General features: G+C 38.8%; 1 long non-coding RNA gene across 1 annotated transcript; it reads right to left on the bottom strand.

Moving 5' to 3' along the window:
* Window positions 1-8,304: 8,304 nt before the first annotated feature.
* Window positions 8,305-33,877, bottom strand: LOC109187082. Its single transcript, XR_002055218.1, has 3 exons — window positions 33,801-33,877; window positions 9,067-9,075; window positions 8,305-8,317 (listed from the first exon to the last, which is right to left on the bottom strand). It is a non-coding gene; the product is annotated as an uncharacterized LOC109187082 (long non-coding RNA).
* Window positions 33,878-72,089: the final 38,212 nt, after the last annotated feature.

Below are 72,089 nucleotides of genomic sequence, written 5' to 3' on the forward strand. Positions count from 1 at the left end.
AATAATTCAGTAGCTACAACAAAAAAAATACATATGCATTTCTTTAATTTAGAATTATGTGTCTACAATGCCTTTTTTTTTTTAAAAAATTATTCATTATCAATAAATTGAATAAGAGAAATAATTTCATTACTTATATTGTCTTTATTTTTCTCCAATATAAAATTCTTTACATTCAAAATTCAAATTCATTAATTGGTTATATTCGCTACATTGTCCCTACAATGTCTTTATTAAAAAAATTTATTCATTATCAATTAATTAATTAAGAGAAATAATTTCATTAGTATATTGTCTTTATTTTTCTCCAATGTAAAAATTATTTACATTCAAATTCATCAATTGATTATATTCACTACATTGTCTATTATCTTTTTTGTGCACTATTTTTTAATTAAATATCAAAGTTATAATACAAAATAATGCTATATATTTATTTACCAAGTATTTTATTAATAACATGAAAAAATTTTAAAAATTTAAATTAATAAAGCTAACCATATTAACTTGGGGGATTTGTTAACAAAGAGAGTATTTAAATCACACAACAAATTGAAGTGAGAAACTATCTCGCAATGTTCTTGTTTGACAATCAGCAGTTAGCGGACTATATTAGCGGATTTGACCAGCGAATTATATCAACGGTTGGTAAAAAGATATTTGAAAAAATTAGTTGTTTAAATTAACCTTTAAAATGACCTAAGGGTATAATAATAATAATAATAATAATAATAATAATAATAATAATAATAATAATAATAATAATAATAATAATAATAATAATAATAATAATAATAATAATAATAATTGTTTTAATAATATTTTTTTAAAAAAATATAGATGTGTTTTGGGAAAATTATTCTAAAAATCGCTAAGTGAGAAATATTGTAAATTGCAATGTTTGTATTTTCAGTGATTTGGAACAAATTATTGCTGCAAACTGTTGAATTACCAAAACACTTTCTTTAGCATTTTGATCTTTGGGTTACATCATATTTTACCAATCGTCCAATATCTTTGGGTTACATTATAATTAAAATTTTTAAATTTTTGCTACATCTAAATTCCTTAAATTAGGAATTTCTTTATCTATAATAAATTATTCAACAATAATGGTTGAACTAAATGAACACTGAGCAAAACACCTAAAGGACTGGTACTGTTGAGTCATTCATTGATCTTGTATATATGCGGGCATTCATTAAATATATTAGAACCCTTTGCAACAAAAATACTTGGTTACTATTTAAAAAAGTTTAGTAATAATTATAATGAATCTACTATACTAATAAGAGCCCAAGAGAGTTAGGTCTATAATGGGTAGAAAAAATGGCAGTCAAATTTTTTAATCAAATGAATGGCTCAGATTGATCAGATTTTAATTTTTCATTGAGATTTCCTAATTTATCCTTAATGCATATGATTATCCGTTAACTTTTCCGTTAAATATTATCTTTTCCGTTAATTTCTGTTAGTTCACTGTTAACTTGCTCATTGATGTCAATAAGAAAGGTCTTGGGTTCGAACCTCATTTCAATCAAAGTTGGCATAATTAGTACTCTATTTTACTCTTATTAAATTACTAGTTTTTTACGCGCATTGCGCGATTGGGATAATGCCCAATGCTTTTTTGTTAAATAAGTACTTTAAAGTATATTAAGACAGGATTATATTGAAATTGTTCATGCATAGATAATTGAAGGTTGAATTTGCATATTTAAATAGGTAATTCTTCTCCCAAAGGTTGAGTCCCCAACCCCAAGGGCCCCCCACACTCCGACCCGACAGAGCATTGTGGGAAGTTGTAAATCATGGTGACTCAATGGTTCAGCAGACAGGGCCAAATGCTGATACGCACAGGGAATCTGCCCACTTTGGACATAATTCCCGTACTGCCACTGCCGAGGTTCAAACCTTTGTCTCTTCTCCCAAATACTACCCACTAAACCATTGAGCTAAGCCCGTGCGGGTTAAATAAGTAATTCTAAGTTTACAAATGCAAGATAATATAGTCAAGATTGATTATAATTGTCAATAAAATAATTGTATAGGTATAGTTGAAACCAAATACGAGACATAAGGAAGAACAAATAAAAATTAGGGCATAAAATATTAAATATATACTAATGTTGTTTGAGAAGATTCCGACATTAGGATTTGTGGTTAAGTTCTATTAAGACATTAATATTTGAATTAGATTAATTGTGTAGTTATAATTCTATATTAGACTTTAATATTAGAATTAGACTAACGGTGAATTAACGAAAAAGTTAAATGGATAATCATATAAGGATAAATTAGAAAATCTTAAAAGAAAAAAATTAAAACCTGAACAATATGAACCATTCATTTGATTTAATAATTTGGCGGTCATTTTTTCTACCCAATGTTAATAATTAAATAAATTCGCTGGTCAAATCCGCTAGTATAATCCGCTAACGCTAACCGCTAACAGCTGATTGTCAAACAAGAACATTGCGAGGTAGTTCTCACTTCAATTTGTTGTGTGATTTGAATACTCTCTTTGTCACAAAATCTCTCAAGTAGTTAATATGGTTGGCTTTATTAATTATATTTTTTTAATTTTTTCATGGTATTAATAAAATACTTGGTAAATAAATATATAGCATTATTTTGTATTATAACTTTGATATTTAATTAGAAAAATAGTGCACAAAAAAGATAATAGATAATGTAGTGAATATAATCAATTGATGAATTTGAATGTAAAAATTTTTACATTTGAGAAAAATAAAGACAATATAACTAATGAAAATATTTCTTTTAATTAATTTATTGATAATTAATAATTTTTTTTTCATTGAATAAAGACATTGTAAGCACAATGTAGCGAATATAATCAATTAATAAATTTGAATATAAAGAATTTTTATATTGAAGAAAAATAAAGACAATATAACTAATAAAATTATTTCTCTTATTTAATTTATTGATAATGAATAATAATTTTTTTTTTTGAATAAAGGCATTGTGGACACATAATTCTAAATTAAAGAAATGCATATGTATTATTTTTTGTTGTAACTACTAAATTATTATTTATATAATTTATATAATTTAATAAGAGTAAAATAGAGTACTAATTATGCCAACTTTGATTGGGATGAGGTTCGAACCTAAGACTTTTTTTTTTATTGAAATCAATGATTAAGTTAACGGTGAACTAACGGCAATTCTTAAAATTTTAACGGAATTAGTAACGGTGTGTGGGTATTTTAGGAAATTTTAGTGTAAAATTTAAATATGATCAATCTTTTAATCAATCTGAGCCATTCATTTGATTAAAATCTGTGACCGCCATTTTTCTACCCATTATAGGCCTAACTCTCTTGGGCTCTTATTAGTATAGTAGAAAATAATAATTCAGTAGCTACAACAAAAAATAATAAATATGTATTTCTTTAATTTAGAATTATGTGTCTACAATGCTTTTTTTTTTTTTTTTAAAATTATTCATTATCAATAAATTGAATAAGAGAAATAATTTCATTACTTATATTGTCTTTATTTTTCTCCAATATAAAAATTCTTTACATTCAAAATTCAAATTCATTAATTGGTTATATTCGCTACATTGTCCCTACAATGTCTTTATTAAAAAAATTTATTCATTATCAATTAATTAATTAAGAGAAATAATTTTATTAGTATATTGTCTTTATTTTTCTCCAATGTAAAAATTATTTACATTCAAATTCATCAATTGATTATATTCACTACATTGTCTATTATCTTTTTTGTGCACTATTTTTTAATTAAATATCAAAGTTATAATACAAAATAATGCTATATATTTATTTACCAAGTATTTTATTAATACCATGAAAAAATTTAAAAAATTTAAATTAATAAAGCCAACCATATTAACTTGGGGGATTTGTTGACAAAGAGAGTATTTAAACCAAACAACAAATTGAAGTGAGAAACTATCTCGCAATGTCCTTATTTGACAATCAGCAGTTAGCGGACTATATTAGCGGATTTGACCAGCGAATTATATCAACGGTTGGTAAAAAGATATTTGAAAAAATTAGTTGTTTAAATTAACCTTTAAAATGACCTAAGGGATAATAATAATAATAATAATAATAATAATAATAATAATAATAATAATAATACTAATAATAATTGTTTTAATAATATTTTTTTTTTAAAATATAGATGTGTTTTGGAAAAATTATTCTAAAAATCGCTAAGTGAGAAATATTGTAAATTGCAATGTTTGTATTTTCAGTGATTTGGAAAAAATTATTGCTTCAAACTGTTGAATTACCAAAACACTTTCTTTAGCATTTTGATCTTTGGGTTACATCATATTTTACCAATCGTCTAATATCTTTGGGTTACATTATAATTAAAATTTTTAAATTTTTGCTACATCTAAATTCCTTAAATTAGGAATTTCTTTATCTATAATAATTTATTCAACAATAATGGTTGAACTAAATGAACACTGAGCAAAACACCTAAAGGACTGGTACCGTTGAGTCATTCATTGATCTTGTATATATGCGGGCATTCATTAAATATATTAGAACCCTTTGCAACAAAAATACTTGGTTACTATTTAAAAAAGTTTAGTAATAATTATAATGAATTTCCTATATTACATTGTATTCATATACTATGAATTACATATTTAAATAAACAATTTAGACATTAAATGTTTTCCAAAAAAAAAAAAAGACATTAAATTACTTTTTTTTTGAATGCAGACATTAAATTACTTATGTTGAACTTCTCATATATAATCTTACATTGATATACTTTCAAATATTTATTTAATTATAAACATTAGGTAGAAAAAATGACTATCAAATTATTAAATCAAATGAATAGTTCAGATTGTTCATACTTTTATTTTTCCTTGAGATTTCCTAATTTATCCTTAATTATATGATTATTCGATCCGTTAACTTTTCCATTAAGTACTGTTAATTCACCGTAGTCTAATTCTAATATTAAAGTCTAATATAAAATTATAACTACAACATTAATTTAATTATAATATTAAAGTCTTAATAGAACTCTAACTACAAATCCGGCAAATTGCGTTGTGAGCACGTGCCCACCTTGCAAGGTGGGCATGGTTCCATATCCATAATTTCTATACTGCAGATTCATAATTTCTATACTGTAGATTCATAAAATTTATACTTTAGATTCCAATTGTTGAACTCTCTGTTTTCACAAATCAAAGAACTATATGTTCATAATTGATAACTATACAGTTTAGAAATTATAAATTTACAGTATAAAAATTATGAATCTAGAGTACAGATATTATGAATCTGCAGTATAGAAATTATGAATTACTATATAAAAATTATGAATCTACGGTATAGAAATTATGGATCTACAATATAGAAATTATGAATCTACAGTATATAAATTATGGATATGGAATTGTGCCCACCTTACAAGGTAGGCACGTGCTCATAGCATAACGCTCCTACTGTCGGAATCTCCTCAAACAATATTAGTATATATTTAATATTTTATGCTTTAATTTTTATTTGCTCTCCCTTATATTCCGTATTTGGTTTCAACCATACCCATACAATTATTTTATTGACAATTATAATCAATCTTGACTATATCATCTTGCATTTGTAAACTTAGAATTACCAATTTAAATACGCAAATTCAACATTCAATTATCTATGCATAAACAATTCCAATATAAACTTACCTTGATATACTTTAAAATACTTATTTAAGAAAAACATTGGGCATTATCTCAATCGCGCAATGCGCGAAAAAAACTAGTCTATATATACTTAATTAATTTTTCTTAATTAATTTATTGATAATGAATACTTTTTTTTTTAATAAAGATATTGTAGGGACAATGTAGCAAATATAATCAATTGATGAATTTGAATGTAAAGAATTTTTATATTGGAGAAAAATAAATACAATATAACTACTGAAATTATTTCTCTTATTTAATTTATTGATAATGAATAATCTTTTTTGAATAAAGACATTGTAGACACATCATTCTAAATATACTTTAAAATACTTATTTAAGAAAATATAAAAGAAAATATTTTTTCTATAATTAACCCAAACATTTGTTAAGGGGAAATATATGACTTAAATATTAGATTAATCATTCTCTAAAATGAGGAATATAAACATTCTCTAATATTTCTATACTTCTTAGTGTATTATGAACGTACTAATATTTAATGTTTATGAAATACTAATATTTAACGTTTATGAACATACTAACGTTTAATTGTTTGTATTTCACATTAGAGATTTTTATTCACATTGACAATGTTTTGAAGTCTGACATTATTCACATATGTGAAATAGGCTCAAAATCATTTAAAAAAAAAAAAGAAAAAGAAAAAGAAGAAAAGCAAATACTCCAGATTATTTAATGGTACCTTTGACTTCTTTCTCTTACGCATGGTGATTTATTTCTTCAACATATTCATTTTTCTTCACATACAACTGCATAACTCATCACAACTCACATACTATATATGAAATTGGATTTACATAATTTTTTATTGTGCATCAACGCACCTTCATCATCAACCAACTGTCTTCTTCCCCCTCGTGAATGCGGTCGCGGTCCCAACATGCCATATGCAGCTCCAACATTTTTCTCCACAAGACTTATTTGTAGGGTTCAGGTTTATCGCGCTATGTATGTGTATATTTAATTTAATGTTAGTATTGAGGATTCCAAAAGTTTTCGTTCACTTTGCATTTACATTTGTATTTATGATTTGTAATAGTGATTTAAGTATAGGAAGTGGTAGAATATCCTCTTAAATGGTTAATTAAACAAAAAATTCTTATATGTATATAACCTTTCAAATACCAAAATATTCAAAAAAAAAAAAACAAAAATACAAATCCAATAAACATTGGGAACCGAAGAGTTACATAAAGTAATTAATTAAAACATTTATTTACTCTAAATGTTATAACAAAAATTCTGATATGTATATAATAACCTTTCAAATACAAAAATATTTTCTAAAAAAATTACAAGTCCAATAAATATTGGACAACAAAGACTTACATAAAGTAAATAATAAAAATATTTATTTAATCTAAATGTTATATATATATATATATATATATATATATATATATATATATATATATAGGATAGCATAGATAAAGATAATAATTTTTAAAAAAATTAAAACCTGAAAATAATATGTTTGATTCACCTTCACAAAAAAATATAAAAACGTTTTTTAAGAAAAATTTTGTGGCCTTGAATTTTGTTTTATTATATATAATTTACTCTAAATGTTATAACAAAAATCTTATATGTATATAAAACCTTTTAAATACCTAAATATTTTTTTAAAAAATTACAAATCCAGTAAACATTGGACAACGAATGTCTATATATATAATGAGGGCACAGTTGAATTTATTTTTCATATAAAATTACAGAATACTTTTTGTAAAAATTAATTCTAACATTTGTTAAAGGAAAATATAGGATTTAAATATTAATTAATCCGGATATATATATATATATATATATATATATATATATATATATATATAATATGGGCATAGTAATTTTTTAAAAATACAAAATTATAGAAAATATTTTTTCTATAATTAACCCAAACATTTGTTAAGGGGAAGTATATGACTTAAATATTAGATTAATCATTCTCTAAAATGAGGAAAATAAACATTCGCTAATATTTCTATACTTCTTAGTCTATTATGAACGTAGTAATATTTAATGTTTATGAAATGCTAATATTTAACATTTATGAACATACTAACGTTTAATTGTTTGTATTTCACTTTACAGGGCGTTTGGTTAGAGGGGGGGGGGGGGGGGGGAATTATGTGGGAAAGGAATTGTAATTCCATGGGAGTTGAATTACTGAGAATAAAGTGGGAATTTAAATTCCAGTGTTTGGTTGACAGGAATAGAATTACTGGGAATTTCAATTCCAATGTTTGATATACATGGGAATTGAAATGGAATAAGTAGTATAAAGTCAAAAATGTCCATTATTGTTGTTAGACATTAATTTTAGGTTAAAAAGGAAGGGGTAATTTTGACTCATCACTATCTTTTTGTCCTAGGATTTAAAATCCCAGGGGGGGACATGGCATTTTAATTCCATGAAAATGGGGGAATTACAATTCCATGGAATTGTAATTCCCACCAACCAAACTACGGAATTTAATGGCCTTTGGAATTAGGTGGGAATTAAGTGGGAATGGAATTTAAAATCCCTCCAACCAAACACCCTGTTAGAGATTTTTATTCACATTGACAATGTTTTGAAGTCTGACATTATTCACATATGTGAAGCAGGCTCAAAATCATTTTAAAAAAAAGAAAAAGAAAAAGAACAAAAGCAAATACTCCAGATTATTTAATGGTACCTTTTGCTTCTTTCTCTTACCCATGGTGGTTTATTTCATCAACATTTTCATTTTTCTTCACATACAACTGCATAACTCATCACAACTCACATACTATATATGAAATTGGATTTACATAATTTTTTATGGTGCATCAACGCACCTTAATCATCAACCAACTGTCTTTTTCCCCCTCGTGAATACGGTCGAGGTCCCAACATGCCATATGCAGCTCCACGGCAGCACCAACATTTTTCTCCACAAGACTTATTTGTAGGGTTCAGGTTTATCGCGCTATGTTTGTGTATATTTAATTTAATGTTAGTATTGAGGATTCCAAAAGTTTTCGTTCACTTTGCATTCACATTTGTATTTATGATTTATAACAGTGATTTAAGTATAGGAAGAGGTAGAATATCCTCTTAAATGGTTAATTAAACAAAAATTCTGATATGTATATAACCTTTCAAATACCAAAATATTTATAAAAAAAAAATTACAAATGCAATAAACATTGGACAGCGAAGAGTTACATAAAGTAATTAATAAAAATATTTATTTACTCTAAATGTTATAACAAAAATTCTGATATGTATATAACAACCTTTCAAATACCAAAATATTTTCTAAAAAAATTACAAATCCAATAAATATTGGACAACAAAGACTTACATAAAGTAACTAATAAAAATATTTAATTAATCTGAATGTTATATATATATATATATATATATATATATATATATATATATATATAGAGGATAGCATAGATAAAGATAATAATTTTAACAAAAATTGTTCATAAAAATAATATGTTTGATTCACCTTCATAAAAAGTATAAAAATGTTTTGGAGGAAAAATTTTGTGGCCTTGAATTTTATTTTATTATATATAATTTACTCTAAATGTTATAACAAAAATTCAGATATGTATTTAATAACCTTTCAAATACCAAAATATTTTTTAAAAATTTTAAAAAATTACAAATCTAATAAACATTGGACAACGAAGAGTTACAATATTATATATATATATATATATATATATATATATATATATATATATATATATATATATATATGATAGCAAGGATGAAGATAATAATTGTAACAATAATTGCTAATAAAAATAATATGTTTGATTTACCTTCACAACAAATATAAAAATATTTTGGAGGGAAAATTTTGTGGCCTTGGATTTTGCTTTATATTATATATAAAGATAAAGATAAAGGTACTACGTATGAGTGTTTAGTATATATTTATACATATGTATTTAGTAAGTATCCTATTTTATATATATATATATATATATATATATATATATATATATATATATTATTCCTATTAGGATTAGGTTTCCTAAATGGGCTTTGGTTAGATGGGTCCGGGTTAAATACGTTTGGGCTTGGGCTACTTAATACTTTTAACCCGGACCCATCTAACCAAAGCCCATTTAGGAAACCTAATCCTAATAAGAATAATATATATATATATATATATATATATATATATATATATATATATATATATGGTAGGTAATACCCCGACCGACATGTCTTCGCCTTTTTATTTTTGTTTGTGCAGGTTACAGGTCGGACTCTCTTGGAAGAACCCGGTCGGTTGTCGACCGGGAATTACCCGACCGATGTCCTTTAGCCCCGATCGATTGCCCTTAGGCGAGAGAGCCGCGGAAAGACATGTGGCGGCACTACGCACTGACAGGCAAGTAGTCTCGGGAAGAGGACACGTGGTTGCTATGTGGGGGACATGCCGAACGGCCGGACTTATGTCTCCGGCCCAACGGCTATAAATACCCGTAGTTGCAACAGTGTGGGGGACTTTTGGACGATCGAAAGGCTATTGCTAGAGTATCCCGAACGCAGTCGGTCGGCCCTCAAAGTAGCTAGTGTAGATTGTACTTAGGACCTTCACCTTGATCAATAAAAGACATTTATTTTCTTTAATTGGTCTTGTGTTATTTTATTTACTGCTTACGTGGGAATTAACACTATCAATATATATATATATATATATATATATATATATATATATATATTTTGAAAGCCAAGGAAATCAAATTGCATTAAACTGTAGACGAGACAAAGGGGGGAGGATAATCCCTCCAGACCGTACGAGCGTCAGTCGCACTAACATGTTTTGCTAAGGCATGAGCTACCAAATTGGCATCTCTGCGTACAAAATGAATCGAGCAATATTGAAAAGAACGAAACAACTGTAAACATGAGTCTAAAATAACACCTAGATACGAACGATAGATAGACGTATTGCGGAAGCAAGAAACCAGGACCGCACAATTCGTGAACACCGCAACATTATGGAAATCGTGATCTTATAGCCATGATAGGGCCTCTCGTATCGCCATTGCTTCAGCTAGTAGGGGATCATACGGACATATGAGTGGTCTATTAGCAGCCGCGACGAAGTAACCTTGTGCGCTGCATACATAAAAGCCATAAGTTGGTGTCGAGCCGTCAAACCCCGCATCAGTGTAGCAGCCAACACATCCGGACGGCAGTGGCGCCAAAACTGAAGCTGCCAGCAGTAAGGCAGTAGGAGACGCAGGTGCTGGGTCTTGGGGAGCAGTTTGGATTGGGGAGGCATGCGGCAGTAAGGGCGCAGGCGGTGTGGGTGGTTTGTCCGACACATTGGCTGTAGTCCAGGCATTCCAAGCATTGTGAAAGGCAAGACATAAATGCGAGGGGGTTGGTAGAAAAGAATCCCAAACAGCCATATTCCGAGCTCTCCAAATTTTGTAGAGTATTCCGCAAATTTGCTCTTTTAGAAACCCAGCAGATGTTGCTGAACTTCCTAACCAAGCCTCCACCCACTGCACAAAATCATAGCCATCAACATTAGGGATTAGAAGACGTGAAACATTCCACACACGTCTAACGTAAATACAAGTGCATAAAATATGCATAATATCCTCCTCATAATCTCCACAAGCTGGGCAAATATTAGGAATTTCTACTATCTTCCCAACCAAATTGGTAATAGTTGGCAAAATATTAGATAGGGCCTTCCATAGAAAAATCCTCCACTTGGGAGGGACCCTAAGCTTCCGAATGTTGTTCCAAACTGCCTCCGGGGTGATACTCAACTCCCCTTGGCATCTATAGCCATCTTTTACCGTATATTGTCCCCTAATATCCTCCTTCCAAATCCAGTCATCTTTGAAATTAATACTCACAGGGATTTGGAATATTAATTCAACATCCCTGGGATCAAACAATTGGGTAACTAGCCCGTGGTTCCATTTTCCTTGATCATGATCTAACAAGTCAGCTACCAAAAGATCCGGATGTTGGGCAACTTGATCAGTTAGCACAAACGGATTCTGAGAGTCAGGCAGCCACGGGTGAGACCATACCCTGGAAGTTCTACCATCACCAATCCTTCGCCTGCAGCCACTACGGATTAGGCTCTGACTCGCCATAATGCTCCTCCATACATAACTCGGATTACCACCCAGGATGCCTCATAAAAGGTAGTATCATGATAATATCTTGCCTTAAAAATTCGGGCCATTAAGGAATCCGGTTTGGTTAAGAGCCGCCAACCCTGCTTCCCTAATAGTGCCAAATTAAATTCATGCAGCTTCTTAAAACCCATACTACCATACTTTTTAGGAACGCACATTCTATCCCAGGCCATCCAGTGTATCCCATCTACAGTGGTACTCTTCCCCCACCATATTCATCAATCTTTCCAAAGAAGCACATAATGATACAGGCAACAAAAAAATACCCATAGTATACGTAGGCATTGCTTGTGCCACGCTCTTAAGTAGTACCTCTTTACCTGCCAAAGAAAGCAGCCTCTTATTCCACGAGCCAAATCTTTGCCTCAGTTTCTGTTCCACATAGGAAAAAACAAATTTTCTGTTCCTACCAACAACTGAGGGGAGACCCAAATTGTAACACCCCAGATTTTCGAAACTTTTGAAACTTATATAAAGAAGGTAAAATCTCATTAAATCCCAAAACATAATATAAAGAGTACGGGGTGCTATGCCACACCTGAGCTAGAGAGCTCAGGTGCACAGGCTAACTAACTAATATCCTCAACAAGTAAATGCATAACCGTGGCACGCAGGCCGAAAGGGAAACTATCTACTTCTATGCTCAACGATTCTAGCGCGCTCCAGTGTCTACTCTTCTGTGCTTGAAAGCGAAACGGTGGACCGCAGCCCGAGAGTGTAAATCTGACCGCAACCAGCTTATGAACCACAGCTCAGGAATAACCAATCCGATCGCAACCGGATTGGGGTATCATGCACACATAACACATAGCAAGCACATGCAACCCACATTAACACATTGGGAAGGGGGAGGAAACGTATAACAAAACCTATGCGTGATCCTTCACATACTAAGAATAATCCTAAGGGGTTCATACTTCTTTCACCTAGGTCAACGGAATACCAATTCAACTAGCATGCGATATATAAGACTCATACAACCTACGAACGGTACCCGAAATATCAAACTAGACATAGGCACGATAGACGGAGTCCGTTGGGACACCACGGGGGTCGGGGGAACATCAAACGGGGAAGCCAAAATCCCAAATTGGGTATTTTTCCAGCGGGTAGCCGGTGGGTGAGGGGTCACCCGCCGGCGACGATGATTCCGGGCAGCGGGTGCCCGGCGGGCAGCTGCCCGCTGCCGGTGACGCCAACAATGGCCGCGGGTAGGTGGCGGGTTCCCTACCCCCACCTACCCCCCACTGACTCTTTTATCACAATAAACGTCCCGGGAACCTTTGTGGAACCCGAAACCATGCTCAGATACTTTTAAACGCAATTAACAATAACACGTGGACAATTAATGGATCCAAACGCAAGAAACATACGGCACATAACCTATCATGCTTTTCTAAACATAATCAACACCCAAACATGCAAATTCCCACCCAATACACCAAGAATAATACCATACGTGTTTCACGATACAACCTAGGGTTCTAATCACTTTTAAATCAACAAGAACACAATTCATCTTCTAATATCAAGATTCTGTAAGAATATCACATAAACATCAGGAACATCATATAATCACCAAGAAGACAAGAACACCATATAATCGTCAAGAACATCAAGAACCTCTTATCATCAAGATCACCCATGAAACCATAACACCAATTATCAAGATCATTATAACGAATCATCAACACACAAGAATATGGGGGAAATCCTAAGAGGGGAATCATAGCTATGAAAATAGGTTTTGTTGAGACATGGGTTACCTTTTAGCCTTAATTAATTCCTTGGCTATGAAGGGTCTTTCTTGAAGCTTTCTTCTTTCTTGATTTCTCCTAGGGGAATTCTTGGAACTTCTTGTGTGGTGAGGGATTATTGTGGTGGGGGGTTCTAGGTGCCTCTTAAGTCCCCTATTTATATATTTAGGAGTCCAAATTAGGAACTAATATTATAGGCTTGCTAATTCTATTCCTTTTAGGGCTAGGGGTTGGGTTTTAGGGGTGAGGGCCCACGGACCACGGTGGGCCTTTTCCCTAATTAATTATTGTAATTTAATTCTTTCTTTGGATAATTGGTTAAATGATTAATTGGTTTTAGGGGTCGTAACACGGGGTGTTACACTCTCCTCCCCTTAACGGGAAGCTTCGTCCCCGAAGCTTGGTTCTTGTCGGGCGACTCCCTCTTGGTTACCTGGTGTGAAGAGTTCGGGGTAGCGTTCCTTCTTTGTGTCCTTGAGTTCCCATGTTGCGTCTTCGGTCCCATGGTTGGTCCAGAGGACTTTTACCATTTCTATGGCCCGACGACGGGTGGTTCTTGTCTTGGTGTCCAGGATTCTTACGGGTCTTTCTTCGTATGCTAGAGACTCGTCGAGGTCCACGACCTCGGGTTATAGCACGTGGCTTGGGTCGTGCACGTATTTCTTTAGCTGGGATATGTGGAATACGTTGTGTACTCTTTCTAGTTCGATGGGTAGAGCGAGGCGGTAGGCTAGATTCCCGACCCTTTCTATGATTTCATAAGGGCCGATAAATCGGGGGCTGAGTTTTCCTTTTATTCCGAATCTCATTACCCCTCGTGTGGGTGAGATTCTCAACCAAACCTTGTTCCCGGGGTTGAATTCGGCTTGTTTTCTCTTTAGGTCGGCGTAGGATTTCTGGCGGTCCTGAGCAGCCTTCATCCTTTCTTGGATGTGTTTGACCTTGGTTATGGTGTCTTGTAGGTATTGGGGCCCTAGTGTCACCGGGTCGACCATGTCCTCCCAACACAAGGGAGTTCTGTATTTTTGTCCGTATAAGGCTTCGTAGGGTGCCATACGGATGCTTGCGTGGTAGCTGTTGTTGTACGAGAATTCAATGAGGTCTAGGTGTTCTTCTTTCCCATGTCCCTTGGAAATCTAACACACAGGCCCTCAGCATGTCTTCGAGAGTCTGAATGGTTCTCTCGGGTTGGCCGTCAGTGGTGGGGTGGAATGCCGTGCTTAGTTTTAGTTGTGTCCCCAAGGCCGATTGTAGTGACTTCTAGAATTGTGAGAGGAACCTGGAGTCTCTATCGGACACAATGTTTTGGGGAATTCCGTGGTATTTCACAACTCGGGCTAGGTAGGCTTGGGCTAGTTGTGTCATCGTACATGTCTCCTTCATGGCAATGAATCCAAGTTTGATCCCCGGATCCTGGCGGGTCCCGCGGTATGACACCCTTTTTCCGTTCGATCCCCGTAGGACCACTTTTTGTTCTCCGCACAGGATTTGTGCTTGGAATTTCCCTAGCCAGTCTATGCCCAAGATCACTTGTACCCCATCCAGTCCGAATTGTATTAAGTTGCTGGGAAAGTCTACTCCCTGGATGGTGATCATTACGTTCTCGTACATGCGGTCGCATTTCATGATTTCGCCAGAGGCCACCTTGACCTGGAGTTGGACTTTGGTGCTGGCGTTAAGGCTGAGTTGAGTGGCGAACTCGGTTGCTATAAATGAGTTGGTAGCCCCTGAATCAAATAGTATAGTGGCGGGGGTGGCGTGTACTAGGAAGGTTCCGGAGACTATGTTGCTGTCTCTGATCCTGGCTTTGCTTAGGGTGAGGATTCTTCCTTGAGTAATCGGTGTCATGACCTTGGAGGGTGAGACGGTCCTGGAGCTTTTAGGTCCTCGGGTTGGATTTGTGTGATTCCCCTCAGGTTTCCTTTTGTACCCCAGGTGTGTCTCCCGGGGTTGGTTTATTACTTGTTGTAGTTGAAATGCCTTGGCATAGGCATCCCCGAGGGTCCTTGGTTCTTGTGTGGCCAGGGCTTTCTGGTGTTCGGAATTAAGGCCTGTTATGAACTTCTTGACCTTGATCATCTCGGTGGGTACTAGCTCGGGGGTGAGGCGAGCCAGTCTGCGGAATTGCTGGTAGTATTCCGTGATCGGGGCTGCCCCTTGTTTTAGGTGGAGGAACTCTTCGTATATGGTGGCTTTTAGATGGTCGGGATAGAATTGTTCTCGCAACCGTGTTTTTAGGGTTTCTCAGTTGAATTCGGGGCTTTGTTCGTATGTGGGTCTCTCGTGGACCCACCAGGTGTCGGCCTCGTGTCTGAGGTAGAAGGAGGCTATTCTGAATTGGTGGTTTTCTGTGCATTCGGTTTCCCGGAATATCTTGTCAAAAGTTCCGATCCATTCCTCGAGGATCGTGGGGTCTTCGTTCCCCGAGAAGGTGGGTGGTTGATGCGCCGAGACTTGGTGGTGGATTTCCAAGTTCTCGTTTGTTGGTAAAGGTTGGGGAATGGTAGTACTCAGTGCCTGGGAAATTTGGGCCAGGCGTTGTAGATTCTGAGTCAAGAATTCCTGAGTGGGGAGTTTCGGTGTTCCTGTTTGTCTCCTTTTTGGTGCCATCCTGGTGTTCATAGGTCGATGTTATTTTGCATTCTTACCTTGATGCAATAAGTGAAGGGGGAGTTTCTTTAAGTCAGAGAGGGATTAAGTGAGGGGGCTATGTGTAGGTTTCACAATCTCACCGCGCGTCCTACGATTCCTGAATCCTATGTTCCTAAGTACCTAGAGTTTAAGCTTAATGTCCTAAAGTCTGGTCTTAAGAGTCTTATCCTAGGGTCAACTTAGGCTCTGATACCAACTGTAACACCCCAGATTTTCGAAACTTTTGAAACTTATATAAATAAGGTAAAATCTCATCAAATCCCAAAACATAATATAAAGAGTACGTGGTGCTATGCCACACCTGAGCTAGAGAGCTCAGGTGCACAGGCTAACTAACTAATATCCTCAACAAAGTAAATGCATAACGGTGGCACGCAGGCCGAAAGGGAAACTATCTACTTCTATGCTCCACGATTCTTGCGCGCTCCAGTGTCTACTCTTCTGTGCCTGAAAGCCAAATATATCTGTTCAGCGAGAGATGCTGGTAACCCACTCCAACGCGTTGAAATACAATACATATAGATATATACATAGTTATACGAAAAGCCATTTCGAAACATGAAGATATATCCTAAGAGACTCTAGCTTTCAAAATAGGGAATAGACTCAACATATAGGGCTTAGCACAGACAACGGTCATAATCAAGCATATACACTTCATAAGCATAGGGAAACATGCAAGGCAGATAAAGATAAGCACAGTTAATATCCATAACTCAACATATACGATTCCCGGCATAAATCCCAAAGTCACCTCCCAAGACACTCATAACAACAACTCATCCATATCTCATCACATAGCACACTTTGTTGGCGCCACAGGACCAATCGCACGCCCATACATGAGGGTCAGCGCATATAGCTCTGACACGGCCCCGCAGCACCCTGCCCCGTATCGTAACACGGAGGGGTCGATCGCAACCGACCGATGAACCGCAGCTCATCATAGTTAGATCGCAACCAAACAGTGGACCGCAGCCCAAGAGTATGTCATCTGACCGCAGCCAGGAAATATGAACCGCAGCTCATGTAGAAACATTTGATCGCAACCAAACGGTGGACCGCAGCCCGAGAGTGTAAATCTGACCGCAGCTCAGGAATAACCAATCCGATCGCAACCGGATTGGGGTATCATGCACACATAACACATAGCAAGCACATGCAACCCACATTAACACATTGGGAAGGGGGAGGAAACGTATAACAAAACCTATGCGTGATCCTTCACATACTAAGAATAATCCTAATGGGTTCATACTTCTTTCACCTAGGTCAACGGGATACCAATTCAACTAGCATGCGTTATATAAGACTCATACAACCTACGAACGGTACCCGAAATATCAAATTAGACATAGGCACAATAGACGTAGTCCGTTGGGACACCACGGGGGTCGGGGGAACATCAAACGGGGAAGCCAAAATCCCAAATTTGGTATTTTTCCAGCGGGTAGCCGGTGGGTGAGGGGTCACCTGCCGGCTGCCCGCCGGCGACGATGATTCCCGGCAGCGGGTGCCCGGCGGGCAGCTGCCCACTCGCCGGCTGCCCGCTGCCGGTGACGCCAACAATGGCCGCGGGTAGGTGGCGGGTCCCCTACCCCCACCTACCCCCTACTGACTCTTTTATCACAAAAAACGTCCCGGGAACCTTTGTGGAACCCGAAACCATGCTCAGATACTTTTAAACGCAATTGATAATTACACGTGCACAATTAACGGATCCAAACGCAAGAAACATACGGCACATAACCTATCATGCTTTTCTAAACATAATCAACACCCAAACATGAAAATTCCCACCCAATACACCAAGAATAATACCATACGTGTTTCACGATACGACCTAGGGTTCTAATCACTTTTAAATCAACAAGAACACAATTCATCTTCTAATATCAAGATTCGGTAAGAATATCACATAAACATCAGGAACATCATATAATCATCAAGAACATCAAGAACACCATATAATCGTCAAGAACATCAAGAATCTCTTATCATCAAGATCACCCATGGAACCATAACACCAATTACCAAGATCATTATAACGAATCATCAACACACAAGAATATGGGGGAAATCCTAAGAGGGGAATCATAGCTATGAAAATAGGTTTTGTTGAGACATGGGTTACCTTTTAGCCTTAATTAATTCCTTGGCTATGAAGGGTCTTTCTTGAAGCTTTCTTCTTTCTTGATTTCTCCTAGGGGAATTCTTGGAACTTCTTGTGTGGTGAGGGATTATTGTGGTGGGGGGTTCTAGGTGCCTCTTAAGTCCCCTATTTATATATTTAGGAGTCCAAATTAGGAACTAATATTATAGGCTTGCTAATTCTATTCCTTTTAGGGCTAGGGGTTGGGTTTTAGGGGTGAGGGCCCACGGACCACGGTGGGCCTTTTCCCTAATTAATTATTGTAATTTAATTCTTTCTTTGGATAATTGGTTAAATGATTAATTGGTTTTAGGGGTCGTAACACAGGGTGTTACACAAATATTTGCCAAAATCCTCCGCCTGCTCCACCCCCAGTCCCATGGCATTGACATCCCTATCCAACAAAGCAGTATTACGACTGAAAAAGATGTTAGACTTATGATAATTGACAGATTGCCCGGAGAATTGCTCATATACTTCCAAACAACGTTTCACCTCTATAGTCTCCTGCATGTTAGCCTTAAAGAATAGTAGGCTGTCGTCAGCAAAGAAGAGATGAGAGATGGGCGGGGCCCCACGAGCCACCCTACAGCCATGGATCCGTCCTTTAGCTTGGGCATCCTGCAATAATAAAGACAAGCCCTCTGCACAAATGATAAAAAGATACGGTGATAAGGGATCACCCTGCCTTAGACCCCTTGTGGGCAAAATCTCCTCACTTGGCTTCCCATTGACTAGGACCCTGTACTTGACTGTCCGCACACATAACATGATTAAATCAACCCACTTCGCATAAAAACCAAGCCCCAACAACATACGCTCCACAAACCTCCATTCCATTCGGTCATAAGCTTTGGCCATATCTAACTTTAGGGCTGCCCATCCCACCTGGCCCAACTGTTTCCTTCTCAGGAAGTGACCTACTTCAGATGCAATAAGAATGTTATCCGAAATAAGCCTACCTGTAAGAAAGGAACTCTGCGATTCTGAGACAAGACCATCCAAAAGCGGTTTCATACGATTAGCTATCATCTTAGCCATTACCTTATACACTACATTGCATAAAGTAATAGGCCTCAGATCAGTAACCAATTTCGGGGTAGCCTTTTTCGGGATTAGAAAGGAGCGGGATTGCAGTAGGGGCGGGTGGCCGGACGTTTGCCACTCTCGGGTGATGTGAGGCCGGGGCTGGGGGGTGTTGGGGTTGTTCGGGCAGGGGAGGATGAGGGTGTTCGGATTGATCCTAAACAGAGGAGGGGGGAGAATGGAGAGGTGGCGGGTAGTGTGGGGTCAGGTGAGGGAGTTATGGTGGTTGATTCAACTTTTTTGGCGGGGCCTGTGGATCAGGTCCGCCCTCCTCAATGAGTATCCTAAGTTGGAACTGTCGTGGCTTGGGCAATCCACAGACAGTTCGTGAGATTATGGACCTGGTGTCCAAGAAGAAGCCTGAATTTGTGTATCTCATGGAAACGATGGTAGATAGGAGTCATGTTGAGAGGCTCCGTGTAAAAATTGGATTTGAGGGTGGTTTTGGTGTGGATAGTGTGCGACAGAAGGGTGGCATGGGATTTCTTAAAATCACTCAAGGACGAATCTGGTCTACCTTGGGTGGTTTTGGGGGATTTCAATGACTTGCTGTCGCAAGCAGAGAAGAGGGGGAGATGCCCGCATCCTGAACGGTGGCTGGAGGGATTCGGGGATGCTTTGGAGGATTGTGGTTTGTCTACTTTACCCATGTTGGGTTATCCTTATACTTGGGAACGGGGTAAGGGGACACCGGATTGGGTGGAGGAAAGACTGGATAGGGCGGTGGCGGATGCAGCCTAGAGGGGTTTACATGTTAATGCCTGATTATATAACATTCAAACTGTGAGGTCGGATCATTCGGCACTCTTTCTGGATGTATATGGTTCGGGTTCGCTGCGGCGGGCGCGTGGCTTCCACTTTGAGAATGCGTGGTTAAGAGATGAAGGGTGTAAGGATGTGGTGGCGGAGGAGTGGTCTAATACGCAAGGGCTTGATTTCCAGGAGAGGTTGATGTTGTGTGGCCGGGGGCTCAAGAAGTGGGGGGGAGAACATTTTCATAAATATGGTTCCAGGATTGAGGCGATTAAAAGGGAGATGAATAATTTAAGAGGCCAGATGGATCCGATTTCTTTGGGGCGTTTCAAGCAGTTTGATGGACAATTGAGTACTGTCTTGTTGCAGGAGGAGTCCTTTTGGAAACAAAGGGCGAAGCAGCATTGGCTGCAAGGAGCGGATCGGAACACAAAGTTCTATCACCAGTATGCTACACACCATAAACGTAAGAACTCCATTTTGAGGCTTAATGATGGGAATGGAGTATGGAAGGAGGGTGATGGGCTTGTCTCTCTGGTGACAGGCTATTATAAGCAGATTTTCCAGACTAATGGAGACATGGGTATTTTCGAGGTGGATACCTTATCACCCCGTGTCACTCATGCTCGGAATGATGATCTATTACGACCCTTCGAGCCTGCGGAGGTCAAGGATGCTCTATTTGCCATGGGAAAAGATAAATCGCCAGGACCGGATGGAATTAACCAAGGTCCATAGTAACATATTTATGCTTATATATATATATATATATATATATATATATATATATATATATATATATATATATATATATATATATCTATGTATATGGTGAGCTGTCGTAGGCTCCCAAATTAAAACCTTACAAACGTAGTAGCGGGAGTAAGGATCGATCCCACGAGGAGTAACTAGTTTAACTTTTGTGCTCAAATTAAAGGAAGGGGGTTTTGGAATATATCGAGAATAAAGGTCAATTAAAAGAGAATTTAAATAAACAAGTAATTTAACTGAACGAATAAAGCAATGAAAATAATATATCGAAAACACTTATAATAGGAGACCTTGGTTAGTAAAGATCCACCACCGGAATTCAACACTGATCATTGATTAATAAAGTAATTAATATGCAATTGAATATTTGTCGTGAAATTATTTCATTTCTGTTTTCCCTTAGTTATAGGTAAATAAAGCACAAGCGGTTTAATTACCCCTAACTACTAAATAATCTAAGACAAGCGCTATAGATTTAATTTAATAGCAGCAATAGGAACTAGGAAAACCGACAAACTAAATAAGACAAGCACAAGCGGTTGCATTTAATTTAGGAAAATATTCTACCCGAGACCAATTATCACTAAGCCGTCAATAATTAACCTCAGTTGCTACTGAATATTAGAATAATTTGTAGCACAACATTATCTAATATAGCAAATAATTATATCACATAAATAACTAGTAGGCCTCCCTAGCAATTAAATGATACAACTATTCAAATAATTTAGAAGAATATTTAATACTCAAAATGCATAAAAATATATATAATAAAAATAAATAAATAACCTTACAGTGTAATGAACTCCGGGGCTTCAATTCACTAAACCAAACTAGAAATTAGCCGCGAATGGACATTGATAACAACCTTAAAGAATATTCGAGAGGGGAAGAATGAACATTTTACAATAGGAAACTCCTACTATTTATAGCATTCTAAAAATAGGCTCAATGAACCTCAACCATCTATTTTTCCTAATTTTCAGCCGTATTCCGTATGCTTCTCCATTCTGTCCGCTTCCTCAATGGAACAAATTGAATTGTTCAATTCAATTTGCGCTGGACCAAAACACACATTAACATTATAATATATATATATGCATTTATAATACGTAGTATATATTAATGTGTGTTTATATAACTATATTCTATATTATATATTATATATATTTCTAGTACTATATTTAGCTCATTAGTTATTAAACTCTAAAAATAACTAATTGTTAAATAATATGAAATAATTAATACGAAAATATTATAAAAATGTACCTAAAATATGAGTGTAAAATGTGCATATCAAATTCCCCCACACTAAAACGTTTGCTTGTCCCCAAGCAAAAATATTATTTGCGAAGTAAATTAAAAAGAAATTCCCAAAACTCATAACATATCATGAACAACAATCTGAAGCACCCTGCAATTAATAAGTTAGCACACTGTTTGAAAATGGAGAAAACTAAATAAGTAAGCCCTCACAGGAATGTCACTCATCACTCAAGTGTTTGATGGGTATAGATTTAACTCATGTTCATTCCTATAAAATTGCTCTACCATAGGCTTGCATATCTTCTCAATCACCACTACAAGAGTCATGCATGACACAAATCATAAGGACTTTTCAAAGGTTGTAATGGGGCTAGGGTTAAGGTAGGGAATATTTTAGGAAAGTAGTTAAATAAAACCTTCAAACTAGAGGAGCAAAATACATACAATTAATCTAACACCCTCAAATTTTTTTTTCATTCAAAGCATTTCGTATTGACATTTCAACCCAATTGTCATTCTCAGAAATATAGAATTCTTCCTCAATATTACAAGAACTTCCCCCTTACTTCGTTTATTTAGAAGTAACGTCAACTCAAAATCAATTGCTGATTCTTTTTCATTTTCTCATAAATTTTCAGCAATATTCTTCTTTTTCAAACGTATATTCTCCATTTTTCCATTTCATTTTTTTCAATTTTTCATGCTTATTTTTTTTTTATTTTTTATTTTATTTTTTTTATTTTTGAATCGTGGACTGCTTCCTCTTTTTTTTTTTTTTTTTTTTTTTTTTCATAGAAGACCAACGTCATATTGGCAACGAAGATACAACTCACCTCACTCTCAATCATATTAATAAGAGTAAGTGATCTCCCCCACACTTATCCTTCCCAACCTCACGTAGATTACAAAAATAATCCAAAATTTGCTCCACTAGTTATTCAGCTGGGTGAAGGCATTATTTTAGATATAAAAGGCTTGTAATTTGGTCCAAAATAAAGAAAGGAATGGCCATAAAGCTCAAAGTGGTTAACAAAGGGAAATAAATCATAGGACAAACCGGTTATTTGGCTAGTGAGGCTCAAAATCAAATAATGGCCTTAATCACATTTGAATCATGCATGGTCTAATTAGCTTTAAAAGAGAATCAAGGCAAGTTCTAGAGAAACAAAATTATGGAAGAAATCACACAAAAGAAAGAAAATAAGACCGAAGTGTCAGTCAGTGGCTCAAAACACTCACAGGTTTATTGCTTACTTAATATAGCCACTACACATCGAACAGGAAATGCTAACAAACTAATCACAATTTACCAAACTATTTATTCAATCATGTTATGAATTCCAAGAAGGGAATTTTTTTTTTTCCAAAATAATACTTATTTTGCATAAAATACTAGTGAAATAATTTTTGAAAAATAAATAATAATTTTTTTTTTTATTTTTACATAAGCAAACAAATAATAAGACTAAATTCCCTCCCCCACACTTATTATCAACGTTGTCCCCAATGTTGAATAAAAACATGTAGAATAAGGGTTATTGAATGAGAATAGGGAATAAAAGAAAAAGAATGGAACAAACACACCTTAGGTTGCCTCCTAAGCAGCGCCTTTGTTTATCGTCGTTGGCTCGACTTATGACATTTCTTTAAATTTCCATCGTCTTTTTGAGTACCTTCGATGATTATGAGTATTCAAAGAAACGATCCCTTCATGCAGATTAGTACTCAAAGATGATTTATTATTATTTTCTTCTTTATTTTCAATAGAAGCAATTGCATTAAATTTAACAAGTTTCAAGGAATCAACAAAAATTGCAAAATTATCATCACTAGGAGATTTCATGGTATCATAAATATTAAAGTTCACAAATTTACCATTAGACTCCATTGTAAGCATGCCACTATGAATATCAATTTTCGTTTTTGCGGTTTTTAAAAATGGTCTTCCTAACAAAATATGAGAAATTTGATTATTATTTTCCATATCAAGGACATAAAAATCAGCAGGAAACACCAAGTTATTAACTTTAACAAGCAAATCCTCAACCACACCCCTAGGATATGTAGTAGATCCATCAGCCAATTGAATTACTATACTAGATTTATTCAGGGGTCCAAGATTTAAAGAAGTATAAACAGAATATGGCATGACATTAATAGAAGCTCCTAAATCTAACATAGCATTTTCAAGTTTCACCCCACTTATCATGCATGGAATAGTAAACATACCGGGGTCTTTGCACTTTTCAGGAAGATTGCGTTGACTAGCCATAGAGACAGTCTCGTGCACTTTCACTTCATCAACTCCTTTATTTTGTTTCTTTTTCAATGTGCATACCTCTTTTAGAAAATTTGCATAGCGAGGTACCTTTTTCATAGAATCTAAAAATGGTTTATTAGCCTCACACTCACGAAATGTCTCATATAAATCATTATTTGAGTGTCCTCTTATTGGTTCCAAAAGAGCTTGAGGAAAAGGGGGTACTGGTTCATAATCAGAAAAAGAAGAAAGGTTACCTTGAGACTTCTCTTTATTGGCAATGTTACCTGCACTTATTTCCTTGTCTAAATCAACATTCTTTTCCAGCGACATACTTCCCACAGTAATTGCACTTACATTCTCTTTAGGATTAACGATCGTTTGAGAGGGTAATTTGCCAGAGCTTTGTGCTTCCAACCGACTTACCGTAGTTGCTAGTTGGCCCACTTGCCTTTCTAAGTTTTGAATACTAACCTTTGTTTCTTGAATACTAGCTCTTGTCTCTTGTTGGAATAGTTGTGTTTCTTGTTGAAACTGCAAAGTGTTAGTAGCAAGAGATTTAACAATATCTTCTAGATTCATACCTGAGCTAGAGTTTTGGGCTGATTGTTGTCTTGAAGGAAATGGTTGTCTATACTGTTGAAAATTAGAACGATTCTGAACAAACTGGTTCCCTTGTGAGTTCCCATAGCTAAGGTTTGGGTGATCCCTCCATCCAAGATTATATGTATTGGAGAACGGATCATACTTACCTTGAGGTTGTCCAGGAAAACCTCCAGCCATGTTGACTTGTTCAATAGGTTCTTCTTGAAGAGTTGGGCAGGCATCAGTTTGGTGCCCAACTACCGAGCAAATTCCACATGCTTTTACAGTTTGCATATTGCCTACTGCTAATTGACGAACAAGAGTAGTTAAACCAATAATTTGTTGTTCAAGAGCAGAAATATTTACCTCATTCATTTGCTTAGACGGTTGGACAAGTCTATTGCCAAACTGTTGAGAATTTGCAGCCATGTTTACAATTAGAGTTCTTGCAGCGTCCGGTTTCTTGTCAACTAAAGCACCACCGCTTGCGGCATCAATCATGCTTCTATCCATTGGAAAAAGTCCTTCATAAAAATACTGAATGAGTAATTGATCACTGATTTGATGGTACGGGCAACTTGCACAAAGCTTCTTGAAACGCTCCCAATATTCATATAATGACTCTCCATTGTTTTGCCTTATGCCACAGATTTCTTTCCTAATGTTGGCCGCCCTTGAAGCTGGAAAATATTTTTCAAGGAACATTGTCTTCAAGTTGTTCCATGTGGTGATGCTCCCAGAAGGTAGATAGTATAGCCAATCCTTCGCTGAATCTTTCAACAAAAAGGGAAAGGCTCTCAACTTGATTTGTTCTTCAGTAACCCCAGTGGGTTTCATACTTGAACACACCACATGGAATTCCTTCAAGTGCTTGTGAGGGTCTTCACCTGCAAGTCCATGAAAAGAAGGCAAAAGATGAATTAACCCAGATTTTAGTTCAAATTGTATATTAGCATCCAGAGCGGGAAAAGTAATGCATAAAGGTTGCTGATCCAAATTTGGAGCTCCAAGCTCTTTTAATGTCCGATTTTGAGCCATGGGTTCCTCTTCTAAATCAGAATTGGTAGAATCGGTAGCCAGATCACTAAACTCCAATTTTCTCAATGCTTGTTTCTTCCACCTGCGTATAGTTCTTTCAATTTCCGGATAGTACGGCAAGAGTTCTTGATTAGCAGATCGAGTTATAGGCATAAACAAAAAGAAAATATATTTTGATTTGCAATTATGTAAAAGTAATGAAAGAAAAGAAATTTTTATTTTTTTTTATTTTCGTTTGGGACAAATTGAAAAACAAATAAACAAATAACAAAATAAATAATTAAATAAATAAACAAACACAAAATAAGCTAGAAAATCTCCCCGGCAACGGCGCCAAAATTTGGTGAGCTGTCGTAGGCTCCCAAATTAAAACCTTACAAACGTAGTAGCGGGAGTAAGGATCGATCCCACGAGGAGTAACTAGTTTAACTTTTGTGCTCAAATTAAAGGAAGGGGGTTTTGGAATATATCGAGAATAAAGGTCAATTAAAAGAGAATTTAAATAAACAAGTAATTTAACTGAACGAATAAAGCAATGAAAATAATATATCGAAAACACTTATAATAGGAGACCTTGGTTAGTAAAGATCCACCACCGGAATTCAACACTGATCATTGATTAATAAAGTAATTAATATGCAATTGAATATTTGTCGTGAAATTATTTCATTTCTGTTTTCCCTTAGTTATAGGTAAATAAAGCACAAGCGGTTTAATTACCCTTAACTACTAAATAATCTAAGACAAGCGCTATAGATTTAATTTAATAGCAGCAATAGGAACTAGGAAAACCGACAAACTAAATAACACAAGCACAAGTGGTTGCATTTAATTTAGGAAAATATTCTACCCGAGACCAATTATCACTAAGCCGTCAATAATTAACCTCAGTTGCTACTGAATATTAGAATAATTTGTAGCACAACATTATCTAATATAGCAAATAATTATATCACATAAATAACTAGTAGGCCTCCCTAGCAATTAAATGATACAACTATTCAAATAATTTAGAAGAATATTAAATACTCAAAATGCATAAAAATATATATAATAAAAATAAATAAATAACCTTACAGTGTAATGAATTCCGGGGCTTCAATTCACTAAACCAAACTAGAAATTAGCCGCGAATGGACATTGATAACAACCTTAAAGAATATTCGAGAGGGGAAGAATGAACATTTTACAATAGGAAACTCCTACTATTTATAGCATTCTAAAAATAGGCTCAATGAACCTCAACCATCTATTTTTCCTAATTTTCAGCCGTATTCCGTATGCTTCTCCATTCTGTCCGCTTCCTCAATGGAACAAATTGAATTGTTCAATTCAATTTGCGCTGGACCAAAACACACATTAACATTATAATATATATATATATATGCATTTATAATACGTAGTATATATTAATGTGTGTTTATATAACTATATTCTATATTATATATTATATATATTTCTAGTACTATATTTAGCTCATTAGTTATTAAACTCTAAAAATAACTAATTGTTAAATAATATGAAATAATTAATACGAAAATATTATAAAAATGTACCTAAAATATGAGTGTAAAATGTGCATATCAGTATATATATGTATCTATATAGATATATGTATATATATATATGTATATATATGTATATATGTATATATAAATACATATATACATATATATATATACATATATATACATATACATATACATATACATATATATATATATATATATATATATATATATATATATATATATATATATATATATTTGTAGCACCATAACTAATTATGAATACGTAGCTCTATTTGGGAAATATTTATATTCAATATAAATATTTACGGGGTATTACAGTCAGCCTCTGGTTCACGGTTACAAATTGCGCCTTCATAAATGCAAATCTTCCTCAATCATCTGGTTTTGCTGTCGAAGAAGAGCTTCCACACGTTCCACGTGTGTCATGGAGTCGTTAGCTCTCTTTGTCCTTGCTTCTTTCGTTCGTCGGTTCTCCTCATCCTCAGAGTCGCTCTCCTCTACCTCCTCCTCCTCTTCTTCACTTCTTCCCAGCTCCTGGACAGTCTGCTTTAGCTTCTTGACGGGAACTCCCAGCTGCTCTGTCAAAAGCTTCTTCTCAGATGGGGATTTCTTGGCTACCTCTTCCAGGGTGATGTACTCATTGTCATCCAGCAGGAACAGATTACAACTCCGCAGATTTGTAGTATCCAACACCATTTTACCCACAGCCTTGGCAGAAGTTCCTTCAACGTTCATCCCTTTCTTCTTAAGGATCAAAATCAGAATCATACCATATGGTAGGCTCTTTCAGTTATGGTCCACACAATAATCCATGTGTTGAAGCATGAACGCTAGCAGGTTGAACTTCACCTTATGTTTCAAGAAATAGGCAAAAGCACACTCCAAATTTCCCAAAAGATTACTCTTGTTATTGTTAGGTAACAGACAGCCTATAACAAGCATAATCAAAATCTTTTGCTCCCCGGTGAGTTACTTCCTCTCCGGTCTCGTGGCCTGGGTAAAACCACTGGTTTGTCCCAACAGATATTCCAAATAATCCTGGTACCCCAAATCTTCGGTACTAAACCAAGCATCCATACAGTACTCCGTGACCCAGTGGTCGTCAAATTCAGGAGTTTTGCCAACCGATTTTCATTCAAAGAAATTTTAACACCCCTCACTTTAGAGGTGATTTCCAACTTTCCTCCATCCTTAGTCACACTCATGTGACGATAAAATTCCTTCACAAATCCGGATAGGTCTCATTCTTAATCAACAAAAATCTATCCAACAAGTCTTGAAAATTAAGCATGTCCAACAAGGAGCTTGAAAAAGATTCGGGTTCAAAGGCTTTACCTTCCAAAACCGAGTAATGAGCATCCACCCATTCCACTCTCTTGACGGTTTTTGACCTTCTAGGCATAGTGCAAGATGTCCAAGGTGAGGTAGACCCAAAGCTTCTCCCTTTTCCTTCTTCTTTTCCTTTTTCTTCTTTTCGGCAGCAGCGAAGGAAGCGACGACGGCGTGATGCGGCGGAGACTTTCGACGAGGCTGGTGTGGCGACGGGCGGTGGTTGCTGTCGACGGGCAGGTGACTGCGACGGGTTGGGGGGTTTCGTTCAGCTGCAAGGGTAAGAGAAGAAAAGAGACGAGAGAGGAGGGTTTTGGGGAAAATGGGGAAAAAGGGATTTTTAATTTGAGGATTTTAATTTGGGTTGAAAGAAATAGTTTAAAGGAATTGAAGGGGAATAAGGTTCAAGAATCATTACTAGCTTAGATGGTTAAATGGTTGAGTTAGAAACTTGGAGGCCCAGGTTTGAAACTGACTAGTTATTAATTAAGGCTTCTTAAGGTTTTAGGTTCCAAGCTTAAGGATTTTCTTAAAAATTACCCAAGTCTAGGTTTTAGGTGAAGAAATACTTTTGGTTACACTTAGAAAAAATTATATCTTTTAACTCTTGGGTTTTCAAACTAAGGTTGGACAACCAAAATGAAACGACTAACTCCTTGAGACTGAGGAGGTGCGGGTCTTGCCCTAAAATCTTGCCTTGGCCTCTTGGAACTTTGAGATCCACCCCCTTCGTGGACTTAGTTTAGATAGTTCTAGCCTGGATGAGATGGTCTGCATGTCTTGATTTGTATTTGGGTATTAGTTATGGTTTATACTTTGTTAGTTAGTTTAGCCTGTCCATCTGAGTTCTCCAGCTCAGATGTTGCATAGCACCCCGACTACTATGTCTAGTTTATGCTATGTTTGGGAATTAATAAGAGATTAGCCTTTATTTTATAGGTTTTAAATATCTTGAAATTTAGGGGTCTTACAGTTGGTATCAGAGCCTAAGTTCAACCCTAGGATAAGGCCCTTAAGATAAGACTTTAGGACATTAAGATTGAACTCTAGGTGTTTAAGTTCTTAGGATATAAGAATCTTAGGTCACGCGGTGAGACTGTGAGTTTATTTATCGCTTTCTGTTAAGTTCCCTATACTTGTTCCTTGCTTTCTACGCTTGCTCCAAAGTTGTGATATCCTTGCATACTTTTACATGCTTTGTCACATATCATTCTTTGATTATTAATAACTTACCTTGACATGCTATTGATTATGTTTCTTACATACCGGACTTGGTTATTTGCTAAAGCATGAAAGTTGGGGTTATTTTCCTAATTAATTCATTCATATGTCAGCTAAGGACTTGCATATTATTGATTAATTATTTGATCAATATGCTTTATTTGGATATTTGTTATTTGATGGAATATTTTGGAACTTGCAATTGACGACCTTATTTGACAGATAGTTGCTCACTTTTCTTAATTGTGATCGTTCGATTATTTTCATAGTTAACTTACTTATAGCTTGATAAGTACTTGCATGAGTTTGCCTGGAAGTTGTGGAACGTAGCTTTATTATTTAGGAGGGGAGTAATGTGATGTGTGATCCTTATGATGTCTTGAACTTTCGTTTAAGTCTTCCGTATTCCTTTGTTGATATCATATTAATGTCATTCCTTGATGTTTACCATGTATTCATGTCCCTTTTGTTGTTCATATGAGTGTGGAATTCTTTGGACTTGAATTGTGCATTCTTGGGTCTTTTCCCGAAGTGATTCCTTCTTCACAGTCACGTTCTAGTGGGACCTTGGCAGGAGGTCGACCTACCACCACGTGCCCACTGTCACGTTCCAGTGGCACCTTGACAGGCGGTCGACCGCCCACCTCGTGGCCACTAGTACGGTATGTTTTCTTGACTTCTCATTTTATTGATCCATTGTGCGCTTGAATGTCTTCCTTGATGATTCCTTATGTGTTTAAATATGTGAATAACCATCTATACTTGAACATGAAGGTTGGCTTATTTCCTAATTATATATACGTAATAGATAAATGCATAGGTACGTAGGAGCATATATGTGTACGGTACGTAGTAATCCTTGTCCCCTAACTCTATTACCTAATATCGTCATAAACCCTATTACATGTTAGGCCCAATGCTATACTCGTAGTTATAATATACGTATACATAGTTATACATATATGTACCAAGTTTTGACCCAGAAGACAATCTGAGAGAAACTGGGAGAAATCTGTGAAACCTAAACCAAGTGGTCACTTCAAAACTGTTTTTGAAAGAAATCCATCTTGACCCCCCCCCCCCCCCAAACTATTTTAAAAAACTATCCTTCTAGACTTTGGTCCATGTTGCATGGTGGACCACAAGCTTCCAATGCCTTGTTTAATACCCTTGACCACTAAGATAAGGACCTCCTGAACAAACATTTATACATAAATAGGTATATCCCTATTATTCTAAATATATTCCCCTAAACTTCTAATATATATATATATATATATATATATATATATATATATATATATATATATATATATATATATATATATATATATATATACACACGTTCCTAAAGTATGTAGTAATCCCAATTACATTCGTATGCTACACTTACACGCATATTATTATTATTATTATTATTATTATTATTATTATTATTATTATTATTATTATTATTATTATTATTATTATTATTATTATTATTATTATTATTATTATTATTATTATTATTATTATTACTAGTAGTTGCACCCGTGCGTTGCACGACCATGTTATTATGATGAATTACATAAAAGATTGTTATATTGAAGATATATTAGTAATAAGGTTATACACATAATAAATAGACAAAATATAATTTATTGGGGTTCCATAAAGAAAATAATTACAAATTATTAAAGATTTCTTTATAAACTACATTTTGAGTATTGTTTAAAAGAGCTCTAGATTCCCCACAAATTAAGACTTTAAGGCGGTCAGAATTACTCGCCCTAGAAACTGTTACATATAATTGGCTATGGTTAAAAAATGGTTTTGTCAGTAACAAACCAACATGTGAAACCGTTTGACCTTGACTTTTGCTGATTGTCATTGCATATGATAGCATAAGTGGAAATTGCTTTCTTTGAAATTTAAATGGTAGTCTTGGGTCTGGAGGAGTCAATGTCAGCCTTGATATCAACATATTTGTACCTACGTTGTTGCCACATAGGATCTGTGCCTCAATAACATGATTTCTCAATTGTGTTACTATCAACATTGTACCATTACACAGTCTTAAAGAGTGGTCTATATTTCTCAACAGCATAACTGGAGTTCCAACTTTCAAGGTTAAAGAGTGGTTGGGGACCCTGAACATCTCAAACTATTTTTTTTTTTAAATAAAAAAACAAAAAATATAAACAAAAACAAATATTAAAAAGATATAAGATGATTTATAACATTATCAAATATGTATTATTTTTATAAAAAACAAATATTAATTGTATATTGGAATAGTATATTATTATTAATATTAATAATAATAATAATATTATTATTATTATTATTATTATTATTATTATTATTATTATTATTATTATTATTATTATTATTATTATTATTATTATTATTATTATTATCATTACTATCATTATTATCATCATCCCAAGATGAGGAAACGGGTAGATGAGGATGAGTATTCACATTCCTCATCCGGTTCTGTCGCGTTCATTTTCTCGAATTCGTTCTCTTTCTCCTCCGTTTTTCCATATCTTGCTCTGTCAAAACCTAGTCAATTGTCATCTCTATGTAATCTACTTACATCATCTCTAATTGAGTCAATTTCTACTATTGTTCGAGTACCTATCTGAAAACCCTAGTCGGAGTTCGCGTTTCCTGACAGATTTTCCAGAAGCGAAAAAGCAAAGATGAAGTCTCGCACCTATATTTGTAAGTTACTAATTCTGTTTCTTATTTTGTCCGTGAAAATATTTGAAGTATTCGAAGATCTAAACCTATCAATTTAGGGTTTCTAAATGTCATTTTTTCTCCGATCTACAGCTTTAAAATTGAATTATAAGCTTGAATTTAGGTTTTATTCTTTCTTTCGATTTTTTGGTTGAACTGATTTTAATTATTCCAAGATATAAAACTCCAAATTTAGAGTTTCCGACTTTTGCATAGGTAATTTGTTGTATAATCCAAAACTGCAATTTTCTAATTTGAATTTTTAATTTTCAATCTAAACATGCAAATTAATGGTTTGCTAATTTTGCCTAAAAATTGCATCATTTTGAATTTATGTTGGCCTAGGGATTTCGTCTGACTTCTGTGTATTTCTCTTTAGCAGATGTGGATTATTTGGTTGCATGCGTAGGTTCAAACAATCTACCTTGTTGTCTCATCTCCCAGATAAGTCTAGAGATTTAATTACAGTGTAGTAAGAAGAGATTTTTCCTATCTATATTTCGTGTAGCTCAAATTTACGTTGCAGATTGAATGCCTATCTGTTTATTGTTGACTAATGGACTAATTCCTTGAGACTAATTTCTGTGCCTTGGTTTTAATTACATCTTGATTCTTTGACAATGTAGCCTAAACAGTCATGGTAATTTTAGTCTTGTCATGTCCCAAACTGTACTATAATGTTATCAACTCTGGTTTAGTTCTTTCCGGTATCACAATGTACTATAATGTTAGTTTTTGTCAGGTTCATTTGCATATTCAATCATGTTACAACTCAAATTTTCTAAGAAATGTTGAAGTCCTTATTGCTCTATTTTGTATTTACTTTAATTTTCTGTCCTGGGTTGGAATTCAATATATTCTTTTATGCGTTTTCCAAAACATGTGCAAATCTAATAGACAAACAATCAAATCCAAAAAAAAAAAAAAATGTGTAACGACCTGTCCAATGTTAGAGTGTACTGAAATTGTTGAAAATGTTACAGTAGACCTTTTTTTTTTTTTTTTTTTTTTTTTTTTTTTTTTTTTTTTCTATTTGCATTATTAATTTTTTTTGTTATTTGCAGATTACTACATGTTGGACTAACTTATGTTTTATTATTGGAGAAATGCTTTGAGGTAATCAACCTACCATCAAACAATTTGAAAGTGTTTAAAAAGGACATGCTAATATTGCTGGATGCAGTTGGACAAAAGTAATTTTTAATTATTATTTTCAAATTATTTTAATCACATGTGCATATCTGATTTTTAAGCCTACTGTTGTACTTGATATCGATTCTATTTATTACTTCGGAAAATGCTTTAAAAAAAACTTGGTTCAATTATTTTATCAAGTATTAAGAGTACCAAGTTTTTGAAAAGTACGCTATTCATATACTGTTAGTACTCAGTACACTTAGTACTTTATGGTTATTTGTAGGAAGTATGATATAAAATAGATTTTTAAAACCAAAGCATGCAGATAAATTAGAAAACAATATAGATAAGAAGTTAAGAAATAAAAACATAGGATTTAAAAACAGTTAAGTAGTTTTTAGCCTTCTTGTTGTAGTTGATAAACATGATATTTAGTAAGTAATTTTATAAGCCTTAATGTGACACCCCGTAAATCTAAATTCTATTTAAGGATTAATTAGATAAATAATCCTAGCTTAATTGATAATTTAAATCCTGAAAATTCAATAGTCGGGGACTAGAAATTGACTAGTCAATCCAAGTCAAAGAGTTGTACTCTAGGCTTAAAGAATTGTTCTCTTGTATCCTTACACTTCTCATTTTAGTAAGGGTAAAGAAGTCTTTTCACCTTATGTTTGTGTCACAAGCTAACCTAGAGTCATACTTCATTTCATTTCCCTTACACCCTAAACACAAAGCTCCTCATTCTCTCTAGAAAATTGGTAGCTTCTTCTTCAAGCCAAGTTTGGGCAATCCAAGATTCTTCAAGTTGGTCTCCAAGATTCAAAATTTCATAACCTTGAGCATAAGGGAGGGTAAGATCCATGGCCCCTTAGTGTTTTTAATACCTTTTTAGGTGTATTTTCTTAAAGATAGAATCTTTGTTGTCTTTTGGTGTGTTCTTGAAGTTGAAGTTGAAGGAGAGCTTTAGGAGAAGCTTTAAGGGTGTGAAAAGTGAAGGTTTAGGCTACAAGAGGTAACCCATGCTTTACAAAATATATTTTCTTACCTATATGATGATTTCTTGACTTCTACATGTGATTTTTGCTATGAAATGTGAGATTTGATGCATTGTCTTGTGAGAATGCATATCTAAAGCTTGTTATTTGGGTTCTTGTATGCCATTGCTTGGCTATTTCCTTGATTCAAGTCATGTTGTTGTATTTTGTGAGATTTTGAGTGTTTTGGACTTGAATTTGGACTTCGTGTTGAAAATCCTCGAAGGGATTATTTAGGTATAGGGTTGGTACCCGCGGGTGGAACGGCGGGCAGTGGCCTATCCGCCGCCCCACCCGCGGGGTACAAGTGGGGTGTGGCTTCGTACCCGCAGGCGGAACCACGGGTGGTGGTCCACCCGTGGCCCCACCTGCGGGGAACACATATAGGTGTTGTTGGAGATTTGTTTCCCGTGATTCTTTTGACTCGGTAATTGATGCTTTGACCTCCCGATGATGTTTTGTTGGGCTATTTGAGTGTCTTCTTGATGTTTCCTATGTCTAGAACGGTATGTTAGGAATCCATGTAGGATTTTGGTGTCTTGAATCGTGCTAAGTGTCCAACTTTGTGATTCGTTGGACTATGATGAGTCTTGTATGTTCTATGGAACTATGTTTGGTTTACCCGTTTGATAAGCATGCTAGTTTGATGTTGAAATGCTAGTGTTTGTGGTTTGTTCTTTCCCATTGAAGTTGGCCACTTGTGTTGACCATCGTTGGTGTCGGATTGTAATCATTCCTTGTTGAGTATGGTTTCATATCTTTGTTGTGATCCAGTGATTGATTGCTATGATGAATGTGTGTGTTGGCTGTACCTGGATTGCACGATTAATGGTATGGGACATTAATCACCAAGGTACATATGTGGTCCTCGTGGTGGCCATGAAATGATAATGGAGTTGTAAACTGGGCTTCAGGCTCATGATCTGGGCTTCAGGCTCATGTGATTGGTGGTTGTGTGATTGAAATGTTCGGTACCCTCGTGTACTTTGAGATTGGTGGTTTTGACTTGGTGGATGTTGGAGGGGGAACGACGGTTCCTGGAGGTATAAGGTTGGACTTGGAAGTACAGGGTGACACTCGGAGGTAAAGGTTGGAACTAGTTATAAGGTTGGGGGTAGCCATAAGGTTGGAACCGGGCATAAGGATGAAATTTGGAACTTGTGACATGAAGTGTCACGGTGGCATGTAGTTGCCAATGTGTGGATGTCTATCTTTTTCTGTTGAGCATGTCAAGTGGTATTCTACTTTGTGATCAGTAGAATACACCCCGAGTTGTACTTGTTGTTGTCGTTGTCTTCGCCGTGATGTTTTCTGCTTTGTGATCAGTAGATTACATCTTGAGTGGTGTTGAGTTGTTCTGTTGTTGTTCTTGTCTTGATGTTGTTTTGGGATGTTGATTCCCTTGTTCTTTTAAGACTGAAATAGAGTCTTTGCAGTTGACTTCTGTCTTTACGGTTTGAACTGGTATATACTATATTCCGTTTCGAAAATAATTTTGTATTATACTATCTATATATGCTATTGAACGCGTATTGATGGGTTACCAGCAATATTCGCTGACCGGGTGTCGTCCCCTTACTTTATGTGCTTTACAGGTCCTAAGTAGACATGGCGAGAGCGTTAGCCGTTGGTAGTTTATCTCCCTTGAACAATGTAGTTAGTGTTTTGGCCTGTGTGCCACAGTTGTTGAACAGATTAGTTTGACGGTTTTAGACTTGCCTCTGCATTCACGTTGAGGTGAATGTGGCATAACACTCCTTGGTTTTCCCTGTTTTGATATTAGACTTCCGCTGTTGCTTTTGTTTCTGATATCTGTTAGTTGCGTATTTAAGTTATAAATTGGCATGAAAACCGGGGGTGTTACAGTTTGATAGGAATATTTTTGTAAGTTTTGATGAGCCAAATGTACTTTAGATCCCCTTAGTTTTAGGTCTTTTAGTACAAGCATCATAAATCAGAATATCGAGTCAAAAGGAATCTACCATAGGAAGAACAAAATTAATTTGGGAAATTAATTTGTCCTACGAGTATTCATCCGAGAAAGAAGCATAAAGGAATAGCGTTGCAAGAAATAATCGGATGAGCCTAACGACGAAATGGTAGAAGTCCTTACTCAAAATGATCACACCTGAGATCGATTCCCCCCAAGGATTTATTTTTTACAATCCGAAGAATTGGACAAGCACGATGTTCTTAAAGGAGCACGATGCGGACAAGCACAATGTTCAAAGGAGCACAATGTCTGAAAAGGAGCACAATGTGAACAAGCACGATGTGTTCAAAGGAGCACAATGTTCAAGTCAAACAAGCAAGAAGTGCCCAAGTCAAAGGAGCACAATGTGGCAAAGAAGCAAGATGTTCATTGTCAAAGGAGCACAATGTGGCAAAGAAGCAAGATGTTCAGAAAATGAATAAATTCGAAGGAATTTATATGTTCATTGTCAAAGGAGCACAATGTGGCAAAGAAGCAAGATGTTCAGAAAATGAATAAATTCGAAGGAATTTATTTGGATCAGCCCACATGCCACAAGAGTCCAAAATTGCCTGAAGATATTTGATCACAACAGAAAAATATTTATGAAGACATGAATATAAAAACTTATCCTAGAAATAAATATTATCAGATGAATTTATTTCAAAGATTCGTTGGATATTCAAATTGACAACAAAAATAATATTTTAAGAAACAACTTGAAAATCAAGTTGAGATAAAATATTATTTTGTCAAGCAAGTTGACAATCAAATCAAAATTGAAGATCTACTATTGTCAACAATATCAGGCTATGAAGATTCAAATTTCAAACATCAAATTATCCCACTCCAACGGATATATTTGATTGCCTATAAAAAGCCATGAAGACTTGAAGACAAGCAGAAGTATAGGTGCATACACACGGATAAACAAGTGCAAAATTCGAAAAGTGCAAGTGCTCATATATTCATTAGAGACTTAGTCTGAATAGTCTCAAAACTAGTTGGAGAGAGAGAGATACAATTACCTTTGAATTTGTAATTGTAGAAAGAGTATAGCTGTGTGCAAAATACTCTAGTGAGTGTAGCTGTGTGCAAAACACTCGTAGTTGCTAAGTGTAGCTGTGTGCAAGACACTTAGTTGGCGTTGAGTATAGCTGTGTGCGAAATACACGGAGTTGAGTGTAGCTGTGTGCAAAACACTCGTAGTTGCTAAGTGTAGCTGTGTGTAAGACACTTAGTTGGCGTTGAGTATAGCTGTGTGCGAAATACTCGGAGTTGAGTGTAGCTGTGTGCGAGACACTCGGAGTTGGGTGTAGCTGTGTGCAAGACATCCGGAAGAAGTGCTTGTGTAGCGCTTATTCACTATTGTAACTGTGTGTGGAAAATAGTGAGTTACTCCTAGAAGTGATTGGAGTAAAGTGGACTAGGAAGATTACGCCACTTCCGAACCACTATAAATTGCCTCTCTCATTTACATACCGCACTTACATAATTTGCTCTATCTATCTATCTTATCCGACTAACCCGTTTATTATTTACAGTTAATCTTAACCGTTCGGGTTTAGTGTGTTTTCACGTATGCATGTGACTCAAACTTCTCGGGCTTAAATATTGAATTATTCTTAGGAAATTTGACGTGTTGCATGTAACGTTCGTCACACGGTTGACGTGACACGATATTTATTTACAATCTTGAATATCATTGTTACATATTGAGTGAACCATCTCCTTTATATATTCAAGATATCTCTGTCACTTTACATATCATCTGTACCCATCTTACATGCGTATTTAAATTATTGATTGGGCATAACTCTTTACATACTATTATTCCGCTGTGCAGTTTTAAACTTACTCTATTTACTTGTTACTTAGAGTTGAAGTTACCAATGAGTTATTTATTTTAAAAAAGCTTGAAAGTCTATTCACCCCCCCCCCTCTAGACTTTCACCACCCTATCGGGACCAACAATTGGTATCAGAGCAGTTGTCTATTTGAGTCAATTTTGACTGCTAGACAGATCTCGAAAAATCAAGATGATGAAAAGAGATATGGCTCTTGCCCAAAACTTATTATTTTCCTTAGAAAAATTTGATGATTGGAAAATTCGCATGCAGGTACATCTATCCGCGTTACATGATGAAATGTGGGAAGTTGTTACGAGTTGTCCTATTTAGATTTTACAAGTCAACACTTCATCCGTACAAACAAGTGACACACCACAATACATTCCAAAACCGAAAGCGGAATGGTCTCGTGAAGATAGAACAAGAAATAACTTGGACAATATTGCCAAGGATATTTTGTTTAAATCTATCGATGACACGATATTTCCAAAAGTTCGAAAGTGTCAATCCGCGAAGGAAGTTTGGGAAACGCTCATTCAAATTGGTGAAGGAGACGAACAAGAAAAGGATAATAAGCTCACCATAGCATTAAAGAAATTCGAGGATTTCAAAATGCTAAACGGCGAGAATATTATCGACATGGAAACAAGATTTGCCAAAATCTTAGGAGAGATTAATGATCTTGGAAAAGATATTAATCAAAAAAAAATCTCACTCAAAATTCTACGTGGTCTACTATCTACATGGGACATGAAGGTCACGGCCATGAGAGATCATAGGGATCTAAAAACCCTACCGACCGATAAGCTCTTTAGTGATCTAAAAGCTTATGAATTTGAGATGAAATCAAGATTAGAGGAAGATCATGAAGAAAAGAACAATGCACTTGTAGCTGAGCAACCATCAACCTCAAGGTCAGTACAAAATGTTGAATTATTGCCTAATGATCAATTTGCTCTCTTTGTCAAGAAATTTAGGAAATTCATGAAGAGAAGCAACTACAAGAAAAATCCACAAGGAAAATCGTGGAATGCAACAAAGAATTTGAAGAAAGAAATAGTTGAGGAAGACTCGAACTTGTGCTACAACTGTAGAAAACCTGGACACTTTGCAGCTAGTTGTCCACACCCCAAGGTAAGTAAAAGTCAATATACAAATGTTTCTAACTCTCAACAGGAAGAATTCAAGCCCAAAGATAAAAGGTTCACAAAGGAGAGAAGAAAATCACTTATTAGTGACCCACTTGAGATAAGTGAGTCAGAAGAATCTTCAAGTGATGAAAGTGACACCTCAAAGGATGACAATGCAATGTTTTGCATGAGCATCTCCAACAACACATCCTACGAGGACATGTGTCTTATGGCAAATGGAAGTGAAGAAAATGAGGTAACATCTAATTCTTATGATTCTGTCAATTCTTCATTTTCTAGAGAGTCCTTCTTTCACTTAATGGAAGAATGTCAAACCGTTATGGACACTCACTCTCAACTCAAAGAGCGCAATTGTCTATTGATTCTCGAAAAATATCAATTAAATGAAAAATTGCAAAATGCTCTACTTGAAGTGAAAGACTTGAAAGATAAAATTATTTATCTTAAAGAAGAGTGTAAATCAAGGGAAGTGAGAGAACACAACCTTATAGAGGTTATAGCAACATTTACACATTCATCCCAAATAATGGACAAAATGGTAAATATGCAAAAACCCTCAAGTGATAAAACCGGACATGGTTATGATCCATCGTGTTCTCAAGCCTCCAAAAACTTGGCCAATTCTAGTACTACTTCAAATAATAAAGTCCAATTAGTAAAATTTGTAAAAGGTCAAGAAAGCACAGTGAGACAAGGAATTGGTCACAAAACTAATGTCAAAATTAATGCTGTTAGGCCGAAGCCTCAAGGAAACAATATTTCGCCTAAACAGTATGTAAAAAGACAAAAGTTTGTTCCTAAATGGAAATACACCAATGAGTCTAGTGCACAAAGCCCTCATAGGAGAATGGGAAGGGATCCAAGAATTGAGGCAGGGAGATTTCATCCCTCCAAACAAGATTGGTTTGATAATATTAAACCATGGACTAAGTCCAGATTTAATGCCTATCATAGGCTCAAACAATCTACCTCCCACGTGCCAAAAAATCGAGTAAATTTTCAAAAACCGGCACAAAAAATGTTTTCAAAAATTAAATATAATTATAATGTGTTCAATGGTTACCAATCACCTAGACTTAGATCAGTGAGTACAAGGTGGATTTGGGTACCAAAAATGACTAACACCCAAGGACCCAAATCAAGTTGGGTACCTAAAAATGTGTAATTTATTTGCAGGAAGTTTGGTACTTTGATAGTGGAGATAGTGGATGTTCTAGACACATGACTGGAAATAAATCTAGTCTTGTGAATCTTAAAAATATCGAAGGACCAAAAGTCGTATTCGGTGGAAATGAACGATACGACATAACAAAAGGAATTGGTACAGTATTTCGAAATGGTTTGAAAATCGAAGATGTATCCTTTGTTGAAGGTCTAAAATTCAACTTGTTGAGTACAAGTCAATTTTGTGACAAAGGATATCTAGTAGAGTTCTTCAAAGACAAGTGCCAAGTGAAGAATAATTCATCCGGAGAAGTCGTGCTCGAAGGAATAAGGAAGAAAAATATGTATGTTGTGGATTGGAACACAACCAAAGAATTAGTGTGCCTACTAGCAAACAACTCACACGCAACAAGTTGGGAATGGCATAAGAAGTTGAATCATCTAAACTTTAAGACTATCAACAAGCTAGCAAGAAACAAACTCGTTGAAGGTCTACCCGACATTGTTTACAAGAAAGATCAAATATGTGATGCTTGCCAGAGAGGAAAGCAAATCAAGTCATCTTTCAAATCCAAAGCTCAAGAATCTACAACAAGACCGCTAAGTCTACTACACATGGATCTATTCGGTCCAGTAGACCCAGTAAGTCTAAGTGGTAAGAAATATACACTAGTTGTTGCTGATGATTTTTCCAGGTACACATGGACAATATTTCTCAAGAAGAAAAATGAAGTAGAGCAAAAGTTGCCAGAACTACTCAAGCTACTACAAAACGAGAAAGACTTGAAAATTGCAAAAATCCGAACTGATCGTGGAACTGAGTTCATGAATCAAGTAATTGAAGCCTACTGCAATTCTCAAGGAATTCTACATCAATTATCTGCCGCACGTACACCTCAACAAAATGGTGTAGCCGAAAGAAGAAATAGAACGCTAAAAGAAGCCGCACGAGTAATAATTACGTCAGCCGAGCTACCTAAGAGATATTGGGCTGAAGCAATCAACACCGCTCGCTATACGCAAAATCGAAGCTTGATACACAAGTCTTACAATAAGACTCCGTACGAATTATGGAAAGGGAGAAAACCTAAACTTAATTATTTCCATACTTTTGGCATCAAATGTTTTATTCTTAATAATGGTAAAACATATCTAAAGACTTTTGATGAGCGTGCAGATGAAGGAATATTTTTGGGATATTCATCTACCAGCAAAGCATTCAGAGTATTGAACAAGAAATCAATGGTGGTAGAAGAATCAATTCATGTTACATTTGATGAAGCTTATAAAAAGGAAACCCAAAGCAACAAAAATGATCAGGAAAGATGTCAAGTTGAAAAATCATTTAACGATACTGACATATCTTTTAAAGATCAAATTATACAGGGTATGGAGCAATTGGACATTGATTGCAATAGTGAAGGACACGTGGAAGCCAATGAAGATCCCCACGTGGAAAATCAAAATTCTCAAGTTGAAACACAAGTTGGAGATCAATCTGATGAGCAAAATGTGTCTACCTCCAATTTACCTACTGAACAAGGAAACGTGGAAAGCCCATGCAACCTACAACCTGACTTGAGATGGCTCAAAAATCACCCTCCAGAGCTAGTAATTGGAGATCCACGAGAAGGAGTAAAAACAAGGTCCTCAAATATACACACTTTATTTTCTTGTTTTCTTTCTCAGGTGGAGCCCACAAGCATTGAAGAAGCTCTAAGTGATCCAGATTGGATTAATGCAATGCAAGAAGAGCTTGATCAATTTAAAAGAAATGATGTATGGGAATTAGTTCCAAGACCTGAAAATTATAATGTAATTGGAACAAAATGGGTATTTCGGAACAAGGCAAATGAGGATGGAATTGTCATTCGCAATAAAGCACGATTAGTGGCAAAAGGTTATTCACATGAAGAAGGCATAGACTTCGACGAAATGTTTGCACCTGTTGCAAGACTAGAAGCCATCAGAATATTTCTAGCTTATGCCGCATACAAGAATTTCACTGTCTATCAAATGGACGTGAAAAGTGCATTTCTAAATGGCTTACTTGAAGAAGAAGTCTACGTTGAGCAACCACCCGGTTTCGAGGTAAAAGGTGATATTGATAGGTCTACAGATTAAAGAAGGCGTTATATGGGTTAAAACAAGTACCGAGAGCTTGGTATGACACCCTATCAACGTTCCTAATTAACTGTGGTTTCACAAAATGCCTTGTTGATAAAACCTTGTTTAAAATTCAAGAAAATGAACACATTTTATTGGTACAAATTTATGTTGATGATATTATCTTTGGTAGTACTAATAAAAATTTATGTGAGAAATTTTCCAAGCTAATGCAGAATAAGTTCGAGGTGAGCATGATGGGAGAGTTGAACTACTTTCTTGGCTTACAAGTAAAGCAACTCAACGAAGGAATATTCATCAATCAGGCCAAATACACAAAAGATCTTATAAAGAAATTCGGTCAAGATGGAAAATCCTCAATCAAGATCCCGATGAGCACATCTTTAAGATTGGATAAAGATGATGAAGGCAAGGACGTTGACGAAACAAAATATCGAGGAATGATTGGATCATTACTATATCTCACTGCAAGTCGACCAGATATATCATACTCAGTGGGAGTATGTGCTAGGTTCCAGTCAAAGCCAAAAGAAAGTCATTTTCTTGCTACTAAGAAAATCATCTGATACCTAAAAGGAACAGTCAATGTGGGACTATGGTATCCCAAGGAAGGTAATTTTACACTAATTGGTTTCTCAGATGCAGATTTTGCAGGATGTAAAATCGATCGAAAAAGTACCTTAGGGACATGCCAGTTCTTAGGGGGAAGATTGGTATCATGGTTTAGCAAAAAGCAAAACTCCATAGCCACGAGTACAGCCGAAGCTGAATATATGGCCGCTGGGAGTTGTTGCGCGCAAATTCTTTGGATGAAACAACAGTTGAAAGATTATGGCGTGAATTGTGAAAATGTCAACATATTGTGTGACAATACTAGTGCCATAGCCATAACACACAATCCCGTGTTACATTCAAGAACAAAACACATTGATGTGAGACATCATTTTATCCGGGATCATGTCGAAAAGAAGGAATTGTCAATTGAAAACATCCCGACCGAAAATCAAATAGCTGATATGCTCACAAAGCCTCTATGTGAATCAAGATTTTCGAAATTAAGACACGAAATGGGCATGATTGAATTGAGCTAAGTTTCTAAACTCTTTTTAAATTAAAAGCTCAATTTTCATCTGAAAAATTCGTTACTTTATCTGATTTAATTAGTTTCGTGCCTATGTGTCACACATGAAAATTTGTCACACCTTAACATTTAAGTCTACAATAAATATTGGAAAAGCACATATTGCATGCATGTCTAACCGTGTATCTATTTACTTATATGCACAAATAAAATTATTTAGATCTACACAATCTTACCATTTAAGAGTTGACAAGATGGTATGATGATGAGTTATCTTAAATGAGAACATCTTTTTATGGTAGTTGCACATAATAAATAGTCTAAAAAGAATCAATTTCTTTTTCTTTCTCCCAACTACATTAAACGTGTATATATACATGCACATATTATTTTCGGAACAGATTTAGTGCTCTATGAATTTTATTTTAGGTAAAATCAGTCCGAGCATCTCAATTTTTGGCGCCACATCAGCAGACAATTTGGATGGAGAATATATAACCTAAACTAACTATCAGTTAGGTCAAAGGTTGGAAGTCATTGGAATACCAAAAATACCCCTCACTTATTAAAAGTCAAAATTCAATTGTGGGGATGTTTTTGTAAAGGCACCTCATTTTCACCCAACCGGTCGAAAAGCCACCATTCCACTCAAAACTCTCCAAAACCTTTACACCTTCCATAGCCGAAACCTTTCAAGCTTCATCTCTCTCAATCTCAATCCAAAAATACCAAACACATTATGGCTGCCATTGGAGATTCAAGCTCTCACCCGAACGAAGAACAACTCAATCTTGCCAAGCTAGCAGTTGGAATCAAGGCCGGAGGAAGCTTTGACCCACACAGATTTCTCAAAGAGGCCAAGAACTCTCAACTTGCACAAAGGATTATCCATGCACTTCAACAAAGCAATCTCATGAGTTATGTTCTTATCCATACTCAGGATTTTATGATGCGGATGTAGCAGATTTCTATGTGAATGCCAAGGTTGTTGGATGGACCATTGAGTCCACCGTGAATGGAACTCTCATCACCATTGATGAACAAGAGTTGCACACAACTTTTGGACTTCCTATATCTAATCCAGAACAACCACTGTTGGACTTAGTTATACACACATATGATCACACGGAAGTTTGGACAGAAATTCGAAATGAGAATGCTTCTCTCGAACCAAATCTTTCCGGTCAAAAATCTGATTTGAAGCTAGAGTATGAAATGCTAGTCAAAATCATGAACAAATGTGTTTTGTGCAAACTGAATAGTATAGAGGATATATCACATGTGAGAATTCTATATTTGCATGCTGTGATGAATGATGTTAGGGGTGACTGGATTAAGCTTATTTTGAGCCGGATTGCACATTTTGTGAAAGGTGCAAAGATTAGGAATGACAAATTCAACCACATTCTAGGGTTCGGGTTACTTATTGGAGAAATTATAAAGAGAAAAGGATTGCCAATGAGGTCTAGAAAGCCATTTGGAAACAACCGGATTTTGTTTAAAGATCATGAAGTGTCAACCGAGTTGAATTCCAACCCCATGAAAACCCAACCTCTAGTCACAAACCAAACTCAAGCCAAAATCCTACCACAAGCCAAAATCCCTCCATGAGTCACAATCCCACATCAAACCTTAATCCCAACACAAACCAAAATGTCTTGAACCCTTTTTCCCGAATAGCCGAAATAGAGACAGTGTTGAATGAGGAAATTTATCAATTTGATGGACTTGATTTGATATTGGTGAATGAATACCGAAGAGTTCTCAATTGGAGAAATTGGAGACTTGGTTCTTATCAAGAGTTGATGACAAAAGGACCAAGTATGCAAGAAGAAGAGATATTTTCTTTGAATTGGATTGGCAATTTTGATATTGGCCATGCAACATTGATTTCTACCGTGAATGGAGATTTTGTGAGACAATTAAAAGCTAAGTTGGCCGAGACTCCACTTGATGACACAGTCCAAGGAGACATGCCAACTGAAGATGATTTTTTAGTTGACATTGATGAGTTTGTTACAAGGAACGGAGAAGAAGAAAATGTCACACATGGTGCACATTTGTTGGACAGTGGTCTATATGATGTTAGTGTGTTGAATCAAACGGAAATTAGCCAAGAACATCATGCCATGCAAGTCAGCCACCATACGGAGAAAATTCAATCAATTCATGCAGAAAGTATGCAAGGTGACACACACGTGTTACACACACCAGAAAGAGAAGGGAATTTACTAGAAAATCAAGCACAATCTCACATGCTTGGAGACAATTATGCTCAAGAAGGAGCAAGATGTATTCCCGCAACCCAAGAAGATCAAAACATTGATGGCACAACCTCAAATGAAAAATTGAAAAATCTGGAAAATGTTGTACTAAGCCTTGTTGACCGAATGGAGAGTATGTTTCAAGGTATCTACACTCATGTGGATAATGTTGTCAATACTCAAGGAGGAAAATCCGAAGCATCATTTGATGAAAACCGAAGGAGTCAACAACACCTGATTGACACACATCAAGCACTTGAGAGACAAGTTGGTGGATTGAACACAAATGTCAAAGGGCAACTCAATGAGTTCTACATCCAACTATCTCAAATCCTCAAAAATTCTGGTAAAGCAAATGAAGCAATTGCCGTGAATCAAAGTCAAGGAATTCTCAATGTGGTTCATCAACATGAGAAGCAGATTAGTGATGTCCACACAGATCTCATCTCCATCAACACCAAAGTGGGCTGCCTTCGAGGTTCATATGAAAACATATCCGAATCTGTTTCATCTCTTCGTGAGTCAGTTTATACACTCATTGATTACTCCAAAAAGGGGGAAGAGAGATTCAGTCATTTGGAAGGCATGCTTGAAATGATGATGACTGCCATGGCTACCCGAAATGTTGGTACAAGCAGTAGTAGAGGAGGAGGAGGCAGATCTGTTGGCAGAAACATTGCTAGAAGAGGAGGATTGGAATATTGGTTCGGTGGTGGTGAGGCTGGCAGTCCAGGAGGATCAAGCAGTGCAAATACCACTAACCGTTCATTTCGTGACATTGTTTGTGCAGGTGGAAATATTGAGCAAATCAATTGGTACAACAAAGCAGCTCTCTATTTGGAATCCACACCAAGAGATGGTAGAGTTGAAATGCAAGCTTGAATAACCTACCAAAGGGAATGAAGAAAAGTGGTTCGGCTTGACCAAAATTTGTGGGTTTCGAATGAGAACTTCAGGAGGATCAAAAGCTATGCTAGAGCTTTGATGATCATGGTTCTTAAAGACTATATCAAAGTCAATGATGCTGAGCTACAAAGTGGAAGAAGTCTAGAAGAGTGCATCATATGGTATGAAGAAGGAATACTGCCCGAGGACAACATTATTGAAGCATTCAACTATTATGTGATTGGGCAGGTATGCAACAATTATGCCAATAGTGACAATTTCATTGAAGTTCAAAATCATATAAATCATGTGCTTGAAGAAATGAGAAACAGAATCATCAAGTGATTTGTATGATTGTCACATTTTTTTTTGGGTGTATGGTCCACGAACTTGAACTCATGATCATGAAACAATTTGAAATGGTTCAAATTATCTGTTTATGATGCTATTAAGTTTTCCTTGTTATCTATTGTTATTTTATTTGTCTTGAATGGTAACACTTTTAGCTTAGATTGTATCAAATCGCATGAATTGGAAAAATTACAAAATTCGTTATCTTTAAAATCAAAAAAATGCGAATAGAAATTTAGTTGCTAAAAATACCTTTCCTAGAGTCAAAATCAAATGTTAAACTCGTCTTGGCTATGTCAAAAGTTAATAAAAATCTTTTGAAAAATAATTTTTTTAAAAGACAAGCCAAATGACTGAGTATAGGTTTTGGCGTCATCAAAAAGGGGGAAAATTGATAGGAATATTTTTGTAAGTTTTGATGAGCCAAATGTACTTTAGATCCCCTTAGTTTTAGGTCTTTTAGTACAAGCATCATAAATCAGAATATCGAGTCAAAAGGAATCTACCATAGGAAGAACAAAATTAATTTGGGAAATTAATTTTGGTCCAACGAGTATTCATCCGAGAAAGAAGCATAAAGGAATGGCGTTGCAAGAAATAACTGGATGAGCTTAATGGTGAAATGGTAGAAGTCCTTACTCAAAACGATCACACTCGAGATTGATTCCCCCCAAGGACTTATTTTTTACAAGTCAAGAATTCGGACAAGCACAATGTCTGAAAAGGAGCACAATGTTCTAAATCAGAAAGAGCACAATGTTCAAGTCAAACAAGCAAGAAGTGCCCAAGTCAAAGGAGCACAATGTGGCAAAGAAGCAAGATGTTCAGAAAATGAATAAATTGGAAGGAATTTATTTTGGATCAGCCCACATGCCACAAGAGTCCAAAATTGCCTGAATATATTTGATCAGAACTGTAACACCCCAGATTTTCAAGACTTTTAAAACTTATGTAATAAAGATAGAATCTCATTAAATCCCAAAATACGATACACGGGGTGCTATGTCACACCTGAGCTAGAGAACTCGGGTGCACAGGCTAAAATCTAAAACCTCAATCAGTATTAATACTAAATCATGGCACGCAGGCCGAAAGGGAAAACTATTTAAGCTACGCCCCAAGCTTCTAGCGCGCTCCAGTGATGTAACACCCCAGATTTTCAAGACATTTAAAACTTATAATAAAGGTAGAATCTTATTAAATCCCAAGATATAAATACTAGCGTTCGGGGTGCTATGCCACACCTGGGCTAGAGAACCCAAGTGCACAGGCTAACAAACTAATACCCTCAAAGCGTAAATACGTAAACGTGGCACGCAGGCCAAAGGGGAAACTATCTACTTCTAAGTTCTAGCGCACTCCAGTGACTTAATCTTCTGTGCCTGAAAGCCAAATATATCTGTTCAGCGAGAGATGCTGGTAACCCACTCCAACGCGTTGAAATACAATACATATAGAGATATATATAGATATACGAAAACCATTTTGAGCATGAAGATATATCCTACGAACTCTAGCTTTAAAACCGGGAATGACTCGACAGGTAAGGCTAGACACAAGCAACAGTTATAACCAGCGTATATGATCCACAACAGGCAAGACAGATAAAGATAAGCACAATTAATAATCACAACCCAACATAAACAATCCCCAGCATAAATCCCTTAGTCACATCCCCCAATATACTCATAAACACAACTCCTCCATATCTCATCACATAGCACACTTTGTTGGCGCCACAAGACCAATCGCATGCCCATACATGAGGGTCAGCGCATATAGCTCTGACACGGCCCCGCAGCACCCTGCCCCGTCTCACATTACGGAGGAGCCGATCGCAACCGACTGATGGACCTTTGTCCTACATAATATTTATATACCTGACCGGTCTTTACCAGCCTGGTTAACAGTTGGGATGGTTCTCAGCCCATTCAACTGCCCGTATAGTGGACCTTTGTCCTATATAATATTTATATACCTGACCGGTCTCTACCAGCCTGGTTAACAGCCGGTATGGTTCTCAGCCCATCCGACTGCCCGTATAGTGGAACTTAGTCCTATATAATATTTATATACCTGACTGGTCTCTACCAGCCTGGTTAACAGCCGGTATGGTTCTCAGCCCACCCGACTGCCCGTATAGCCCGATTGATCTTAACCAACTCGGGGTTACATGCACACATAACACATAGCAAGTACATGCAACCCACATTAACACATTGGGAAGGGGGAGAAAACGCATAACAAAACCTATGCGTGATCCATCACATACTAAGAATAGTCCTAAGGGGTTCATACTTCTTCCACCTAGGTCAACGGGATACCAATTCAACTAGCATGCAATATAATAGACTCATAAGCCTACGAACGGTACCCAAAATATCAAACTAGACAAAGGCACGATTAGCGGAGTCCGTTGGGACACCACGGGGGATGGGGAAACATCAAACGGGGAAGCCGGGAACCCAAGATGGGGAAAATTCCAGCGGGTAGCCGGTGGGTGGGGGGCCACCCGCCGGCTGCCCGCCGGATTCACTATTCCGGGCAGCGGGTCGCCGGCTGCCCGCTGCCGGGATCACCATTCTGGCCGTGGGTAGGTGGCGGGTCCCCTACCTCCCACCTACCCCCCACTGACTCTTATCACACAATTTCGCCCCGGGAACCATTGTGGAACCCGAAACCATGCTTAGACACTTTACAACGCAATCAACGACAACACGTAGACGATTAACGGATCAAATACGAGAAACGAACGGCACATAACCTATCATGCTTTTCTAAACATAATCAACACCCAAACATGCGATTACCCCACCCGATAATCCAAGAATAATATCATACGATACAACCTAGGGTTCTAATCACTTTTATATCAACAAGAATACGATTCGCCTTCTAATTGCAAGATTCGGTAAGAATAACACATAAGCATCAAGGGCATCACACAATTATCAAGAACAACACATAATCATCAAGAACTCCATATAATCATCAAGAACATCATAATTATCAAGAATCTCCCAATATCAAGATTATCAAGATCCCCCATGGGATCATCACATCAATCATCAATAATAATCATCACAAGTCATTAATACACAATAATATGGGGAAACCCTAAGGGGAATCATAACTATGAAAATAGGTTTTGTTGAGACATGGGTTACCTCTTAGCCTTAATTAATTCCTTGGCTATGAAGGATCTTTCTTTAAGCTTTCTTGATTTCTTGATTTCTCCTAAGGGGATTCTTGGAACTCTTTGGGTGGTGAGAGATTATTGTGGTGGGGATTCTAGGTGCCTCCTAAGTTCCCTATTTATATATTTAAGACTCCTAGTTAGGGCCTGAATGGTATGGGTTTACTAATTCTATTCCTTATAGGGCTAGGGCTTGTTTTAGGGATAAGGGTCCATGGTCCATAGTGGACCATATTAATTAAAGAGGATCCTAATCATAATCTGAATAGTAAAAGGCCTACTTCCTTTATTCCTAACAGGCTTAAGATTCTTATTCGGGCAAGGGTCCACGGTTCATGGTGGACCTTACTAATTAATTAAAGGTAAACCTAACATAATTAAATCATATTTAATTATTATTAACGGGATTAATTAAATAATTAATCCGGGATTGAAGGCCGTAACACGGGGTGTTACAAGTGATCTACTCATCTGTGCCTGAAAGCCAAATATATCTGTTCAGCGAGAGATGCTGGTAACCCACTCCAACGCGTTGAAATACAATTATATAGATATACGAAAACCATTTTGAAGCATGAAGAAATATCCAACGAGACACTAGCTTTTAAAACAGGGATCGACTCAGCAGATAGGGTTAAGCACAGACAGCAGTTATACCAAGCATATACAGTTTACAACAGGCAAGACAGGTAAGATAAGCACAATTAATAATCATAACCCAACATATACAATTCCCAGTATAAATCCCATAGTCACATCCCCAAGACATTCATAACCACAACTCATCCATATCTCATCACATAGCACACTTTGTTGGCGCCACAGGACCAATCGCATGCCCATACATGAGGGTCAGCGCATATAGCTCTGACACGGCCCCGCAACACCCTGCCCGTATCGCAACACGGAGGGGTCGATCGCAACCGACCGATGAACCGCAGCTCATCATAGTTTGATCGCAACCAAACAGTGGACCGCAGCCCAAGAATATGTCATCTGACCGCAGCCAGGAAATATGAACCGCAACTCATGTAGAAACGTTTGATCACAACCAAACGGTGGACCGCAGCCCAAGAGTGTAAATCTGACCGTAGCCAGCTTCTGAACCGCAGCTCAGGAATAACCAATCCGATCGCAACCGAATTGGGGTATCATGCACACATAACACATAGCAAGCACATGCAACCCACATTAACACATTGGGAAGGGGGAGAAAACGTATAACAAAACCTATGCGTGATCCTTCACATACTAAGAATAATCCTAAGAGGTTCATACTTCTTTCACCTAGGTCAACGGGATAACAATTCAACTAGCATGCAATATATAAGACTCATACAACCTACGAACGGTACCCGAAATATCAAACTAGACATAGGCACGATAGACAGAGTCCGTTGGGACACCACGGGGGTCAGGGGAACATCAAACGGGGAAGCCAAAATCCCAAGGTGGGGTACAAACCAGCGGGTAGCTGGTGGGTGAGGGGTCACCCGCCGGTGGCACTATTCCGGGCAGCTGCCCGCCCGCTCCCGGCGAGGCTCCTTTTGGCCGTGGGTAGGTGGCGGGTCCCCTACCCCCACCTACCCCCCACTGACTCTTTTTCACCAAAAACGGCCCGGGAACCTTTGTGGAACCCGAAACCATGCTTAGACACTTTCAAACGCAATTGATAACACACGTAGACAATTAACGGATCAAAATCAAGAAACATACGGCACATAACCTATCATGCTTTTCTAAACATAATCAACACCCAATCATGCGAATTCCCACCCAATATACCAAGAATAATACCATACGAATTCCGCGATATAACCTAGGGTTCTAATCATTTTTAAATCAACAAGAACACAATTCATCTTCCAAAATCAAGATTCGGTAGGAATATCATATAAATATCAAGAACTCCATATAATCATTAAGAACATCAAGAACACCATATAATTATCAAGAACACCATAATTATCAAGAACCTCTCATCATCAAGATCACCCATGGAATCATCCCACCAATCATCAATAATAATATCACAAATCATCAATACACAATAATATGGGGAAATCCTAAGAGGGGAATCATAGCTATGAAAATAGGTTTTGTTGAGACATGGGTTACCTTTTAGCCTTAATTAATTTCCTTGGCTATGAAGGGTCTTTCTTGAAGCTTTCTTCTTTCTTGATTTCTCCTAGGGGAACTCTTGGAACTTCTTGTGTGGTGAGGGATTATTGTGGTGGGGGTTCTAGGTGCCTCTTAAGTCCCCTATTTATATATCTAGGAGTCCTAAATAGGAACTAACATTATAGGCTTGCTAATCTTATTCCTTTTTGGGCTAGGGGTTGGGTTTTTAGGGGTGAGGGCCCGTGGACTATTGTGGGCCTCTCCTAATTAATTATTGTGATTTAATTCTTTCTTTTGGGTAATTGGTTAAACGATTAATTGGTTTTAGGGATCGTAACACGGGGTGTTACAAGAACGGAAAAATATTTATGAAGACATGAATATAAAAACTTATCCTAGAAATAAATTCTATCAGATGAATTTATTTCAAAGATTCGTTGGATATTCAAATTGACAACAAAAATAATATTTTAATAAACACTTGAAAATCAAGTTGAGATAAAATATTATTTTGTCAGGCAAGTTGACAATCAAATCAAAATTGAAGATCTACTATTGTCAACAATATCAGGCTATGAAGATTCAAATTTCAAACATCAAATTATCCCACTCCAACGGATATATTTGATTGCCTATAAAAAGCCATGAAGACTTGAAGACAAGCAGAAGTAGAGGTGCATACACACGGATAAACAAGTGCAAAATTTGAAAAGTGCAAGTGTTCATATATTCATTAGAGACTTAGTCTGAATAGTCTCAAAACTAGTTGGAGAGAGAGATACAATTACCTTTGAATTTGTAATTGTAGAAAGAATATAGCTGTGTGCAAAATACTCTAGTGAGTGTAGCTGTGTGCAAAACACTCGTAGTTGCTAAGTGTAGCTGTGTGCAAGACACTTAGTTGGCGTTGAGTATAGCCGTGTGCGAAATACTCGGAGTTGAGTGTAGCTGTGTGCAAAACACTCGTAGTTGCTAAGTGTAGCTGTGTGCAAGACACTTAGTTGGCGTTGAGTATAGCTGTGTGCGAAATACTCGGAGTTGAGTGTAGCTGTGTGCGAGACACTCGGAGTTGGGTGTAGCTGTGTGCAAGACATCCGAAAGAAGTGCTTGTGTAGCGCTTATTCACTATTGTAACTGTGTGTGGAAAATAGTGAATTACTCCTAGAAGTGATTGGAGTAAAGTGGACTAGGAAGATTACGCCACTTCCGAACCACTATAAATTGCCTCTCTCATTTACATACCGCACTTACATAATTTGCTCTATCTATCTATCTTATCCGACTAACCCGTTTATTATTCACAGTTAATCTTAACCGTTTGGGTTTAGTATGTTTTCACGTATGCATGTAACTCAAACTTCTCGGGCTTAAATATTGAATTATTCTAAGCAAATTTGACGTGTTGCATGTAACGTTCGTCACACGGTTGACGTGACACGATATTTATTTACAATCTTGAATATCATTGTTACATATTGAGTGAACCATCTCCTTTATATATTCAAGATATCTCTGTCACTTTACATATCATCTGTACCCATCTTACATGCGTATTTAAATTATTGATTGGGCATAACTCTTTACATACTATTATTCCGCTGTGCAGTTTTAAACTTACTCTATTTACTTGTTACTTAGAGTTAAAGTTACCAAAGAGTTATTTATTTTGAAAAAGCTTGAAAGTCTATTCACCCCCCCTCTAGACTTTCACCACCCTATCGGGACCAACACAGTTGGTATCAGAGCCTAGGTTTGAGCCTAGGATGTTAGAGTCTAGATTTTTAAGAAAGCTAAGTATGATTTGAGACCCTAAGGCGACCTTAAGTATCTAAGTGTTTAGGACTTAAGACTTTTAGGACCCGTGGTGAGCTGTGTGTTGCCTATTGGTTGTTCTGCTTGTTCGTTGTTTCTGTTTAAGCTTCGTGCTCTTTTAGTTAGCGCTAGGTAAGGGTGTGATGCTGTTTGTGCCTATCGTAACCTTGTTGTTGTTGTAGAAGCTTTGTCATGGTACCGCCTCGCCAACGTGCGGTATCGCTTGACGATGCTAGCGATGGGGCTAAGAAACCGTAGGTGGCGGGAATTCGCAACACTCCCAGTGTCGTTGAGCAATGGATCAGGAGTGGTACGTCGACGCGAGTAAGCCCTAGTGATGCTACGGTACCGCCGCCTCGTGAGCAAAGACCGATTGGAAGCTTGGGAGTTCAGAACTCATCGGGAGAGCCGTCACGTGAGAAGACTCTTTTCTTAAGCGAAGCTCAGGCTGGAGACGGCGACGTGGTAACAGGAACCTTTATGGTGCAGTCGCTTCCGGCCGTAATCCTGTTCGACTCTGGTGCATCCAACTCGTTCGTGTCGCCAGGGCTCGTGAAGAAGCTGGGTTTGTCTAATGGCATTGCAGTGAAGCTGAATGTGAAGGTGGCTTCTGGGGAAATGAAGTCGTGCGACCGTCTCTTCAAAGCTGTTAACATAGTCCTCGGTGGAGAAGAGTTCCCCAGTAATCTGATCCAGTTCGGCTTGGACGGTGTAGATGTAGTCTTAGGCATGGATTGGCTGGGGCAGTTCAAAGCTCAAATTCTTTGTGGTGAGCAGAAAGTGGTACTTAGAGGACCAAGCGGGAAGAGGGTGGCTTATCGAGAAATGGCGGGGGAGTCCGGGGTCAAGTTGGTGTCGATGTTAAGGATGAAGAAGTACGTTGAGAAAGGTCACGAAGTCTATCTGTGTTCCGTCGAGAATTTGAAGGCAAAGGGTGATGCGGCTCAATCCATACCTGTGGTGTGCGAGTTCCTTGACGTATTTCCTGAGGAAATCCCAGACATGCCTCCTCCTAGAGAAGTTGAGTTCTCGGTAGATCTTGTGCCTGGAACGACACCTATATCGAAGGCTCCTTACCGTCTAGCACCCAAGGAGATGCAAGAATTGAAGGTGCAGTTGCAGGAGTTGGTGGACAAGGGGTATATTCGGCCTAGTACATCGCCGTGGGGAGCACTTGTGCTTTTCATAAAGAAGAAGGATGGAAGCATGAGACTGTGCATTGATTATCGTGATTTGAATCAAGTAACTATCAAGAACAAGTACCCACTACCGAGGATTGATGACTTTTTTGACCAACTCAGAGGCGCAGGGGTATTTTCTAAGATTGACCTAAGATCAGGCTATCATCAACTGAAGGTGGCAGATAAAGACGTACCTAAGACTGCATTCAGGACACGCTACGGACACTATGTGTAACACCCCGAAATTTTAAAACTTTTCAATCTTATAATATGAAAGCAATTCTATTAAATAAATCCAAATAGAGTATTCTAAACATAAGGTCTGGGGTGTTATGCCACATCTGAGCTGGAAAACTCAGATGCACAGGCTATTCTAACTAACAATCCTTTAAACATTGTCATTACATCATCAAGGCGCGCAGGCCGAAAGGAAAGACTAACTATCTAAGCCGAGGTCCTCTAGCGCGCTCCGGTAGCTAATCATCTGTGCCTGAAAGCCAAATATATCTGTTCAGCGAATGATGCTGGTAACCCACTCCAACGCGTTGAAATATATTATAGATAGATATATATAGATATACGAAAATAATTTTGAAGCAGGAAGATATATACTTAAGGGACTCTAGCTTTAAAACCAGGAATAGACTCAGCAAATAGGGTAAGCACACAATCAATAACAGTTAAGTAGAATCATCATAAATAATACGCAACTAAGGTCACGGTCTATTCCCACATCAATCATGTCATCATTCAATCATCATTCAATTATCATTCAATCATCATTTGTGACACTCAATCACACTGCACTGGCGCCACAGGACCAATCGCATGCCCCGAACATGAGGATTAATGCGTATAGCATTATCACGGCCCCGCAGCACCCTACCTCATATCGCGGCATGAAGGGAGTTGATCGCAACCAACCCTGTAACACCCCGTGTTACGACCCGTAAAACCAATTAATCATTTAACCAATTATCCAAAGAAAGAATTAAATTACAATAATTAATTAGGGAAAAGGCCCACCATGGTCCGTGGGCCCTCACCCCTAAAACCCAACCCCTAGCCCTAAAAGGAATAGAATTAGCAAACCTATAATATTAGTTCCTAATTAGGACTCCTAGATATATAAATAGGGGACTTAAGAGGCACCTAGAACCCCCCCACCACAATAATCCCTCACCACACAAGAAGTTCCAAGAATTCCCCTAGGAGAAATAAAGAAAGAAGAAAGCTTAAAGAAAGACCCTTCATAGCCAAGGAATTAATTAAGGCTAAGAGGTAACCCATGTCTCAACAAAACCTATTTTCATAGCTATGATTCCCCTCTAAGGATTTCCCCCATATTCTTGTGTGTTGATGATTCATTATAATGATCTTGATAATTGGTGTTATGGTTCCATGGGTGATCTTGATGATAAGAGGTTCTTGATGTTCTTGACGATTATATGGTGTTGTTGATGTTCTTGATGATTATATGATGTTCTTGATGTATATGTGATATTCTTACCGAATCTTGATATTAGAAGATGAATTGTGTTCTTGTTGATTTAAAAGTGATTAGAACCCTAGGTTGTATCGTGAAACACGTATGGTATTATTCTTGGTGTATTGGGTGGGAATTTGCATGTTTGGGTGTTGATTATGTTTAGAAAAACATGATAAGTTATGTGCCGTATGTTTATTGCGTTTGGATCCGTTAATTGTCCACCTGTTATTGTCAATTGCGTTTAAAAGTGTCTGAGCATGGTTTCGGGTTCCACAAAGCTTCCCGGGACGTTTTTTGTGATAAAAGAGTCAGTGGGGGGTAGGTGGGGGTAGGGGACCCGCCACCTACCCGCGGCCATTGTTGGCGTCACCGGCAGCGGGCAGCAGCCCGCCGGGCACCCGCTGCCCGGAATCATCGTCACCGGCGGGCAGCGGGCGGGTGACCCCTCACCCACCGGCTACCCGCTGGTTTGTACCCCACCTTGGGATTTTGGCTTCCCCGTTTGATGTTCCCCCGACCCCCGTGGTGTCCCAACGGATTCCGTCTATCGTGCCTATGTCTAGTTTGATATTTCGGGTACCGTTCGTAGGTTGTATGAGTCTTATATATCGCATGCTAGTTAATTGGTATCCTGTTGACCTAGGTGAAAGAAGTATGAACCCCCTTAGGATTATTCTTAGTATGTGAAGGATCACGCATAGGTTTTGTTATACGTTTCCTCCCCCTTCCCAATGTGTTAATGTGGGTTGCATGTGCTTGCTATGTGTTATGTGTGCATGATACCCCAATCCGGTTGCGATCGGATTGGTTATTCCTGAGCTGCGGTTCAGAAGCTGGCTGCGGTCAGATTTACACTCTCGGGCTGCGGTCCACCATTTGGTTGCGATCAAACGTTTCTACATGAGCTGCGGTTCATATTTCCTGGATGCGGTCAGATGACATATTCTTGGGCTGCGGTCCACTATTTGGTTGCGATCAAACTATGATGAGCTGCGGTTCATCGGTCGGTTGCGATCGACCCCTCCGTGTTGCGATACGGGGCAGGGTTCTGCGGGGCCGTGTCAGAGCTATATGTGCTGACCCTCATGTATGGGCGTGTGATTTGTCCTGTAGCGCCAACAAAGTGTGCTATGTGATGAGATATGGATGAGTTGTTGTTATGAGTGCCTTGGGAGGTGACTTTGGGATTTATGCCAGGAATCGTGTATGTTGGGTTATGGATATTAACTGCGCTTTTCTTTATCTGCCTTGCCTGTTTCCCTATGCTTATGAAGTGTATATGCTTGATTATGACCGTTGTCTGTGCTAAGCCCTATCTGTTGAGTCTATTCCCTATTTTGAAAGCTAGAGTCTCTTAGGATATATCTTCATGCTTCGAAATGGTTTTCGTATAACTATGTATATATCTATATGTATTGTATTTCAACGCGTTCGAGTGGGTAACCACCATCTCTCGCTGAACAGATATATTTGGCTTTCAGGCACAGACGAGTAGATCACTGGAGCGCGCTAGAAGCTTGGGGCGTAGATTAGATAGTTTTCCCTTTTGGCCTGCGTGCCATGATTTTGTATTGATACTGATTGAGGTTTTAGAATTTAGCCTGTGCACCTGAGTTCTCTAGCTCGGGTGTGGCATAACACTCCGTATTCTTATAAGCATTTTGGGATTTATGATCATTTACCTTTGTTACATTGTTTTCAAAAGTTTTTGAAATTTCGGGGTGTTACAGTTGGTATCAGAGCCTAAGTTTGACCCTAGGATAAGACTATTAAGACAGACCTTAGGACATGGACTTGAACTTTAGGAACATTGAAAGAAGAGCACCGAGCTCTAACCTAACGCTCTTATAAACATTGACCCAGAAAGACGACAGCATGGCGCCAAACAGAAGACAATCAAGGACTCCAGAACCCGCCACACACGACCCCCTGACCCAAACACTACAACAACTAACGCAAGTCGCCCAGGCACTAAGTGACGTAGCTCTTCGCAACAACAGGCCCCCGCCTCCCCCATCAAACACGAACTCAGACGTTGCCCGACAAGTTTCAAACCATTGACCACCCACGTTCTCAGGAGAAGAGGACCCCGTGATCCTGGAGGAATGGATCCGGACCCTCGACAAAATTCTCGGGTTAGTGGAATGCCCAGAAGAACGTCGCGTGGAGATAGCCTCGTTCTACTTCGGACACGAGGCCGATCTTTGGTGGATCCACGAGGGTCCCGCTTACCAACAAGAACCAGGGTTCAACTGGGAAAACCTCAAAACACGACTACGAGAACGATTCCACCCAACACACGTAAAAGCATCCATGTACGAAGAGTTCCTCCATCTAAAACAAGGGACATCCACCGTCATGGAATACAACAAGCGATTCCTCGAACTAGCACGCTTCGCACCAGAGCTAGTCCCCACCGAAGTAACCAAAATAGAAAGATTCGTCTCGGGCCTCAACTTCGACGCCCGAAAAGCACTAGTGGTAAGCAGACCTCGGACTCTCAACGAGGGCTTACTCCAGTGCCGCCAATCTCTATCGAATCCAACTACTCCAGCGCGGGGTTCAGGAACAGATACGAAAGAGGAACACCGGAGGGAGAGCACCACCGGTAAAAAGAACAAGGAACGACACCAACACAAGACCAAGCAACCTGACCAACCAAAGACCGTCCCTGGGGAACAATGAAGCAAACCCAAGAAGCTTCCCTTGCCCAAAATGCAACAAAAGCCATAGAGGGAAAGATTGCATGGGCAATCCCTGGCGATGCTTCAACTGCGGAGAAGAGGGGCACAAGGCCTTCCAGTGCACTCAACCCCAAAGGCCACGCCCCACCACCAAGGGTCAACACGGAGGCACCATCCACCAAGGGAACTACGGCGCTCCCGGGAAAATATTCGTCATGAGCTGCACTCAAGCCGACCTCGGGAACGAGAGCAACCTCGAGGAAGGGAACCTAACCCCAGAAGACGAGGACCACGCAAACCCCGCGGGAGAAAACCAAGAAGACGAATTCTGTCTAGGATAAACCGGCAATTCCTTGTAGTCACCTTCATAGTAAAACTACTTATTTAGCGATTACTTCGGAATTATTATAAATAAAAGATTCGATCAAAATTCGATCCTGCTTATAAAGATGAAACCAAAATTATATAACATGCCAAGCCTCCCATCACTAGAGGACGAAAGAGGGAAAAAGACAAAGGTCCACACCATCAAAAACCTAGTGTTGCCAATAAGAATTGAACCCTTGACCTCCCATATACAAAACCAAGGTCTTGACCACTAAGCTGAGGGTGTTTCTTGAAACCTCAAGGGAACACTTTCTTCTTAAAGCCCTACAAGTCCCTAAACCCACAAAAATCCCCAAATCAAAAACCCTTCTTCTTCTTCTTCTTCCACACCCTCTCTCTCTCCCTTCTTCTCCCTCTCACCCCCGCCGACCCAACGACGCCCAGCAACCACCACCCACCCGTCGCCGTCACCGGCCGAACCACCGCCGGCCATCCAAGCAACGCACCACCGCACACCACCGTCGCTACCCGGAGGCAACCCGCGACGCCGTCACCGTCCGCCACCCACCCAGACAAACCCCGCGGCCACACGCCTCGCCACTGTCGGTTCCACCCAAAACCACTACCACCGCGCCAAGACCAGGCCGCACCGTCACCCGCTCGCCAAACAAGGAAGCAACGCCACCGGAAACTCGCCGGAACCACGTCGGAGTCTCACCGAAACCCTCGCCGGAAGTTCGCCGGAAAAACTTGTCACCAAGAAAGGCTTCACAATGCCAAAGAAACCCCTCAGAATCCGTACCCCGGAATGGAGCAACGCCGGCTACACCGTAATCGGAGGTAAAGCCCTTGAACCCGACCAATTTTCTCCGGAATTGGTTGATATGCTTAATCACCAAGGGCTTTTGGATACGTATCTCACCATCAAGGGGGATACGTACCTCGAATTGGTAAAAGAATTCTATCAACATCTAGTAGCCACCAAACAGGGTGACAAGCTAGAAATCGCTACCAAGGTCCGCGGCAAAGAAATTATACTCTCTGAAGGCCGTTTGGCCAAGCTCTTGAAATTGACCACCACGGGTGTGTCAAACTACGACCGAAAGGGGTGGATTGATACCCAAAACACGGGGTACAAGGACTACCTCAGGTACCTACTCGGGAAGGAGGAGGGATTCACCTCGGCCACACGACCGAATAGAAAGTGGCTATCGGCGGAGCAAAAGATATTGGTTATGATTGTAACCGATAGCCTCCTGCCCACAAACAATAAGAGCAAGGACGTGGGGAGTTTAGAGTGCACTTTTGCCTATCTCTTGAAACACAAAATCAAGTTCAACCTACCGGCCCTCATGCTAAAACACATGGAGTTTTGCAAGACAAGCAACCGACTTAGCCTACCCTACGGGATGATCCTAAGTTGGATCATGGAGAAAAAGGGGGTAGACCTAAGCCACACTAAGGTCAAGACCACAAACGGCATGATCTTTAATGCCCAGAACCTCCGCCGCAATGATATCTACTACACTGAAGGGGGACACTACCTCACCCTCAAAGAAATTTGCCTAAAGCCCGAGGAGGAGCGAAGAGAATTGGTCGACCGACTGGACATTTCCAACAAAAAGCTCAAACGAGCAATGCAATACTGTGGGGGTCTGGAGGGAGATGAGGAACAGGAGGAGGATGACGAACATAACCCATCGGTGCACCCGCAAGCAGGAGGGAACCCAAGGAAACAAAACGAGGGTTCGGTCAATGAGCGTATCCTAGCGCAACTCAACCGGCAAAACCAAATCATGGAGGAGGGGTTCTCATCCTTGATCCGGATGACACGCGCACTAGATCAGAGGGTGGTAGCAATCGAGGCCACCTTGGGCACTCGCGGGGCGTCCAGTTCAGGAGCAGGAAACCGAGGTAGACCCAAACTTTCCTATCACAACACCACAGAAGTCCAGTCTACCCCAGCTAAGACAAAACGTGGGGCCACACTCCTAAACCAGGAGGCCAAGATGCGGGATGTCTAGGGGTGAAAGAATAGACTACCACACCGGGCTTCGGGGATGAAGCCCCTCGTAAGGGGGGAGGGGGGGGGGGGGGAGAGTGTAACACCCCGTGTTACGACCCCTAAAACCAATTAATCATTTAACCAATTATCCAAAGAAAGAATTAAATTACAATAATTAATTAGGGAAAAGGCCCACCATGGTCCGTGGGCCCTCATCCCTAAAACCCAACCCCTAGCCCTAAAAGGAATAGAATTAGCAAGCCTATAATATTAATTCCTAATTAGGACTCCTAGATATAAAAATAGGGGACTTAAGAGGCACCTAGAAACCCCCCCCCCCTCCCCCACCACACAAGAAGTTCCAAGAATTCCCCTAGGAGAAATTAAGAAAGAAGAAAGCTTAAAGAAAGACCCTTCATAGCCAAGGAATTAATTAAGGCTAAGAGGTAATTCATGTCTCAACAAAACCTATTTTCATAGCTATGATTCCCCTCTTAGGATTTCCCCCATATTCTTGTGTGTTGATGATTCATTATAATGATCTTGATAATTGGTGTTATGGTTCCATGGGTGATCTTAATGATAAGAGGTTCTTGATATTCTTCACGATTATATGGTGTTCTTGATGTTCTTGATGATTATATGATGTTCTTGATGTTTATGTGATATTCTTACCAAATCTTGATATTAGAAGATGAATTGTGTTCTTGTTGATTTAAAAGTGATTAGAACCCTAGGTTGTATCGTGAAACACGTATGGTATTATTCTTGGTGTATTAGGTGGGAATTTGCATGTTTGGGTGTTGATTATGTTTAGAAAAGCATGATAGGTTATGTACCGTATGTTTCTTGCGTTTGGATCCGTTAATTGTCCACGTGTTATTGTCAATTGCGTTTAAAAGTGTCTGAGCATGGTTTCGGGTTCCACAAAGGTTCCCGGGACGTTTTTTGTGATAAAAGAGTCAGTGGGGAGTAGGTGGGGGTAGGGGACCCGCCACCTACCCGCGGTCATTGTTGGCATCACCGTCAGCAGGCAGCCGGCGGGCGGGCAGCTGCCCGCCGGGCACCCGCTGCCCGGAATCATCGTCGCCGGCGGGCAGCGGTCGGGTGACCCGTCACCCACCGGCTACCCGTTGGAAAAATACCCAATTTGGGATTTTGGCTTCCCCGTTTGATGTTCCCCCGACCCCCGTGGTATCCCAACGGACTCCGTCTATCGTGCCTATGTCTAGTTTGATATTTCGGGTACCGTTCGTAGGTTATAAGAGTCTTATATATCGCATGCTAGTGAATTGGTATCCCGTTGACCTAGGTGAAAGAAGTATGAACCCCCTTAGGATTATTCTTAGTATGTGAAGGATCACGCATAGGTTTTGTTATACGTTTCCTCCCCCTTCCCAATGTGTTAATGTGGGTTGCATGTGCTTGCTATGTGTTATGTGTGCATGATACCCCAATCCGGTTGCGATCGGATTGGTTATTCCTGAACTGTGGTTCAGAAGCTGGCTGCGGTCAGATTTACACTCTCGGGCTGTGGTCCACCGTTTGGTTGCGATCAAACGTTTCTACATGAGCTGCGGTTCATATTTCCTGGCTGCGGTCAGATGACATACTCTTGTGCTGCGGTCCATGTACCACCACAGATTTTCAAGACTTTTAAAACTTATATAATAAAGATAGAATCTCATTAAATCCCAAAATACGATACAAAGAGTACGGGGTGCTATGCCACACCTAAGCTAGAGAACTCAGGTGCACAGGCTAACTAACTAATATCCTCAATAATGTAAACACATAGACATGGCACGCAGGCCGAAAGGAAAACTATCTACTTCTACGCTTCAAGTTCTAGCGCGTTCCAGTGACTTACTCTTCTGTGCCTGAAAGCCAAATATATCTGTTCAGCGAGAGATGCTGGTAACCCACTCCAACGCGTTGAAATACAATACATATAGATATATATATATATAGATATACGAAAACCATTTTGAACATGAAGATATATCCTACGAACTCTAGCTTTTGAAACAGGGATAGACTCAATAGATAGGGTTAAGAACAGACAGCAGTTATACCAAGCATATACAGTTAAAAACAGGCAAAGTAGTTAAGATAAGCACAATTAATAATCATAACCCAACATATACGATTCCCAATATGAATCCCATAGTCACATCCCCAAGGCACTCATAACAACAACTCCTCCATATCTCATCACATAGCACACTTTGTTGGCGCCACAGGACCAATCGCATGCCCATACATGAGGGTCAGCGCATATAGCTCTGACACGGCCCCGCAGCACCCTGCCCCGTATCGCAACACGCGGGGGTCGATCGCAACCGACCGATGAACTGCAGCTCATCATAGTTTGATCGCAACCAAGCAGTGGACCGCAGCCCAAGAGTATGTCATCTAACCGCAGCCAGGAAATATGAACCGCAGCTCATGTAGAAACGTTTGATCGCAACCAAACGGTGGACCGCAGCCCAAGAGTGTAAATCTGACCGCAGCCAGCTTCTGAACCGCAGCTCAGGAATAACCAATCCGATTGCAACTGAATTGGGGTATCATGCACACATAACACATAGCAAGCACATGCAACCCACATTAACACATTGGGAAGGGGGAGAAAACATATAACCAAAACCTATGCGTGATCCTTCACATACTAAGAATAATCCTAAGGGGTTCATACTTCTTTCACCTGGGTCAACGGGATACCAATTCAACTAGCATGTAATATATAAGACTCATACAACCTACGAACGGTACCCGAAATATCAAACTAGACATAGGCACGATAGATGGAGTCCGTTGGGACACCACGGGGGTCGGGGGAACATCAATCGAGGAAGCCAAAATCCCAAAGTGGGGTCCAAACCAGTGGGTAGCTAATCCGGGCAGCGGGTGCCCGGCGGGCAGCTGCCCGCCCGCCGGCTGCCCGCTGCCGGCGTTGCCCAAGAAGGCCGTGGATAGGTGGCGGGTCCCCTACCCCCACCTACCCCCCACTGACTCTTTTTCACCAAAAACGCCCTGGGAACCTTTGTGGAACCCGAAACCATGCTTAGACACTTTCAAACGCAATTGATAACACACGTAGACAATTAACGGGTCAACGATCGAGAAACATATGGCACATAACCTATCATGCTTTTCTAAACATAATCAACACCAAATCATGTGAATTCCCACCTAATATACCAAGAATAATACCATACGATACAACCTAGGGTTCTAATCATTTTTAAATCAACAAGGACAAAATTCATCTTCCAATATCAAGATTCGGTAAGAATATCATATAAACATCAAGAACATCCTACAATCATCAAGAACATCATATAATCATCAGGAACGTCATATAATCATCAAGAACACCATAATTATCAAGAACCTTTTATCATCAAGATCACCCATGGAATTATCCCATCAATCATCAACAATAATATCACAAATCATCAATACACAATAATATGGGGAAATCCTACGGGGGAAATCATAGCTAAGAAAATAGGTTTTGTTGAGACATGGGTTACCTCTTAGCCTTAATTAATTCCTTGGCTATGAAGGGTCTTTCTTGAAGCTTTTCTTCTTTCTTGATTTCTCCTAGGGGAATTCTTGGAACTTCTTGTGTGGTGATGGATTATTGTGTGGGGATTCTAGGTGCCTCCTTATGTTCCCTATTTGTATATCTAAGAGTCTTACTTAGGCCTAATTACTATAGGTTTGCTAACTCTATTCCTTTTGGGACTAAGGATTGGGTTTAGGGATAAGGGCCCGTGGACTATGGTGGGCCTTTCCTAATTAATTATTGTGATTTAATTCTTTCTTTTGGGTAATTTGGTTAAATGATTAATTGGTTTTAGGGATCGTAACACGGGGTGTTACACTCTCCCCCCTTTAACTAGAAGCTTCGTCCCCGAAGCTTGGTCCTTGTCGAGTGACTTCTTCTTAGTTACCTGGTGTGAAAAGTTCGGGGTAGCATTCCTTCATTGTTTCCTTGAGTTCCCATGTCGCTTCCTCGGTCCCATGGTTGGTCCAGAGGACTTTCACCATTTCTTTGGCTCGACGTCGGGTGGTTCTTGTCTTGGTGTCCAGGATTCTCACGGGTTTTTCTTCGTATACTAGTGACTCGTCGAGGTCCACGACCTCGGGTTGAAGCACATGGCTTGGGTGGTGCGCGTATTTCTTTAGCTGGGATATGTGGAATACGTTGTGTACTCGTTCTAGTTCAACGGGTAGAGCGAGCCGATAGGCTAGGTTCCCAACTCTTTCTATGATTTCATAGGGGCCGATAAATCGTGGGCTGAGTTTCCCTTTTCTTCCAAATCTCATTACCCCCCGTGTGGGTGAGATTCTCAACCAGACCTTGTCCCCGGTGTTGAATTCGGCTTGTTTCCTCCTTAGGTCGTCGTAGGACTTATGGCGGTCCTGGGCAGCCTTCATCCTTTCCTGGATGTGTTTGACCTTGGTTATGGTATCTTGTAGGTATTGGGGTCCTAGTGCTACTGGGTCGAACATGTCTTCCCAACATAAGGGGGTTCTACACTTCTGTCCGTATAAAGCTTCGTAGGGCGCCATACGAATGCTTGCGTGGTAGTTGTTGTTGTATGAGAATTCAATAAGGTCTAGGTGTTCCTCCCATGTCCCTTGAAAGTCGAACACACAGGCTCTTAACATGTCTTCGACAGTCTGAATGGTTCTCTCGGTTTGGCCGTCAGTGGTGGGGTGGAAGGCGGTGCTCAGCTTTAGTTGTGTCCCCAAGGCTATTTGCAGCGATTTCCAGAATTGTGAGAGAAACCGAGAGTCTCTATCGGACATGATGTTCCGGGGGACTCCGTGGTACTTCACTATTCGGCTCAAGTAGGCTTGGGCCAGTTGTGTCATTGTCCATGTTTCCTTCATGGCAATGAATCGTGCCGTTTTGGTTAGTCGGTCCACTATGACCCAAATTTTATCATTGCCAGTTTTAGTTGGGGGTAACCCTCCGACGAAGTCCATGGATATGGAATCCCACTTTCCTTGTGGTATCTCAAGGGGTTGTACGAGTCCCTTGGGTTTGCATCGTTCGGCCTTCACCCTTTGGCAATTCAGGCATTTGGCCACGAAATCTGCGATTTCCCTTCTCATGTTGGGCCACCAAAACGACCTTTTCACATCTTGGTATAGTTTGTCACCCCCTGGGTGAACTGAGTATGGGGAGTTGTGCCCTTCTTCCAAGATCTGTTGTTTCAGGTGGGGGTGCGTCGAGGGCACGCACCACCTACCTCGGTAACGGAGACTGCCATCTTCGTGTATTTCGAAGGGCCCTTCCTTCCCCTGGGTTAGGTCGAGACGGATTTTATCTAGTTCCGGATCCTGCTGTTGTCCTATTTTGATTTCCTCGAAGAGTGTAGGTATGATTTACGTGTTGAATAAGTGGACGTCAGGGTGGACTTGATCTTGCTCTATTATTTCCAAATTCAGTCTTTGGAAGTCCTTGTACAACTGGTCTGGTAGGATCCAGGTGGTGTTGAGGGTGTGGTTAGTCTTCCTGCTTAGGGCGTCTGCCACAATGTTAGCTTTCCCCTCGTGGTATTGGATGTCTAGATCGTAGTCCTTTATGAGTTCTAGCCACCTTCGTTGTCTCATGTTTAGGTCTTTCTGGGTGAAGATGTACTTTAGGCTCTTATGGTCTGTGTAAATCTTGCATTGCACCCCATATAAGTAATGCCTCCAAATCTTTAGTGCGAACAAGATAGCGGCTAGTTCGAGGTCGTGGGTGGGGTAATTCTCTTCGTGGGTTTTGAGTCGCCTGGATGCGTATGCTATTACCCTGCCTTTTTGCATTAGCACGCACCCCAATCCCTTTTTGGACGCGTCACTGAAGACCTCGAACCCTTCCTCCCCGGAGGGGATGGCGAGCACGGGTGCCGTGGTCAGCTTATCCTTCAATTCTTGAAAGGCCGAGATGCAGTCATTGTCCCATCGGAAGGGGGTTTCCTTTTTCATGAGTTTGTTGAGGGGTTGGGCTATCCTGGTGAAGTCGGGTACAAACCTCCTGTAGTAGCCAGCCAAGCCTAGGAAGCTTCGGACTTTTGAGAGTGAGCTCGGTGTGGTCCATTCCTTAACCGCACGGATTTTGGCGGGGTCCACCTTAATTCCTTCCTTGGCTATCACGTGGCCTAGGAAGGCCACACTGTCTTTCCAAAATTCGCATTTAGTGAACTTGGCGTATAGTTGGTGCTCTCTCAGGGTCTGCAGGGTTATGCGGAGGTGTCTTTCATGTTCTTCCTTGTTTCGGGAGTAGACTAGGATGTCGTTAATGAATACAATGACGAAGTCATCCAAGTGGGGTCGGAATACCCGGTTCATTAGGTCCATGAATATGGCGGGTGCGTTGGTGAGTCCGAAGGGCATTACTGTGAATTCATATTGGCCGTAACGTGTCCAGAAGGCTGTTTTCTGAATGTCCGGTTTGGCCACTTGTATTTGGTGATATCCGGACCTTAGGTTAATTTTTGAGAATACCCCTGCCCCTTTTAGTTGGTCGAACAAGTCATCGATCCGAGGGAGGGGGTACCTATTCTTTATTGTGACTTGGTTAAGTTCCCGGTAGTCGATGCACATCCGCATGCTTCCATCCTTCCTTTTAACATATAGTACTGGTGCCCCCCATGGGGAGGTGCTGGGACGGATGTACCCTTTATCTAGCAATTCCTGTAGTTGTGTTTTCAGTTCCTTCATTTCTTTTGGTGCCAACCTGTAGGGTGTTTTAGAGATCGGGGCAGCGCCAGGTATGAGGTCTATGGTGAACTCGACTTCTCTGACTGGGGGTGCCCCAGGGATTTCGTCCGGGAAGACGTCGGTGAATTCGTTTACCACTGGAATGGTTTGTGGTCCGGGGGTTTTGGTGTTGAGGTCCTCGATCGAGCATAGGAAGGCCTCGCTTCCCTTGTTTAGGTATTTCTTCATTTTCATCATGTTCACCAATTTGATCCCTGATTCCTGGGGGGTCCCGCGGTGTGATACCCTTTTACCGTTTGGTCCCCGTAGGACCACTTTTTGTTCTCCGCATAGGATTTGCGTTTGGAATTTCCCTAGCCAGTCCATGCCCAAGATCACTTGTACCCCATCTAGCTTGAATTGTATTAAGTTGCTGGGAAATTCCACCCCTTGGATGGTAATCATTACGTTCTCGTACATGCGGTCGCATTTTATGATTTCGCCGGAGGCTACCTTGACCTGAAGTCGGACCTTGGTGCGGGTGTTGAGGCCGAGCTGAGTGGCAAACTCGGTTGCTATAAACGAGTTGGTAGCCCCTGAGTTGAACAATATAGTGGCGGGGGTGGCGTGTACCAGGAAGGTCCCGAAGACTATGTTGTTGTCTCCGATCCTGGCTTTGCTTAGAGTAAGGATCCTTTCCTGAATGGTTGGTGTTGAGACCTTGTGAGGTGAGATGGCCCTGGGGTTCTTAGGCCCTCGGGTGGGGTTTGTGTGATCCCCCTTAGGTTTCCTTTTGTACCCCAGACGTGTCTCCCGGGGTTGGTTTGATACTTGTTGTAGTTGGGATGCCTTGGCATAGGCTTCCCCGAGGGTTCCTGGCTCTTGTGTGGCCAGGGCTTTTTGGTGTTCGGGATCAAGGCCTATTATGAACTTCTTGATCTTGATCCTCTCGGTGGGTACTAGCTCGGGGATGAGGCGGGCCAGTCGGTGGAATCGTTGGTAGTATTCTGTGATTGGGGCTGCACCTTGTTTTAGGTGGAGGAACTCTTCATATACGGTGGCTCTTAGATGATTGGGGTAGAATTGTTCTCGTAGTCGTGTTTTTCGAGTTTCCCAGTTAAATTCGTGGTTTTGTTCACATGCGGGTCCCTCGTGGGCCCACCAGGCATCGGCTTCGTGCCTGAAGTAGAAGGAGGCTATTCTGATTTGGTGGTCTTCGGGCATTCGGTTGTCCGGAATATCTTGTCAAAAGTTCCGATCCATTCCTCGAGGACCGTCGGGTCTTCGTTCCCCGATAAGGTGGGTGGTTGATGCGCCGAGACTTGGTGGTGGATTTCCAAGTTCTCGTTTGTTGGTAAGGGTTGGGGAATGGTAGTACTCAGTGCCTGGGCAATTTGGGCCAGGCGTTGTAGATTTTGTGTCAAGAATTCCTGAGTGGGGAGTTTCAGTGTTCCTGTCTGTCTCCTTTTTGGTGCCATCCTGGTGTTCATAGGTAGATGTTATTTTGTATTCTCACCTTGATGCAATAAGTGAAGGGGGGAGTTTTTTTTTTTTTTTTTTTTTTTTAAGTCAGAGAGGGATTAAGTGAGGGGGGTTATGTGTAGGTTTCACAATCTCACCGCGCGTCCTATGATTCCTAAATCTTATGTTCCTAAGTACCTAGAGTTTAAGCTTAGTGTCCTAAAGTCTGGTCTTAAGAGTCTCATCCTAGGGTCAAACTTAGGCTCTGATAGCAACTGTAACATCCAGATTTTCAAGACTTTTAAAACTTATATAATAAAGATAGAATCTCATTAAATCCCAAAATACGATACAAAGAGTACGGGGTGCTATGCCACACCTAAGCTAGAGAACTCAGGTGCACAGGCTAACTAGCTAATTTCCTCAATAATGTAAACGCATAGACATGGCACGCAGGCCGAAAGGGAAACTATCTACTTCTACGCTCCAAGTTCTAGCGTGCTCCAGTGACTTACTCTTCTGTGCCTGAAAGCCAAATATATCAGTTCAGCGAGAGATGCTGGTAACCCACTCCAACGCGTTGAAATACAATACATATAGATATATATATATATAGATATACGAAAACCATTTTGAACATGAAGATATATCCTACGAACTCTTGCTTTTGAAACAGGGATAGACTCAACAGATAGGGTTAAGCACAGACAGCAGTTATACCAAGCATATACAGTTTACAACAGGCAAGGTAGTTAAGATAAGCACAATTAATAATCATAACCCAACATATACGATTCCCAATATGAATCCCATAGTCACATCCCAAGACACTCATAACAACAACTCCTCCATATCTCATCACATAGCACACTTTGTTGGCGCCACAGGACCAATCGCATGCCCATACATGAGGGTCAGCGCATATAGCTCTGACACGGCCCCGCAGCACCCTGCCCCATATCGCAACACGAAGGGGTCGATCGCAACCGATCGATGAACCGCAGCTCATCATAGTTTGATCGCAACCAAACAGTGGACCACAGCCCAAGAGTATGTCA

The sequence above is a fragment of the Ipomoea nil genome, unplaced genomic scaffold, assembly GCF_001879475.1.
Source record: "Ipomoea nil cultivar Tokyo-kokei standard unplaced genomic scaffold, Asagao_1.1 scaffold1416, whole genome shotgun sequence".
NCBI lineage: Eukaryota > Viridiplantae > Streptophyta > Magnoliopsida > Solanales > Convolvulaceae > Ipomoea > Ipomoea nil.